The sequence below is a fragment of the Heptranchias perlo genome, unplaced genomic scaffold (genome assembly GCF_035084215.1).
Source record: "Heptranchias perlo isolate sHepPer1 unplaced genomic scaffold, sHepPer1.hap1 HAP1_SCAFFOLD_66, whole genome shotgun sequence".
NCBI lineage: Eukaryota > Metazoa > Chordata > Chondrichthyes > Hexanchiformes > Hexanchidae > Heptranchias > Heptranchias perlo.
This window is the reverse complement of record NW_027139688.1, coordinates 1,462,079-1,534,167: the sequence shown is the minus strand read 5'-3', so window position 1 is coordinate 1,534,167 and position 72,089 is coordinate 1,462,079.

Genomic DNA, 72,089 nt, shown 5'->3' with positions numbered 1-72,089 from the left:
TTGACAAGAACCACGAAAAGTTCTTGTATTTTAAGATAAAATCTTACTCTATTAAGGAAAAAACTTCCAGCTCGCTGAAATATGTTCATTTGCTGAAAACCATCAAAACCACGAAAAGTTCTTGTATTTGAAGATAAAATCTTTTTGCTTTGAAGAAGAAAGATCTAGCTGACTGAAATAAGTTCATTAGATGAAAACCAACAAAAATTGACAAGAACCACGAAAAGTTCTTGTATTTTAAGATAAAATCTTACTCTGTTAAGGAAAAAACTCCCAGCTCGCTGAAATATGTTCATTTGCTGAAAAACAACAAAACCGCGAAAAGTTCTTGTATTTGAAGATAAAATCTTTTTTCTTTGAAGAAGAAAGATCTAGCTGACTGAAATAAGTTCATTAGATGAAAACCAACAAAAATTGACAAGAACCACGAAAAGTTCTTGTATTTTAAGATAAAATCTTAGGCTATTAAAGAAAAAACTTCCAGCTCGCTGAAATCTGTTCATTTGCTGAAAACCATCAAAACCACGAAAAGTTCTTGAATTTGAAGATAAAATCTTTTTGCTTTGAAGAAGAAAGATCAAGCCGACTGAAATAAGTTCATCAGATGAAAACCAACAAAAATTGACAAGAACCACGAAAAGTTCTTGTATTTTAAGATAAAATCTTACTCTATTAAGGAAAAAACTTCCAGCTCGCTGAAATATGTTCATTTGCTGAAAACCATCAAAACCACGAAAAGTTCTTGTATTTGAAGATAAAATCTTTTTGCTTTGAAGAAGAAAGATCTAGCTGACTGAAATAAGTTCATTAGATGAAAACCAACAAAAATTGACAAGAACCACGAAAAGTTCTTGTATTTTAAGATAAAATCTTACTCTATTAAGGAAAAAACTTCCAGCTCGCTGAAATATGTTCATTTGCTAAAAACCATCAAAACCACGAAAAGTTCTTGTATTTGAAGATAAAATCTTTTTGCTTTGAAGAAGAAAGATCTAGCTGACTGAAATAAGTTCATTAGATGAAAACCAACAAAAATTGACAAGAACCACGAAAAGTTCTTGTATTTTAAGATAAAATCTTACTCTATTAAGGAAAAAACTTCCAGCTCGCTGAAATCTGTTCATTTGCTGAAAACCATCAAAACCACGAAAAGTTCTTGTATTTGAAGATAAAATCTTTTTGCTTTGAAGAAGAAAGATCTAGCTGACTGAAATAAGTTCATTATATGAAAACCAACAAAAATTGACAAGAAACACGAAAAGTTCTTGTATTTTAAGATAAAATCTTACTCTATTAAGGAAAAAACTTCCAGCTCGCTGAAATCTGTTCATTTGCTGAAAACCATCAAAACCACGAAAAGTTCTTGAATTTGAAGATAAAATGTTTTGCTTTGAAGAAGAAAGATCTAGCTGACTGAAATAAGTTCATTAGATGAAAACCAACAAAAATTGACAAGAACCACGAAAAGTTCTTGTATTTTAAGATAAAATCTTACTCTATTAAGGAAAAAACTTCCAGCTCGCTGAAATATGTTCATTTGCTAAAAACCATCAAAACCACGAAAAGTTCTTGTATTTGAAGATAAAATCTTTTTGCTTTGAAGAAGAAAGATCTAGCTGACTGAAATAAGTTCATTAGATGAAAACCAACAAAAATTGACAAGAACCACGAAAAGTTCTTGTATTTTAAGATAAAATCTTACTCTATTAAGGAAAAAACTTCCAGCTCGCTGAAATCTGTTCATTTGCTGAAAACCATCAAAACCACGAAAAGTTCTTGTATTTGAAGATAAAATCTTTTTGCTTTGAAGAAGAAAGATCTAGCTGACTGAAATAAGTTCATTAGATGAAAACCAACAAAAATTGACAAGAAACACGAAAAGTTCTTGTATTTTAAGATAAAATCTTACTCTATTAAGGAAAAAACTTCCAGCTCGCTGAAATCTGTTCATTTGCTGAAAACCAACAAAACCATCAAAAGTTCTTGTATTTGAAGATAAAATCTTTTTGCTTTGACGAAGAAAGATCTAGCTGACTGAAATAAGTTCATTAGATGAAAACCAACAAAAATTGACAAGAACCACGAAAAGTTCTTGTATTTTAAGATAAAATCTTAGGCTATTAAAGAAAAAACTTCCAGCTCGCTGAAATCTGTTCATTTGCTGAAAACCATCAAAACCACGAAAAGTTCTTGTATTTGAAGATAAAATCTTTTTGCTTTGAAGAAGAAAGATCTAGCTGACTGAAATAAGTTCATTAGATGAAAACCAACAAAAATTGACAAGAACCACGAAAAGTTCTTGTATTTTAAGATAAAATCTTACGCTATTCAGGAAAAAACTTCCAGCTCGCTGAAATATGTTCATTTGCTGAAAACCATCAAAACCACGAAAAGTTCTTGTATTTGAAGATAAAATCTTTTTGCTTTGAAGAAGAAAGATCTAGCTGACTGAAATAAGTTCATTAGATGAAAACCAACAAAAATTGACAAGAACCACGAAAAGTTCTTGTATTTTAAGATAAAATCTTACGCTATTAAAGAAAAAACTCCCAGCTCGATGAAATATGTTCATTTGCTGAAAACCAACAAAACCACGAAAAGTTCTTGTATTTGAAGATAAAATCTTTTTTCTTTGAAGAAGAAAGATCTAGCTGACTGAAATAAGTTCATTAGATGAAAACCAACAAAAATTGACAAGAACCACGAAAAGTTCTTGTATTTTAAGATAAAATCTTACTCTATTAAGGAAAAAACTTCCAGCTCGCTGAAATATGTTCATTTGCAGAAAACCATCAAAACCACGAAAAGTTCTTGTATTTGAAGATAAAATCTTTTTGCTTTGAAGAAGAAAGATCTGGCTGAATGAAATAAGTTCATTAGATGAAAACCAACAAAAAGTGACAAGAACCACGAAAAGTTCTTGTATTTTAAGATAAAATCTTACTCTGTTAAAGAAAAAACTCCCAGCTCGCTGAAATATGTTCATTTGCTGAAAAACAACAAAACCGCGAAAAGTTATTGTATTTGAAGATAAAATCTTTTTGCTTTGAAGAAGAAAGATCTAGCTGACTGAAATAAGTTCATTAGATGAAAACCAACAAAAATTGACAAGAACCACGAAAAGTTCTTGTATTTTAAGATAAAATCTTACGCTACTAAAGAAAAAACTCCCAGCTCGCTGAAATATGTTCATTTGCTGAAAACCAACAAAACCACGAAAAGTTCTTGTATTTGAAGATAAAATCTTTTTCCTTTGAAGAAGAAAGATCTAGCTGACTGAAATAAGTTCATTAGATGAAAACCAACAAAAATTGACAAGAACCACGAAAAGTTCTTGTATTTTAAGATAAAATCTTACTCTATTAAGGAAAAAACTTCCAGCTCGCTGAAATATGTTCATTTGCTGAAAACCATCAAAACCACGAAAAGTTCTTGTATTTGAAGATAAAATCTTTTTGCTTTGAAGAAGAAAGATCTAGCTGACTGAAATAAGTTCATCAGATGAAAACCAACAAAAATTGACAAGAACCACGAAAAGTTCTTGTATTTTATGATAAAATCTTACTCTATTAAGGAAAAAACTTCCAGCTCGCTGAAATATGTTCATTTGCTGAAAACCATCAAAACCACGAAAAGTTCTTGTATTTGAATATAAAATCTTTTTGCTTTGAAGAAGAAAGATCTGGCTGACTGAAATAAGTTCATTAGATGAAAACCAACAAAAATTGACAAGAACCACGAAAAGTTCTTGTATTTTAAGATAAAATCTTAGGCTATTAAAGAAAAAACTTCCAGCTCGCTGAAATCTGTTCATTTACTGAAAACCATCAAAACCACGAAAAGTTCTTGTATTTGAAGATAAAATCTTTTTGCTTTGAAGAAGAAAGATCCTGCTGACTGAAATAAGTTCATTAGATGAAATCCAACAAAAATTGACAAGAACCACGAAAAGTTCTTGTATTTTAAGATAAAATCTTACTCGATTCAGGAAAAAACTTCCAGCTCGCTGAAATATGTTCATTTGCTGAAAACCATCAAAACCACGAAAAGTTCTTGTATTTGAAGATAAAATCTTTTTGCTTTGAAGAAGAAAGATCTAGCTGACTGAAATAAGTTCATTAGATGAAAACCAACAAAAATTGACAAGAACCACGAAAAGTTCTTGTATTTTAAGATAAAATCTTACGCTATTAAAGAAAAAACTCCCAGCTCGCTGAAATATGTTCATTTGCTGAAAACCAACAAAACCACGAAAAGTTCTTGTATTTGAAGATAAAATCTTTTTTCTTTGAAGAAGAAAGATCTAGCTGACTGAAATAAGTTCATTAGATGAAAACCAACAAAAATTGACAAGAACCACGAAAAGTTCTTGTATTTTAAGATAAAATCTTACTCTATTAAGGAAAAAACTTGCAGCTCGCTGAAATATGTTCATTTGCTGAAAACCAACAAAACCACGAAAAGTTCTTGTATTTGAAGATAAAATCTTTTTTCTTTGAAGAAGAAAGATCTAGCTGACTGAAATAAGTTCATTAGATGAAAACCAACAAAAATTGACAAGAACCACGAAAAGTTCTTGTATTTTAAGATAAAATCTTACTCTATTAAGGAAAAAACTTGCAGCTCGCTGAAATATGTTCATTTGCTGAAAACCATCAAAACCACGAAAAGTTCTTGAATTTGAAGATAAAATCTTTTTGCTTTGAAGAAGAAAGATCTAGCTGACTGAAATAAGTTCATTAGATGAAAACCAACAAAAATTGACAAGAACCACGAAAAGTTCTTGTATTTTAAGATAAAATCTTACTCTATTAAGGAAAAAACTTCCAGTTCGCTGAAATATGTTCATTTGCTGAAAACCATCAAAACCACGAAAAGTTCTTGTATTTGAAGATAAAATCTTTTTGCTTTGAAGAAGAAAGATCCAGCTCACTGAAATAAGTTCATTAGATGAAAACCAACAAAAATTGACAAGAACCACGAAAAGTTCTTGTATTTTAAGATAAAATCTTACTCTATTAAGGAAAAAACTTCCAGCTCGCTGAAATATGTTCATTTGCTGAAAACCATCAAAACCACGAAAAGTTCTTGTATTTGAAGATAAAATCTTTTTGCTTTGAAGAAGAAAGATCTAGCTGACTGAAATAAGTTCATTCGATGAAAACCAACAAAAATTGACAAGAACCACGAAAAGTTCTTGTATTTTAAGATAAAATCTTACTCGATTCAGGAAAAAACTTCCAGCTCGCTGAAATATGTTCATTTGCTGAAAACCATCAAAACCACGAAAAGTTCTTGTATTTGAAGATAAAATCTTTTTGCTTTGAAGAAGAAAGATCTAGCTGACTGAAATAAGTTCATTAGATGAAAACCAACAAAAATTGACAAGAACCACGAAAAGTTCTTGTATTTTAAGATAAAATCTTACTCTATTAAGGAAAAAACTTGCAGCTCGCTGAAATATGTTCATTTGCTGAAAACCAACAAAACCACGAAAAGTTCTTGTATTTGAAGATAAAATCTTTTTTCTTTGAAGAAGAAAGATCTAGCTGACTGAAATAAGTTCATTAGATGAAAACCAACAAAAATTGACAAGAACCACGAAAAGTTCTTGTATTTTAAGATAAAATCTTACTCTATTAAGGAAAAAACTTGCAGCTCGCTGAAATATGTTCATTTGCTGAAAACCATCAAAACCACGAAAAGTTCTTGAATTTGAAGATAAAATCTTTTTGCTTTGAAGAAGAAAGATCTAGCTGACTGAAATAAGTTCATTAGATGAAAACCAACAAAAATTGACAAGAACCACGAAAAGTTCTTGTATTTTAAGATAAAATCTTACTCTATTAAGGAAAAAACTTCCAGTTCGCTGAAATATGTTCATTTGCTGAAAACCATCAAAACCACGAAAAGTTCTTGTATTTGAAGATAAAATCTTTTTGCTTTGAAGAAGAAAGATCTAGCTGACTGAAATAAGTTCATTAGATGAAAACCAACAAAAATTGACAAGAACCACGAAAAGTTCTTGTATTTTAAGATAAAATCTTACTCTATTAAGGAAAAAACTTCCAGCTCGCTGAAATATGTTCATTTGCTGAAAACCATCAAAACCACGAAAAGTTCTTGTATTTGAAGATAAAATCTTTTTGCTTTGAAGAAGAAAGATCTAGCTGACTGAAATAAGTTCATTCGATGAAAACCAACAAAAATTGACAAGAACCACGAAAAGTTCTTGTATTTTAAGATAAAATCTTACTCTATTAAGGAAAAAACTTCCAGTTCGCTGAAATATGTTCATTTGCTGAAAACCATCAAAACCACGAAAAGTTCTTGTATTTGAAGATAAAATCTTTTTGCTTTGAAGAAGAAAGATCTAGCTGACTGAAATAAGTTCATTAGATGAAAACCAACAAAAATTGACAAGAACCACGAAAAGTTCTTGTATTTTAAGATAAAATCTTACTCTATTAAGGAAAAAACTTCCAGCTCGCTGAAATATGTTCATTTGCTGAAAACCATCAAAACCACGAAAAGTTCTTGTATTTGAAGATAAAATCTTTTTGCTTTGAAGAAGAAAGATCTAGCTGACTGAAATAAGTTCATTAGATGGAAACCAACAAAAATTGACAAGAACCACGAAAAGTTCTTGTATTTTAAGATAAAATCTTACGCTATTAAAGAAAAAACTCCCAGCTCGCTGAAATATGTTCATTTGCTGAAAACCAACAAAACCACGAAAAGTTCTTGTATTTGAAGATAAAATCTTTTTTCTTTGAAGAAGAAAGATCTAGCTGACTGAAATAAGTTCATTAGATGAAAACCAACAAAAATTGACAAGAACCACGAAAAGTTCTTGTATTTTAAGATAAAATCTTACTCTATTAAGGAAAAAACTTGCAGCTCGCTGAAATATGTTCATTTGCTGAAAACCATCAAAACCACGAAAAGTTCTTGAATTTGAAGATAAAATCTTTTTGCTTTGAAGAAGAAAGATCTAGCTGACTGAAATAAGTTCATTAGATGAAAACCAACAAAAATTGACAAGAACCACGAAAAGTTCTTGTATTTTAAGATAAAATCTTACTCTATTAAGGAAAAAACTTCCAGCTCGCTGAAATATGTTCATTTGCTGAAAACCATCAAAACCACGAAAAGTTCTTGTATTTGAAGATAAAATCTTTTTGCTTTGAAGAAGAAAGATCCAGCTGACTGAAATAAGTTCATTAGATGAAAACCAACAAAAATTGACAAGAACCACGAAAAGTTCTTGTATTTTAAGATAAAATCTTACGCTATTAAAGAAAAAACTCCCAGCTCGCTGAAATATGTTCATTTGCTGAAAACCAACAAAACCACGAAAAGTTCTTGTATTTGAAGATAAAATCTTTTTTCTTTGAAGAAGAAAGATCTAGCTGACTGAAATAAGTTCATTAGATGAAAACCAACAAAAATTGACAAGAACCACGAAAAGTTCTTGTATTTTAAGATAAAATCTTACTCTATTAAGGAAAAAACTTCCAGCTCGCTGAAATATGTTCATTTGCTGAAAACCATCAAAACCACGAAAAGTTCTTGTATTTGAAGATAAAATCTTTTTGCTTTGAAGAAGAAAGATCTAGCTGACTGAAATAAGTTCATTAGATGGAAACCAACAAAAATTGACAAGAACCACGAAAAGTTCTTGTATTTTAAGATAAAATCTTACGCTATTAAAGAAAAAACTCCCAGCTCGCTGAAATATGTTCATTTGCTGAAAACCAACAAAACCACGAAAAGTTCTTGTATTTGAAGATAAAATCTTTTTTCTTTGAAGAAGAAAGATCTAGCTGACTGAAATAAGTTCATTAGATGAAAACCAACAAAAATTGACAAGAACCACGAAAAGTTCTTGTATTTTAAGATAAAATCTTACTCTATTAAGGAAAAAACTTGCAGCTCGCTGAAATATGTTCATTTGCTGAAAACCATCAAAACCACGAAAAGTTCTTGAATTTGAAGATAAAATCTTTTTGCTTTGAAGAAGAAAGATCTAGCTGACTGAAATAAGTTCATTAGATGAAAACCAACAAAAATTGACAAGAACCACGAAAAGTTCTTGTATTTTAAGATAAAATCTTACTCTATTAAGGAAAAAACTTCCAGCTCGCTGAAATATGTTCATTTGCTGAAAACCATCAAAACCACGAAAAGTTCTTGTATTTGAAGATAAAATCTTTTTGCTTTGAAGAAGAAAGATCCAGCTGACTGAAATAAGTTCATTAGATGAAAACCAACAAAAATTGACAAGAACCACGAAAAGTTCTTGTATTTTAAGATAAAATCTTACGCTATTAAAGAAAAAACTCCCAGCTCGCTGAAATATGTTCATTTGCTGAAAACCAACAAAACCACGAAAAGTTCTTGTATTTGAAGATAAAATCTTTTTTCTTTGAAGAAGAAAGATCTAGCTGACTGAAATAAGTTCATTAGATGAAAACCAACAAAAATTGACAAGAACCACGAAAAGTTCTTGTATTTTAAGATAAAATCTTACTCTATTAAGGAAAAAACTTGCAGCTCGCTGAAATATGTTCATTTGCTGAAAACCATCAAAACCACGAAAAGTTCTTGAATTTGAAGATAAAATCTTTTTGCTTTGAAGAAGAAAGATCTAGCTGACTGAAATAAGTTCATTAGATGAAAACCAACAAAAATTGACAAGAACCACGAAAAGTTCTTGTATTTTAAGATAAAATCTTACTCTATTAAGGAAAAAACTTCCAGTTCGCTGAAATATGTTCATTTGCTGAAAACCATCAAAACCACGAAAAGTTCTTGTATTTGAAGATAAAATCTTTTTGCTTTGAAGAAGAAAGATCTCGCTGACTGAAATAAGTTCATTAGATGAAAACCAACAAAAATTGACAAGAACCACGAAAAGTTCTTGTATTTTAAGATAAAATCTTACTCTATTAAGGAAAAAACTTCCAGCTCGCTGAAATATGTTCATTTGCTGAAAACCATCAAAACCACGAAAAGTTCTTGTATTTGAAGATAAAATCTTTTTGCTTTGAAGAAGAAAGATCTAGCTGACTGAAATAAGTTCATTAGATGAAAACCAACAAAAATTGACAAGAACCACGAAAAGTTCTTGTATTTTAAGATAAAATCTTACGCTATTAAAGAAAAAACTCCCAGCTCGCTGAAATATGTTCATTTGCTGAAAACCAACAAAACCACGAAAAGTTCTTGTATTTGAAGATAAAATCTTTTTTCTTTGAAGAAGAAAGATCTAGCTGACTGAAATAAGTTCATTAGATGAAAACCAACAAAAATTGACAAGAACCACGAAAAGTTCTTGTATTTTAAGATAAAATCTTACTCTATTAAGGAAAAAACTTGCAGCTCGCTGAAATATGTTCATTTGCTGAAAACCATCAAAACCACGAAAAGTTCTTGAATTTGAAGATAAAATCTTTTTGCTTTGAAGAAGAAAGATCTAGCTGACTGAAATAAGTTCATTAGATGAAAACCAACAAAAATTGACAAGAACCACGAAAAGTTCTTGTATTTTAAGATAAAATCTTACTCTATTAAGGAAAAAACTTCCAGCTCGCTGAAATATGTTCATTTGCTGAAAACCATCAAAACCACGAAAAGTTCTTGTATTTGAAGATAAAATCTTTTTGCTTTGAAGAAGAAAGATCTAGCTGACTGAAATAAGTTCATTAGATGAAAACCAACAAAAATTGACAAGAACCACGAAAAGTTCTTGTATTTTAAGATAAAATCTTACTCTATGAAGGAAAAAACTTCCAGCTCGCTGAAATATGTTCATTTGCTGAAAACCATCAAAACCACGAAAAGTTCTTGTATTTGAAGATAAAATGTTTTTGCTTTGAAGAAGAAAGATCTAGCTGACTGAAATAAGTTCATGAGATGAAAACCAACAAAAATTGACAAGAACCACGAAAAGTTCTTGTATTTTAAGATAAAATCTTAGGCTATTAAAGAAAAAACTTCCAGCTCGCTGAAATCTGTTCATTTGCTGAAAACCATCAAAACCACGAAAAGTTCTTGTATTTGAAGATAAAATCTTTTTGCTTTGAAGAAGAAAGATCTAGCTGACTGAAATAAGTTCATTAGATGAAAACCAACAAAAATTGACAAGAACCACGAAAAGTTCTTGTATTTTAAGATAAAATCTTACTCTATTCAGGAAAAAACTTCCAGCTCGCTGAAATATGTTCATTTGCTGAAAACCATCAAAACCACGAAAAGTTCTTGTATTTGAAGATAAAATCTTTTTGCTTTGAAGAAGAAAGATCTAGCTGACTGAAATAAGTTCATTCGATGAAAACCAACAAAAATTGACAAGAACCACGAAAAGTTCTTGTATTTTAAGATAAAATCTTACTCGATTCAGGAAAAAACCTCCAGCTCGCTGAAATATGTTCATTTGCTGAAAACCATCAAAACCACGAAAAGTTCTTGTATTTGAAGATAAAATCTTTTTGCTTTGAAGAAGAAAGATCTAGCTGACTGAAATAAGTTCATTAGATGAAAACCAACAAAAATTGACAAGAACCACGAAAAGTTCTTGTATTTTAAGATAAAATCTTACGCTATTAAAGAAAAAACTCCCAGCTCGCTGAAATATGTTCATTTGCTGAAAACCAACAAAACCACGAAAAGTTCTTGTATTTGAAGATAAAATCTTTTTTCTTTGAAGAAGAAAGATCTAGCTGACTGAAATAAGTTCATTAGATGAAAACCAACAAAAATTGACAAGAACCACGAAAAGTTCTTGTATTTTAAGATAAAATCTTACTCTATTAAGGAAAAAACTTGCAGCTCGCTGAAATATGTTCATTTGCTGAAAACCAACAAAACCACGAAAAGTTCTTGTATTTGAAGATAAAATCTTTTTTCTTTGAAGAAGAAAGATCTAGCTGACTGAAATAAGTTCATTAGATGAAAACCAACAAAAATTGACAAGAACCACGAAAAGTTCTTGTATTTTAAGATAAAATCTTACTCTATTAAGGAAAAAACTTCCAGCTCGCTGAAATATGTTCATTTGCTGAAAACCATCAAAACCACGAAAAGTTCTTGTATTTGAAGATAAAATCTTTTTGCTTTGAAGAAGAAAGATCTAGCTGACTGAAATAAGTTCATTCGATGAAAACCAACAAAAATTGACAAGAACCACGAAAAGTTCTTGTATTTTAAGATAAAATCTTAGGCTATTCAGGAAAAAACTTCCAGCTCGCTGAAATCTGTTCATTTACTGAAAACCATCAAAACCACGAAAAGTTCTTGTATTTGAAGATAAAATCTTTTTGCTTTGAAGAAGAAAGATCCAGCTGACTGAAATAAGTTCATTAGATGAAAACCAACAAAAATTGACAAGAACCACGAAAAGTTCTTGTATTTTAAGATAAAATCTTACTCGATTCAGGAAAAAACTTCCAGCTCGCTGAAATATGTTCATTTGCTGAAAACCATCAAAACCACGAAAAGTTCTTGTATTTGAAGATAAAATCTTTTTGCTTTGAAGAAGAAAGTTCCAGCTGACTGAAATAAGTTCATTAGATGAAAACCAACAAAAATTGACAAGAACCACGAAAAGTTCTTGTATTTTAAGATAAAATCTTACGCTATTAAAGAAAAAACTCCCAGCTCGCTGAAATATGTTCATTTGCTGAAAACCAACAAAACCACGAAAAGTTCTTGTATTTGAAGATAAAATCTTTTTTCTTTGAAGAAGAAAGATCTAGCTGACTGAAATAAGTTCATTAGATGAAAACCAACAAAAATTGACAAGAACCACGAAAAGTTCTTGTATTTTAAGATAAAATCTTACTCTATTAAGGAAAAAACTTGCAGCTCGCTGAAATATGTTCATTTGCTGAAAACCATCAAAACCACGAAAAGTTCTTGAATTTGAAGATAAAATCTTTTTGCTTTGAAGAAGAAAGATCTAGCTGACTGAAATAAGTTCATTAGATGAAAACCAACAAAAATTGACAAGAACCACGAAAAGTTCTTGTATTTTAAGATAAAATCTTACTCTATTAAGGAAAAAACTTCCAGTTCGCTGAAATATGTTCATTTGCTGAAAACCATCAAAACCACGAAAAGTTCTTGTATTTGAAGATAAAATCTTTTTGCTTTGAAGAAGAAAGATCTAGCTGACTGAAATAAGTTCATTAGATGAAAACCAACAAAAATTGACAAGAACCACGAAAAGTTCTTGTATTTTAAGATAAAATCTTACTCTATTAAGGAAAAAACTTCCAGCTCGCTGAAATATGTTCATTTGCTGAAAACCATCAAAACCACGAAAAGTTCTTGTATTTGAAGATAAAATCTTTTTGCTTTGAAGAAGAAAGATCTAGCTGACTGAAATAAGTTCATTAGATGAAAACCAACAAAAATTGACAAGAACCACGAAAAGTTCTTGTATTTTAAGATAAAATCTTACGCTATTAAAGAAAAAACTCCCAGCTCGCTGAAATATGTTCATTTGCTGAAAACCAACAAAACCACGAAAAGTTCTTGTATTTGAAGATAAAATCTTTTTTCTTTCAAGAAGAAAGATCTAGCTGACTGAAATAAGTTCATTAGATGAAAACCAACAAAAATTGACAAGAACCACGAAAAGTTCTTGTATTTTAAGATAAAATCTTACTCTATTAAGGAAAAAACTTGCAGCTCGCTGAAATATGTTCATTTGCTGAAAACCATCAAAACCACGAAAAGTTCTTGAATTTGAAGATAAAATCTTTTTGCTTTGAAGAAGAAAGATCTAGCTGACTGAAATAAGTTCATTAGATGAAAACCAACAAAAATTGACAAGAACCACGAAAAGTTCTTGTATTTTAAGATAAAATCTTACTCTATTAAGGAAAAAACTTCCAGCTCGCTGAAATATGTTCATTTGCTGAAAACCATCAAAACCACGAAAAGTTCTTGTATTTGAAGATAAAATCTTTTTGCTTTGAAGAAGAAAGATCCAGCTGACTGAAATAAGTTCATTAGATGAAAACCAACAAAAATTGACAAGAACCACGAAAAGTTCTTGTATTTTAAGATAAAATCTTACGCTATTAAAGAAAAAACTCCCAGCTCGCTGAAATATGTTCATTTGCTGAAAACCAACAAAACCACGAAAAGTTCTTGTATTTGAAGATAAAATCTTTTTTCTTTGAAGAAGAAAGATCTAGCTGACTGAAATAAGTTCATTAGATGAAAACCAACAAAAATTGACAAGAACCACGAAAAGTTCTTGTATTTTAAGATAAAATCTTACTCTATTAAGGAAAAAACTTGCAGCTCGCTGAAATATGTTCATTTGCTGAAAACCATCAAAACCACGAAAAGTTCTTGAATTTGAAGATAAAATCTTTTTGCTTTGAAGAAGAAAGATCTAGCTGACTGAAATAAGTTCATTAGATGAAAACCAACAAAAATTGACAAGAACCACGAAAAGTTCTTGTATTTTAAGATAAAATCTTACTCTATTAAGGAAAAAACTTCCAGTTCGCTGAAATATGTTCATTTGCTGAAAACCATCAAAACCACGAAAAGTTCTTGTATTTGAAGATAAAATCTTTTTGCTTTGAAGAAGAAAGATCTCGCTGACTGAAATAAGTTCATGAGATGAAAACCAACAAAAATTGACAAGAACCACGAAAAGTTCTTGTACTTTAAGATAAAATCTTACTCTATTAAGGAAAAAACTTCCAGCTCGCTGACATATGTTCATTTGCTGAAAACCATCAAAACCACGAAAAGTTCTTGTATTTGAAGATAAAATCTTTTTGCTTTGAAGAAGAAAGATCTAGCTGACTGAAATAAGTTCATGAGATGAAAACCAACAAAAATTGACAAGAACCACGAAAAGTTCTTGTATTTTAAGATAAAATCTTACGCTATTAAAGAAAAAACTCCCAGCTCGCTGAAATATGTTCATTTGCTGAAAACCAACAAAACCACGAAAAGTTCTTGTATTTGAAGATAAAATCTTTTTTCTTTGAAGAAGAAAGATCGAGCTGACTGAAATAAGTTCATTAGATGAAAACCAACAAAAATTGACAAGAACCACGAAAAGTTCTTGTATTTTAAGATAAAATCTTACTCTATTAAGGAAAAAACTTGCAGCTCGCTGAAATATGTTCATTTGCTGAAAACCATCAAAACCACGAAAAGTTCTTGAATTTGAAGATAAAATCTTTTTGCTTTGAAGAAGAAAGATCTAGCTGACTGAAATAAGTTCATTAGATGAAAACCAACAAAAATTGACAAGAACCACGAAAAGTTCTTGTATTTTAAGATAAAATCTTACTCTATTAAGGAAAAAACTTCCAGCTCGCTGAAATATGTTCATTTGCTGAAAACCATCAAAACCACGAAAAGTTCTTGTATTTGAAGATAAAATCTTTTTGCTTTGAAGAAGAAAGATCTAGCTGACTGAAATAAGTTGATTAGATGAAAACCAACAAAAATTGACAAGAACCACGAAAAGTTCTTGTATTTTAAGATAAAATCTTACTCTATGAAGGAAAAAACTTCCAGCTCGCTGAAATATGTTCATTTGCTGAAAACCATCAAAACCACGAAAAGTTCTTGTATTTGAAGATAAAATGTTTTTGCTTTGAAGAAGAAAGATCTAGCTGACTGAAATAAGTTCATGAGATGAAAACCAACAAAAATTGACAAGAACCACGAAAAGTTCTTGTATTTTAAGTTAAATCTTAGGCTATTAAAGAAAAAACTTCCAGCTCGCTGAAATCTGTTCATTTGCTGAAAACCATCAAAACCACGAAAAGTTCTTGTATTTGAAGATAAAATCTTTTTGCTTTGAAGAAGAAAGATCTAGCTGACTGAAATAAGTTCATTAGATGAAAACCAACAAAAATTGACAAGAACCACGAAAAGTTCTTGTATTTTAAGATAAAATCTTACGCTATTAAAGAAACAACTCCCAGCTCTCTGAAATATGTTCATTTGCTGAAAACCATCAAAACCACGAAAAGTTCTTGTATTTGAAGATAAAATCTTTTTGCTTTGAAGAAGAAAGATCTAGCTGACTGAAATAAGTTCATTAGATGAAAACCAACAAAAATTGACAAGAACCACGCAAAGTTCTTGTATTTTAAGATAAAATCTTACTCTATTCAGGAAAAAACTTCCAGCTCGCTGAAATATGTTCATTTGCTGAAAACCATCAAAACCACGAAAAGTTCTTGTATTTGAAGATAAAATCTTTTTGCTTTGAAGAAGAAAGATCTAGCTGACTGAAATAAGTTCATTAGATGAAAACCAACAAAACTTGACAATAACCACGAAAAGTTCTTGTATTTTAAGATAAAATCTTACTCTATTAAGGAAAAAACTTCCAGCTCGCTGAAATATGTTCATTTGCTGAAAACCATCAAAACCACGAAAAGTTCTTGTATTTGAAGATAAAATCTTTTTGCTTTGAAGAAGAAAGATCGAGCTGACTGAAATAAGTTCATTAGATGAAAACCAACAAAAATTGACAAGAACCACGAAAAGTTCTTGTATTTTAAGATAAAATCTTACGCTATTAAAGAAAAAACTCCCAGCTCGCTGAAATATGTTCATTTGCTGAAAACCAACAAAACCACGAAAAGTTCTTGTATTTGAAGATAAAATCTTTTTGCTTTGAAGAAGAAAGATCTAGCTGACTGAAATAAGTTCATTAGATGAAAACCAACAAAAATTGACGAGAACCACGAAAAGTTCTTGTATTTTAAGATAAAATCTTACGCTATTAAAGAAAAAACTCCCAGCTCGCTGAAATATGTTCATTTGCTGAAAACCAACAAAACCACGAAAAGTTCTTGTATTTGAAGATAAAATCTTTTTTCTTTGAAGAAGAAAGATCTAGCTGACTGAAATAAGTTCATTAGATGAAAACCAACAAAAATTGACAAGAACCACGAAAAGTTCTTGTATTTTAAGATAAAATCTTACTCTATTAAGGAAAAAACTTCCAGTTCACTGAAATATGTTCATTTGCTGAAAACCATCAAAACCACGAAAAGTTCTTGTATTTGAAGATAAAATCTTTTTGCTTTGAAGAAGAAAGATCTAGCTGACTGAAATAAGTTCATTAGATGAAAACCAACAAAAATTGACAAGAACCACGAAAAGTTCTTGTATTTTAAGATAAAATCTTACTCTATTCAGGAAAAAACTTCCAGCTCGCTGAAATATGTTCATTTGCTGAAAACCATCAAAACCACGAAAAGTTCTTGTATTTGAAGATAAAATCTTTTTGCTTTGAAGAAGAAAGATCTAGCTGACTGAAATAAGTTCATTAGATGAAAACCAACAAAAATTGACAAGAACCACGAAAAGTTCTTGTATTTTAAGATAAAATCTTACGCTATTAAAGAAACAACTCCCAGCTCTCTGAAATATGTTCATTTGCTGAAAACCATCAAAACCACGAAAAGTTCTTGTATTTGAAGATAAAATCTTTTTGCTTTGAAGAAGAAAGATCTAGCTGACTGAAATAAGTTCATTAGATGAAAACCAACAAAAATTGACAAGAACCACGCAAAGTTCTTGTATTTTAAGATAAAATCTTACTCTATTCAGGAAAAAACTTCCAGCTCGCTGAAATATGTTCATTTGCTGAAAACCATCAAAACCACGAAAAGTTCTTGTATTTGAAGATAAAATCTTTTTGCTTTGAAGAAGAAAGATCTAGCTGACTGAAATAAGTTCATTAGATGAAAACCAACAAAAATTGACAATAACCACGAAAAGTTCTTGTATTTTAAGATAAAATCTTACTCTATTAAGGAAAAAACTTCCAGCTCGCTGAAATATGTTCATTTGCTGAAAACCATCAAAACCACGAAAAGTTCTTGTATTTGAAGATAAAATCTTTTTGCTTTGAAGAAGAAAGATCGAGCTGACTGAAATAAGTTCATTAGATGAAAACCAACAAAAATTGACAAGAACCACGAAAAGTTCTTGTATTTTAAGATAAAATCTTACGCTATTAAAGAAAAAACTCCCAGCTCGCTGAAATATGTTCATTTGCTGAAAACCAACAAAACCACGAAAAGTTCTTGTATTTGAAGATAAAATCTTTTTGCTTTGAAGAAGAAAGATCTAGCTGACTGAAATAAGTTCATTAGATGAAAACCAACAAAAATTGACGAGAACCACGAAAAGTTCTTGTATTTTAAGATAAAATCTTACGCTATTAAAGAAAAAACTCCCAGCTCGCTGAAATATGTTCATTTGCTGAAAACAAACAAAACCAGGAAAAGTTCTTGTATTTGAAGATAAAATCTTTTTTCTTTGAAGAAGAAAGATCGAGCTGACTGAAATAAGTTCATTAGATGAAAACCAACAAAAATTGACAAGAACCACGAAAAGTTCTTGTATTTTAAGATAAAATCTTACTCTATTAAGGAAAAAACTTGCAGCTCGCTGAAATATGTTCATTTGCTGAAAACCATCAAAACCACGAAAAGTTCTTGAATTTGAAGATAAAATCTTTTTGCTTTGAAGAAGAAAGATCTAGCTGACTGAAATAAGTTCATTAGATGAAAACCAACAAAAATTGACAAGAACCACGAAAAGTTCTTGTATTTTAAGATAAAATCTTACTCTATTAAGGAAAAAACTTCCAGCTCGCTGAAATATGTTCATTTGCTGAAAACCATCAAAACCACGAAAAGTTCTTGTATTTGAAGATAAAATCTTTTTGCTTTGAAGAAGAAAGATCTAGCTGACTGAAATAAGTTGATTAGATGAAAACCAACAAAAATTGACAAGAACCACGAAAAGTTCTTGTATTTTAAGATAAAATCTTACTCTATGAAGGAAAAAACTTCCAGCTCGCTGAAATATGTTCATTTGCTGAAAACCATCAAAACCACGAAAAGTTCTTGTATTTGAAGATAAAATGTTTTTGCTTTGAAGAAGAAAGATCTAGCTGACTGAAATAAGTTCATGAGATGAAAACCAACAAAAATTGACAAGAACCACGAAAAGTTCTTGTATTTTAAGTTAAATCTTAGGCTATTAAAGAAAAAACTTCCAGCTCGCTGAAATCTGTTCATTTGCTGAAAACCATCAAAACCACGAAAAGTTCTTGTATTTGAAGATAAAATCTTTTTGCTTTGAAGAAGAAAGATCTAGCTGACTGAAATAAGTTCATTAGATGAAAACCAACAAAAATTGACAAGAACCACGAAAAGTTCTTGTATTTTAAGATAAAATCTTACGCTATTAAAGAAACAACTCCCAGCTCTCTGAAATATGTTCATTTGCTGAAAACCATCAAAACCACGAAAAGTTCTTGTATTTGAAGATAAAATCTTTTTGCTTTGAAGAAGAAAGATCTAGCTGACTGAAATAAGTTCATTAGATGAAAACCAACAAAAATTGACAAGAACCACGCAAAGTTCTTGTATTTTAAGATAAAATCTTACTCTATTCAGGAAAAAACTTCCAGCTCGCTGAAATATGTTCATTTGCTGAAAACCATCAAAACCACGAAAAGTTCTTGTATTTGAAGATAAAATCTTTTTGCTTTGAAGAAGAAAGATCTAGCTGACTGAAATAAGTTCATTAGATGAAAACCAACAAAACTTGACAATAACCACGAAAAGTTCTTGTATTTTAAGATAAAATCTTACTCTATTAAGGAAAAAACTTCCAGCTCGCTGAAATATGTTCATTTGCTGAAAACCATCAAAACCACGAAAAGTTCTTGTATTTGAAGATAAAATCTTTTTGCTTTGAAGAAGAAAGATCGAGCTGACTGAAATAAGTTCATTAGATGAAAACCAACAAAAATTGACAAGAACCACGAAAAGTTCTTGTATTTTAAGATAAAATCTTACGCTATTAAAGAAAAAACTCCCAGCTCGCTGAAATATGTTCATTTGCTGAAAACCAACAAAACCACGAAAAGTTCTTGTATTTGAAGATAAAATCTTTTTGCTTTGAAGAAGAAAGATCTAGCTGACTGAAATAAGTTCATTAGATGAAAACCAACAAAAATTGACGAGAACCACGAAAAGTTCTTGTATTTTAAGATAAAATCTTACGCTATTAAAGAAAAAACTCCCAGCTCGCTGAAATATGTTCATTTGCTGAAAACCAACAAAACCACGAAAAGTTCTTGTATTTGAAGATAAAATCTTTTTTCTTTGAAGAAGAAAGATCTAGCTGACTGAAATAAGTTCATTAGATGAAAACCAACAAAAATTGACAAGAACCACGAAAAGTTCTTGTATTTTAAGATAAAATCTTACTCTATTAAGGAAAAAACTTCCAGTTCACTGAAATATGTTCATTTGCTGAAAACCATCAAAACCACGAAAAGTTCTTGTATTTGAAGATAAAATCTTTTTGCTTTGAAGAAGAAAGATCTAGCTGACTGAAATAAGTTCATTAGATGAAAACCAACAAAAATTGACAAGAACCACGAAAAGTTCTTGTATTTTAAGATAAAATCTTACTCTATTCAGGAAAAAACTTCCAGCTCGCTGAAATATGTTCATTTGCTGAAAACCATCAAAACCACGAAAAGTTCTTGTATTTGAAGATAAAATCTTTTTGCTTTGAAGAAGAAAGATCTAGCTGACTGAAATAAGTTCATTAGATGAAAACCAACAAAAATTGACAAGAACCACGAAAAGTTCTTGTATTTTAAGATAAAATCTTACGCTATTAAAGAAACAACTCCCAGCTCTCTGAAATATGTTCATTTGCTGAAAACCATCAAAACCACGAAAAGTTCTTGTATTTGAAGATAAAATCTTTTTGCTTTGAAGAAGAAAGATCTAGCTGACTGAAATAAGTTCATTAGATGAAAACCAACAAAAATTGACAAGAACCACGCAAAGTTCTTGTATTTTAAGATAAAATCTTACTCTATTCAGGAAAAAACTTCCAGCTCGCTGAAATATGTTCATTTGCTGAAAACCATCAAAACCACGAAAAGTTCTTGTATTTGAAGATAAAATCTTTTTGCTTTGAAGAAGAAAGATCTAGCTGACTGAAATAAGTTCATTAGATGAAAACCAACAAAAATTGACAATAACCACGAAAAGTTCTTGTATTTTAAGATAAAATCTTACTCTATTAAGGAAAAAACTTCCAGCTCGCTGAAATATGTTCATTTGCTGAAAACCATCAAAACCACGAAAAGTTCTTGTATTTGAAGATAAAATCTTTTTGCTTTGAAGAAGAAAGATCGAGCTGACTGAAATAAGTTCATTAGATGAAAACCAACAAAAATTGACAAGAACCACGAAAAGTTCTTGTATTTTAAGATAAAATCTTACGCTATTAAAGAAAAAACTCCCAGCTCGCTGAAATATGTTCATTTGCTGAAAACCAACAAAACCACGAAAAGTTCTTGTATTTGAAGATAAAATCTTTTTGCTTTGAAGAAGAAAGATCTAGCTGACTGAAATAAGTTCATTAGATGAAAACCAACAAAAATTGACGAGAACCACGAAAAGTTCTTGTATTTTAAGATAAAATCTTACGCTATTAAAGAAAAAACTCCCAGCTCGCTGAAATATGTTCATTTGCTGAAAACAAACAAAACCACGAAAAGTTCTTGTATTTGAAGATAAAATATTTTTTCTTTAAAGAAGAAAGTTCTAGCTGACTGAAATAAGTTCATTAGATGAAAACCAACAAAAATTGACAAGAACCACGAAAAGTTCTTGTATTTTAAGATAAAATCTTACTCTATTAAGGAAAAAACTTGCAGCTCGCTGAAATATGTTCATTTGCTGAAAACCATCAAAACCACGAAAAGTTCTTGAATTTGAAGATAAAATCTTTTTGCTTTGAAGAAGAAAGATCTAGCTGACTGAAATAAGTTCATTAGATGAAAACCAACAAAAATTGACAAGAACCACGAAAAGTTCTTGTATTTTAAGATAAAATCTTACTCTATTAAGGAAAAAACTTCCAGCTCGCTGAAATATGTTCATTTGCTGAAAACCATCAAAACCACGAAAAGTTCTTGTATTTGAAGATAAAATCTTTTTGCTTTGAAGAAGAAAGATCGAGCTGACTGAAATAAGTTCATTAGATGAAAACCAACAAAAATTGACAAGAACCACGAAAAGTTCTTGTATTTTAAGATAAAATCTTACTCTATTAAGGAAAAAACTTCCAGCTCGCTGAAATATGTTCATTTGCTGAAAACCATCAAAACCACGAAAAGTTCTTGTATTTGAAGATAAAATCTTTTTGCTTTGAAGAAGAAAGATCCAGCTGACTGAAATAAGTTCATTGGATGAAAACCAACAAAAATTGACAAGAACCACGAAAAGTTCTTGTATTTTAAGATAAAATCTTAGGCTATTAAAGAAAAAACTTCCAGCTCGCTGAAATCTGTTCATTTGCTGAAAACCATCAAAACCACGAAAAGTTCTTGTATTTGAAGATAAAATCTTTTTGCTTTGAAGAAGAAAGATCTAGCTGACTGAAATAAGTTCATTAGATGAAAACCAACAAAAATTGACAAGAACCACGAAAAGTTCTTGTATTTTAAGATAAAATCTTACGCTATTAAAGAAAAAACTCCCAGCTCGCTGAAATATGTTCATTTGCTGAAAACCAACAAAACCACGAAAAGTTCTTGTATTTGAAGATAAAATCTTTTTTCTTTGAAGAAGAAAGATCTAGCTGACTGAAATAAGTTCATGAGATGAAAACCAACAAAAATTGACAAGAACCACGAAAAGTTCTTGTATTTTAAGATAAAATCTTACTCTATTCAGGAAAAAACTTCCAGCTCGCTGAAATATGTTCATTTGCTGAAAACCATCAAAACCACGAAAAGTTCTTGTATTTGAAGATAAAATCTTTTTGCTTTGAAGAAGAAAGATCTAGCTGACTGAAATAAGTTCATTAGATGAAAACCAACAAAAATTGACAAGAACCACGAAAAGTTCTTGTATTTTAAGATAAAATCTTGCTCTATTAAGGAAAAAACTTGCAGCTCTCTGAAATAAGTTCATTTGCTGAAAACCATCAAAACCACGAAAGTTCTTGTATTTGAAGATAAAATCTTTTTGCTTTGAAGAAGAAAGATCTAGCTGACTGAAATAAGTTCATTAGATGAAAACCAACAAAAATTGACAAGAACCACGAAAAGTTCTTGTATTTTAAGATAAAATCTTACTCTATTCAGGAAAAAACTTCCAGCTCGCTGAAATATGTTCATTTGCTGAAAACCATCAAAACCACGAAAAGTTCTTGTATTTGAAGATAAAATCTTTTTGCTTTGAAGAAGAAAGATCTAGCTGACTGAAATAAGTTCATTAGATGAAAACCAACAAAAATTGACAATAACCACGAAAAGTTCTTGTATTTTAAGATAAAATCTTACTCTATTAAGGAAAAAACTTCCAGCTCGCTGAAATATGTTCATTTGCTGAAAACCATCAAAACTACGAAAAGTTCTTGTATTTGAAGATAAAATCTTTTTGCTTTGAAGAAGAAAGATCGAGCTGACTGAAATAAGTTCATTAGATGAAAACCAACAAAAATTGACAAGAACCACGAAAAGTTCTTGTATTTTAAGATAAAATCTTACGCTATTAAAGAAAAAACTCCCAGCTCGCTGAAATATGTTCATTTGCTGAAAACCAACAAAACCACGAAAAGTTCTTGTATTTGAAGATAAAATATTTTTTCTTTGAAGAAGAAAGATCTAGCTGACTGAAATAAGTTCATTAGATGAAAACCAACAAAAATTGACAAGAACCACGAAAAGTTCTTGTATTTTAAGATAAAATCTTACTCTATTAAGGAAAAAACTTGCAGCTCGCTGAAATATGTTCATTTGCTGAAAACCATCAAAACCACGAAAAGTTCTTGAATTTGAAGATAAAATCTTTTTGCTTTGAAGAAGAAAGATCTAGCTGACTGAAATAAGTTCATTAGATGAAAACCAACAAAAATTGACAAGAACCACGAAAAGTTCTTGTATTTTAAGATAAAATCTTACTCTATTAAGGAAAAAACTTCCAGCTCGCTGAAATATGTTCATTTGCTGAAAACCATCAAAACCACGAAAAGTTCTTGTATTTGAAGATAAAATCTTTTTGCTTTGAAGAAGAAAGATCGAGCTGACTGAAATAAGTTCATTAGATGAAAACCAACAAAAATTGACAAGAACCACGAAAAGTTCTTGTATTTTAAGATAAAATCTTACTCTATTAAGGAAAAAACTTCCAGCTCGCTGAAATCTGTTCATTTGCTGAAAACCATCAAAACCACGAAAAGTTCTTGTATTTGAAGATAAAATCTTTTTGCTTTGAAGAAGAAAGATCTCGCTGACTGAAATAAGTTCATTAGATGAAAACCAACAAAAATTGACAAGAACCACGAAAAGTTCTTGTATTTTAAGATAAAATCTTACTCTATTAAGGAAAAAACTTCCAGCTCGCTGAAATCTGTTCATTTGCTGAAAACCAACAAAACCACGAAAAGTTCTTGTATTTGAAGATAAAATCTTTTTGCTTTGACGAAGAAAGATCTAGCTGACTGAAATAAGTTCATTAGATGAAAACCAACAAAAATTGACAAGAACCACGAAAAGTTCTTGTATTTTCAGATAAAATCTTAGGCTATTAAAGAAAAAACTTCCAGCTCGCTGAAATCTGTTCATTTGCTGAAAACCATCAAAACCACGAAAAGTTCTTGTATTTGAAGATAAAATCTTTTTGCTTTGAAGAAGAAAGATCTAGCTGACTGAAATAAGTTCATTAGATGAAAACCAACAAAAATTGACAAGAACCACGAAAAGTTCTTGTATTTTAAGATAAAATCTTACTCTATTAAGGAAAAAACTTCCAGCTCGCTGAAATATGTTCATTTGCTGAAAACCATCAAAACCACGAAAAGTTCTTGTATTTGAAGATAAAATCTTTTTGCTTTGAAGAAGAAAGATCGAGCTGACTGAAATAAGTTCATTAGATGAAAACCAACAAAAATTGACAAGAACCACGAAAAGTTCTTGTATTTTAAGATAAAATCTTACGCTATTAAAGAAAAAACTCCCAGCTCGCTGAAATATGTTCATTTGCTGAAAACCAACAAAACCACGAAAAGTTCTTGTATTTGAAGATAAAATATTTTTTCTTTGAAGAAGAAAGATCTAGCTGACTGAAATAAGTTCATTAGATGAAAACCAACAAAAATTGACAAGAACCACGAAAAGTTCTTGTATTTTAAGATAAAATCTTACTCTATTAAGGAAAAAACTTGCAGCTCGCTGAAATATGTTCATTTGCTGAAAACCATCAAAACCACGAAAAGTTCTTGAATTTGAAGATAAAATCTTTTTGCTTTGAAGAAGAAAGATCTAGCTGACTGAAATAAGTTCATTAGATGAAAACCAACAAAAATTGACAAGAACCACGAAAAGTTCTTGTATTTTAAGATAAAATCTTACTCTATTAAGGAAAAAACTTCCAGCTCGCTGAAATATGTTCATTTGCTGAAAACCATCAAAACCACGAAAAGTTCTTGTATTTGAAGATAAAATCTTTTTGCTTTGAAGAAGAAAGATCGAGCTGACTGAAATAAGTTCATTAGATGAAAACCAACAAAAATTGACAAGAACCACGAAAAGTTCTTGTATTTTAAGATAAAATCTTACTCTATTAAGGAAAAAACTTCCAGCTCGCTGAAATCTGTTCATTTGCTGAAAACCATCAAAACCACGAAAAGTTCTTGTATTTGAAGATAAAATCTTTTTGCTTTGAAGAAGAAAGATCTCGCTGACTGAAATAAGTTCATTAGATGAAAACCAACAAAAATTGACAAGAACCACGAAAAGTTCTTGTATTTTAAGATAAAATCTTACTCTATTAAGGAAAAAACTTCCAGCTCGCTGAAATCTGTTCATTTGCTGAAAACCAACAAAACCACCAAAAGTTCTTGTATTTGAAGATAAAATCTTTTTGCTTTGACGAAGAAAGATCTAGCTGACTGAAATAAGTTCATTAGATGAAAACCAACAAAAATTGACAAGAACCACGAAAAGTTCTTGTATTTTCAGATAAAATCTTAGGCTATTAAAGAAAAAACTTCCAGCTCGCTGAAATCTGTTCATTTGCTGAAAACCATCAAAACCACGAAAAGTTCTTGTATTTGAAGATAAAATCTTTTTGCTTTGAAGAAGAAAGATCTAGCTGACTGAAATAAGTTCATCAGATGAAAACCAACAAAAATTGACAAGAACCACGAAAAGTTCTTGTATTTGAAGATAAAATCTTTTTGCTTTGAAGAAGAAAGATCTCGCTGACTGAAATAAGTTCATTAGATGAAAACCAACAAAAATTGACAAGAACCACGAAAAGTTCTTGTATTTTAAGATAAAATCTTACTCTATTAAGGAAAAAACTTCCAGCTCGCTGAAATCTGTTCATTTGCTGAAAACCAACAAAACCACCAAAAGTTCTTGTATTTGAAGATAAAATCTTTTTGCTTTGACGAAGAAAGATCTAGCTGACTGAAATAAGTTCATTAGATGAAAACCAACAAAAATTGACAAGAACCACGAAAAGTTCTTGTATTTTCAGATAAAATCTTAGGCTATTAAAGAAAAAACTTCCAGCTCGCTGAAATCTGTTCATTTGCTGAAAACCATCAAAACCACGAAAAGTTCTTGTATTTGAAGATAAAATCTTTTTGCTTTGAAGAAGAAAGATCTAGCTGACTGAAATAAGTTCATCAGATGAAAACCAACAAAAATTGACAAGAACCACGAAAAGTTCTTGTATTTTAAGATAAAATCTTACTCTATTAAGGAAAAAACTTCCAGCTCGCTGAAATATGTTCATTTGCTGAAAACCATCAAAACCACGAAAAGTTCTTGTATTTGAAGATAAAATCTTACTCTATTAAGGAAAAAACTTCCAGCTCGCTGAAATCTGTTCATTTGCTGAAAACCAACAAAACCACGTAAAGTTCTTGTATTTGAAGATAAAATCTTTTTGCTTTGACGAAGAAAGATCTAGCTGACTGAAATAAGTTCATTAGATGAAAACCAACAAAAATTGACAAGAACCACGAAAAGTTCTTGTATTTTAAGATAAAATCTTACTCTATTCAGGAAAAAACTTCCAGCTCGCTGAAATATGTTCATTTGCTGAAAACCAACAAAACCATGAAAAGTTCTTGTATTTGAAGATAAAATCTTTTTTCTTTGAAGAAGAAAGATCTAGCTGACTGAAATAAGTGCATTAGATGAAAACCAACAAAAATTGACAAGAACCACGAAAAGTTCTTGTATTTTAAGATAAAATCTTACTCTATTAAGGAAAAAACTTCCAGCTCGCTGAAATATGTTCATTTGCTGAAAACCATCAAAACCACGAAAAGTTCTTGTATTTGAAGATAAAATCTTTTTGCTTTGAAGAAGAAAGATCTAGCTGACTGAAATAAGTTCATTAGATGAAAACCAACAATAATTGACAAGAACCACGAAAAGTTCTTGTATTTTAAGATAAAATCTTACTCTGTTAAAGAAAAAACTCCCAGCTCGCTGAAATATGTTCATTTGCTGAAAAACAACAAAACCGCGAAAAGTTCTTGTATTTGAAGATAAAATCTTTTTGCTTTGAAGAAGAAAGATCCAGCTGACTGAAATAAGTTCATTAGATGAAAACCAACAAAAATTGACAAGAACCACGAAAAGTTCTTGTATTTTAAGATAAAATCTTACGCTATTAAAGAAAAAATTCCCAGCTCGCTGAAATATGTTCATTTGCTGAAAACCATCAAAACCACGAAAAGTTCTTGTATTTGAAGATAAAATCTTTTTGCTTTGAAGAAGAAAGATCTAGCTGACTGAAATAAGTTAATTAGATGAAAACCAACAAAAATTGACAAGAACCACGAAAAGTTCTTGTATTTTAAGATAAAATCTTACTCTATTAAGGAAAAAACTTCCAGCTCGCTGAAATATGTTCATTTGCTGAAAACCATCAAAACCACGAAAAGTTCTTGTATTTGAAGATAAAATCTTTTTGCTTTGAAGAAGAAAGATCTGGCTGACTGAAATAAGTTCATTAGATGAAAACCAACAAAAATTGACAAGAACCACGAAAAGTTCTTGTATTTTAAGATAAAATCTTAGGCTATTAAAGAAAAAACTTCCAGCTCGCTGAAATCTGTTCATTTGCTGAAAACCATCAAAACCACGAAAAGTTCTTGTATTTGAAGATAAAATCTTTTTGCTTTGAAGAAGAAAGATCTAGCTGACTGAAATAAGTTCATGAGATGAAAACCAACAAAAATTGACAAGAACCACGAAAAGTTCTTGTATTTTAAGATAAAATCTTACTCGATTCAGGAAAAACTTCCAGCTCGCTGAAATATGTTCATTTGCTGAAAACCATCAAAACCACGAAAAGTTCTTGTATTTGAAGATAAAATCTTTTTGCTTTGAAGAAGAAAGATCTAGCTGACTGAAATAAGTTCATTAGATGAAAACAAACAAAAATTGACAAGAACCACGAAACGTTCTTGTATTTTAAGATAAAATCTTACGCTATTGAAGAAAAAACTCCCAGCTCGCTGAAATATGTTCATTTGCTGAGAACCAACAAAACCACGAAAAGTTCTTGTATTTGAAGATAAAATCTTTTGTCTTTGAAGAAGAAAGATCGAGCTGACTGAAATAAGTTCATTAGATGAAAACCAACAAAAATTGACAAGAACCACGAAAAGTTCTTGTATTTTAAGATAAAATCTTACTCTATTAAGGAAAAAACTTGCAGCTCGCTGAAATATGTTCATTTGCTGAAAACCAACAAAACCACGAAAAGTTCTTGTATTTGAAGATAAAATCTTTTTGCTTTGAAGAAGAAAGATCTAGCTGACTGAAATAAGTTCATTAGATGAAAACCAACAAAAATTGACAAGAACCACGAAAAGTTCTTGTATTTTAAGATAAAATCTTACTCTATTAAGGACAAAACTTGCAGCTCGCTGAAATATGTTCATTTGCTGAAAACCATCAAAACCACGAAAAGTTCTTGTATTTGAAGATAAAATCTTTTTGCTTTGAAGAAGAAAGATCTAGCTGACTGAAATAAGTTCATTAGATGAAAACCAACAAAAATTGACAAGAACCACGAAAAGTTCTTGTATTTTAAGATAAAATCTTACTCTATTAAGGAAAAAACTTCCAGCTCGCTGAAATATGTTCATTTGCTGAAAACCATCAAAACCACGAAAAGTTCTTGTATTTGAAGATAAAATCTTTTTGCTTTGAAGAAGAAAGATCTAGCTGACTGAAATAAGCTCATTAGATGAAAACCAACAAAAATTGACAAGAACCACGAAAAGTTCTTGTATTTTAAGATAAAATCTTAGGCTATTAAAGAAAAAACTTACAGCTCGCTGAAATCTGTTCATTTGCTGAAAACCATCAAAACCACGAAAAGTTCTTGTATTTGAAGATAAAATCTTTTTGCTTTGAAGAAGAAAGATCGAGCTGACTGAAATAAGTTCATTGGATGAAAACCAACAAAAATTGACAAGAACCACGAAAAGTTCTTGTATTTTAAGATAAAATCTTACTCTTATAAGGAAAAAACTTCCAGCTCGCTGAAATCTGTTCATTTGCTGAAAACCAACAAAACCACCAAAAGTTCTTGTATTTGAAGATAAAATCTTTTTGCTTTGACGAAGAAAGATCTAGCTGACTGAAATAAGTTCATTAGATGAAAACAAACAAAAATTGACAAGAACCACGAAAAGTTCTTGTATTTTAAGATAAAATCTTACTCTATTCAGGAAAAAACTTCCAGCTCGCTGAAATATGTTCATTTGCTGAAAACCATCAAAACCACGAAAAGTTCTTGTATTTGAAGATAAAATCTTTTTGCTTTGAAGAAGAAAGATCTAGCTGACTGAAATAAGTTCATTAGATGAAAACCAACAAAAATTGACAAGAACCACGAAAAGTTCTTGTATTTTAAGATAAAATCTTACTCTATTCAGGAAAAAACTTCCAGCTCGCTGAAATATGTTCATTTGCTGAAAACCATCAAAACCACGAAAAGTTCTTGTATTTGAAGATAAAATCTTTTTGCTTTGAAGAAGAAAGATCTAGCTGACTGAAATAAGTTCATTAGATGAAAACCAACAAAAATTGACAAGAACCACGAAAAGTTCTTGTATTTTAAGATAAAATCTTACTCTATTAAGGAAAAAACTTCCAGCTCGCTGAAATCTGTTCATTTGCTGAAAACCAACAAAACCACCAAAAGTTCTTGTATTTGAAGATAAAATCTTTTTGCTTTGAAGAAGAAAGATCTAGCTGACTGAAATAAGTTCATTGGATGAAAACCAACAAAAATTGACAAGAACCACGAAAAGTTCTTGTATTTTAAGATAAAATCTTACTCTATTCAGGAAAAAACTTCCAGCTCGCTGAAATATGTTCATTTGCTGAAAACCAACAAAACCATGAAAAGTTCTTGTATTTGAAGATAAAATCGTTTTTCTTTGAAGAAGAAAGATCTAGCTGACTGAAATAAGTGCATTAGATGAAAACCAACAAAAATTGACAAGAACCACGAAAAGTTCTTGTATTTTAAGATAAAATCTTACTCTATTAAGGAAAAAACTTCCAGCTCGCTGAAATATGTTCATTTGCTGAAAACCATCAAAACCACGAAAAGTTCTTGTATTTGAAGATAAAATCTTTTTGCTTTGAAGAAGAAAGATCTAGCTGACTGAAATAAGTTCATTAGATGAAAACCAACAATAATTGACAAGAACCACGAAAAGTTCTTGTATTTTAAGATAAAATCTTACTCTGTTAAAGAAAAAACTCCCAGCTCGCTGAAATATGTTCATTTGCTGAAAAACAACAAAACCGCGAAAAGTTCTTGTATTTGAAGATAAAATCTTTTTGCTTTGAAGAAGAAAGATCCAGCTGACTGAAATAAGTTCATTAGATGAAAACCAACAAAAATTGACAAGAACCACGAAAAGTTCTTGTATTTTAAGATAAAATCTTACGCTATTAAAGAAAAAATTCCCAGCTCGCTGAAATATGTTCATTTGCTGAAAACCATCAAAACCACGAAAAGTTCTTGTATTTGAAGATAAAATCTTTTTGCTTTGAAGAAGAAAGATCTAGCTGACTGAAATAAGTTCATTAGATGAAAACCAACAAAAATTGACAAGAACCACGAAAAGTTCTTGTATTTTAAGATAAAATCTTACTCTATTAAGGAAAAAACTTCCAGCTCGCTGAAATATGTTCATTTGCTGAAAACCATCAAAACCACGAAAAGTTCTTGTATTTGAAGATAAAATCTTTTTGCTTTGAAGAAGAAAGATCTGGCTGACTGAAATAAGTTCATTAGATGAAAACCAACAAAAATTGACAAGAACCACGAAAAGTTCTTGTATTTTAAGATAAAATCTTAGGCTATTAAAGAAAAAACTTCCAGCTCGCTGAAATCTGTTCATTTGCTGAAAACCATCAAAACCACGAAAAGTTCTTGTATTTGAAGATAAAATCTTTTTGCTTTGAAGAAGAAAGATCTAGCTGACTGAAATAAGTTCATGAGATGAAAACCAACAAAAATTGACAAGAACCACGAAAAGTTCTTGTATTTTAAGATAAAATCTTACTCGATTCAGGAAAAACTTCCAGCTCGCTGAAATATGTTCATTTGCTGAAAACCATCAAAACCACGAAAAGTTCTTGTATTTGAAGATAAAATCTTTTTGCTTTGAAGAAGAAAGATCTAGCTGACTGAAATAAGTTCATTAGATGAAAACAAACAAAAATTGACAAGAACCACGAAACGTTCTTGTATTTTAAGATAAAATCTTACGCTATTGAAGAAAAAACTCCCAGCTCGCTGAAATATGTTCATTTGCTGAGAACCAACAAAACCACGAAAAGTTCTTGTATTTGAAGATAAAATCTTTTGTCTTTGAAGAAGAAAGATCGAGCTGACTGAAATAAGTTCATTAGATGAAAACCAACAAAAATTGACAAGAACCACGAAAAGTTCTTGTATTTTAAGATAAAATCTTACTCTATTAAGGAAAAAACTTGCAGCTCGCTGAAATATGTTCATTTGCTGAAAACCAACAAAACCACGAAAAGTTCTTGTATTTGAAGATAAAATCTTTTTGCTTTGAAGAAGAAAGATCTAGCTGACTGAAATAAGTTCATTAGATGAAAACCAACAAAAATTGACAAGAACCACGAAAAGTTCTTGTATTTTAAGATAAAATCTTACTCTATTAAGGACAAAACTTGCAGCTCGCTGAAATATGTTCATTTGCTGAAAACCATCAAAACCACGAAAAGTTCTTGTATTTGAAGATAAAATCTTTTTGCTTTGAAGAAGAAAGATCTAGCTGACTGAAATAAGTTCATTAGATGAAAACCAACAAAAATTGACAAGAACCACGAAAAGTTCTTGTATTTTAAGATAAAATCTTACTCTATTAAGGAAAAAACTTCCAGCTCGCTGAAATATGTTCATTTGCTGAAAACCATCAAAACCACGAAAAGTTCTTGTATTTGAAGATAAAATCTTTTTGCTTTGAAGAAGAAAGATCTAGCTGACTGAAATAAGTTCATTAGATGAAAACCAACAAAAATTGACAAGAACCACGAAAAGTTCTTGTATTTTAAGATAAAATCTTAGGCTATTAAAGAAAAAACTTACAGCTCGCTGAAATCTGTTCATTTGCTGAAAACCATCAAAACCACGAAAAGTTCTTGTATTTGAAGATAAAATCTTTTTGCTTTGAAGAAGAAAGATCGAGCTGACTGAAATAAGTTCATTGGATGAAAACCAACAAAAATTGACAAGAACCACGAAAAGTTCTTGTATTTTAAGATAAAATCTTACTCTATTAAGGAAAAAACTTCCAGCTCGCTGAAATCTGTTCATTTGCTGAAAACCAACAAAACCACCAAAAGTTCTTGTATTTGAAGATAAAATCTTTTTGCTTTGACGAAGAAAGATCTAGCTGACTGAAATAAGTTCATTAGATGAAAACAAACAAAAATTGACAAGAACCACGAAAAGTTCTTGTATTTTAAGATAAAATCTTACTCTATTCAGGAAAAAACTTCCAGCTCGCTGAAATATGTTCATTTGCTGAAAACCATCAAAACCACGAAAAGTTCTTGTATTTGAAGATAAAATCTTTTTGCTTTGAAGAAGAAAGATCTAGCTGACTGAAATAAGTTCATTAGATGAAAACCAACAAAAATTGACAAGAACCACGAAAAGTTCTTGTATTTTAAGATAAAATCTTACTCTATTCAGGAAAAAACTTCCAGCTCGCTGAAATATGTTCATTTGCTGAAAACCATCAAAACCACGAAAAGTTCTTGTATTTGAAGATAAAATCTTTTTGCTTTGAAGAAGAAAGATCTAGCTGACTGAAATAAGTTCATTAGATGAAAACCAACAAAAATTGACAAGAACCACGAAAAGTTCTTGTATTTTAAGATAAAATCTTACTCTATTAAGGAAAAAACTTCCAGCTCGCTGAAATATGTTCATTTGCTGAAAACCAACAAAACCACCAAAAGTTCTTGTATTTGAAGATAAAATCTTTTTGCTTTGACGAAGAAAGATCTAGCTGACTGAAATAAGTTCATTAGATGAAAACAAACAAAAATTGACAAGAACCACGAAAAGTTCTTGTATTTTAAGATAAAATCTTACTCTATTCAGGAAAAAACTTCCAGCTCGCTGAAATATGTTCATTTGCTGAAAACCATCAAAACCACGAAAAGTTCTTGTATTTGAAGATAAAATCTTTTTGCTTTGAACAAGAAAGATCTAGCTGACTGAAATAAGTTCATTAGATGAAAACCAACAAAAATTGACAAGAACCACGAAAAGTTCTTGTATTTTAAGATAAAATCTTACTCTATTCAGGAAAAAACTTCCAGCTCGCTGAAATATGTTCATTTGCTGAAAACCATCAAAACCACGAAAAGTTCTTGTATTTGAAGATAAAATCTTTTTGCTTTGAAGAAGAAAGATCTAGCTGACTGAAATAAGTTCATTAGATGAAAACCAACAAAAATTGACAAGAACCACGAAAAGTTCTTGTATTTTAAGATAAAATCTTTCGCTATTAAAGAAAAAACTCTCAGCTCGCTAAAATATGTTCATTTGCTGAAAACCAACAAAACCATGAAAAGTTCTTGTATTTGAAGATAAAATCTTTTTTCTTTGAAGAAGAAAGATCTAGCTGACTGAAATAAGTTCATTAGATGAAAACCAACAAAAATTGACAAGAACCACGAAAAGTTCTTGTATTTTAAGATAAAATCTTACTCTGTTAAAGAAAAAACTCCCAGCTCGCTGAAATATGTTCATTTGCTGAAAAACAACAAAACCGCGAAAAGTTCTTCTATTTGAAGATAAAATCTTTTTGCTTTGAAGAAGAAAGATCTAGCTGACTGAAATAAGTTCATTAGATGAAAACCAACAAAAATTGACAAGAACCACGAAAAGTTCTTGTATTTTAAGATAAAATCTTACGCTATTAAAGAAAAAACTCCCAGCTCGCTGAAATATGTTCATTTGCTGAAAACCAACAAAACCACGAAAAGTTCTTGTATTTGAAGATAAAATCTTTTTGCTTTGAAGAAGAAAGATCTAGCTGACTGAAATAAGTTCATTAGATGAAAACCAACAAAAATTGACAAGAACCACGAAAAGTTCTTGTATTTTAAGATAAAATCTTACTCTATTAAGGAAAAAACTTCCAGCTCGCTGAAATATGTTCATTTGCTGAAAACCATCAAAACCACGAAATGTTCTTGTATTTGAAGATAAAATCTTTTTGCTTTGAAGAAGAAAGATCTAGCTGACTGAAATCAGTTCATTAGATGAAAACCAACAAAAATTGACAAGAACCACGAAAAGTTCTTGTATTTTAAGTTAAAATCTTACTCTATTAAGGAAAACACTTCCAGCTCGCTGAAATATGTTCATTTGCTGAAAACCATCAAAACCACGAAAAGTTCTTGTATTTGAAGATAAAATCTTTTTGCTTTGAAGAAGAAAGATCCAGCTGACTGAAATAAGTTCATTAGATGAAAACAAACAAAAATTGACAAGAACCACGAAAAGTTCTTGTATTTTAAGATAAAATCTTACTCTATTCAGGAAAAAACTTCCAGCTCGCTGAAATATGTTCATTTGCTGAAAACCATCAAAACCACGAAAAGTTCTTGTATTTGAAGATAAAATCTTTTTGCTTTGAAGAAGAAAGATCTAGCTGACTGAAATAAGTTCATTAGATGAAAACCAACAAAAATTGACAAGAACCACGAAAAGTTCTTGTATTTTAAGATAAAATCTTACTCTATTCAGGAAAAAACTTCCAGCTCGCTGAAATATGTTCATTTGCTGAAAACCATCAAAACCACGAAAAGTTCTTGTATTTGAAGATAAAATCTTTTTGCTTTGAAGAAGAAAGATCTAGCTGACTGAAATAAGTTCATTAGATGAAAACCAACAAAAATTGACAAGAACCACGAAAAGTTCTTGTATTTTAAGATAAAATCTTACTCTATTAAGGAAAAAACTTCCAGCTCGCTGAAATCTGTTCATTTGCTGAAAACCAACAAAACCACCAAAAGTTCTTGTATTTGAAGATAAAATCTTTTTGCTTTGACGAAGAAAGATCTAGCTGACTGAAATAAGTTCATTAGATGAAAACAAACAAAAATTGACAAGAACCACGAAAAGTTCTTGTATTTTAAGATAAAATCTTACTCTATTCAGGAAAAAACTTCCAGCTCGCTGAAATATGTTCATTTGCTGAAAACCATCAAAACCACGAAAAGTTCTTGTATTTGAAGATAAAATCTTTTTGCTTTGAAGAAGAAAGATCTAGCTGACTGAAATAAGTTCATTAGATGAAAACCAACAAAAATTGACAAGAACCACGAAAAGTTCTTGTATTTTAAGATAAAATCTTACTCTATTCAGGAAAAAACTTCCAGCTCGCTGAAATATGTTCATTTGCTGAAAACCATCAAAACCACGAAAAGTTCTTGTATTTGAAGATAAAATCTTTTTGCTTTGAAGAAGAAAGATCTAGCTGACTGAAATAAGTTCATTAGATGAAAACCAACAAAAATTGACAAGAACCACGAAAAGTTCTTGTATTTTAAGATAAAATCTTTCGCTATTAAAGAAAAAACTCTCAGCTCGCTAAAATATGTTCATTTGCTGAAAACCAACAAAACCATGAAAAGTTCTTGTATTTGAAGATAAAATCTTTTTTCTTTGAAGAAGAAAGATCCAGCTGACTGAAATAAGTTCATTAGATGAAAACCAACAAAAATTGACAAGAACCACGAAAAGTTCTTGTATTTTAAGATAAAATCTTACTCTATTCAGGAAAAAACTTCCAGCTCGCTGAAATATGTTCATTTGCTGAAAACCATCAAAACCACGAAAAGTTCTTGTATTTGAAGATAAAATCTTTTTGCTTTGAAGAAGAAAGATCTAGCTGACTGAAATAAGTTCATTAGATGAAAACCAACAAAAATTGACAAGAACCACGAAAAGTTCTTGTATTTTAAGATAAAATCTTACTCTATTAAGGAAAAAATTTCCAGCTCGCTGAAATCTGTTCATTTGCTGAAAACCAACAAAACCACCAAAAGTTCTTGTATTTGAAGATAAAATCTTTTTGCTTTGACGAAGAAAGATCTAGCTGACTGAAATAAGTTCATTAGATGAAAACAAACAAAAATTGACAAGAACCACGAAAAGTTCTTGTATTTTAAGATAAAATCTTACTCTATTCAGGAAAAAACTTCCAGCTCGCTGAAATATGTTCATTTGCTGAAAACCATCAAAACCACGAAAAGTTCTTGTATTTGAAGATAAAATCTTTTTGCTTTGAAGAAGAAAGATCTAGCTGACTGAAATAAGTTCATTAGATGAAAACCAACAAAAATTGACAAGAACCACGAAAAGTTCTTGTATTTTAAGATAAAATCTTACTCTATTCAGGAAAAAACTTCCAGCTCGCTGAAATATGTTCATTTGCTGAAAACCATCAAAACCACGAAAAGTTCTTGTATTTGAAGATAAAATCTTTTTGCTTTGAAGAAGAAAGATCTAGCTGACTGAAATAAGTTCATTAGATGAAAACCAACAAAAATTGACAAGAACCACGAAAAGTTCTTGTATTTTAAGATAAAATCTTTCGCTATTAAAGAAAAAACTCTCAGCTCGCTAAAATATGTTCATTTGCTGAAAACCAACAAAACCATGAAAAGTTCTTGTATTTGAAGATAAAATCTTTTTTCTTTGAAGAAGAAAGATCGAGCTGACTGAAATAAGTTCATTAGATGAAAACCAACAAAAATTGACAAGAACCACGAAAAGTTCTTGTATTTTAAGATAAAATCTTACTCTGTTAAAGAAAAAACTCCCAGCTCGCTGAAACATGTTCATTTGCTGAAAAACAACAAAACCGCGAAAAGTTCTTGTATTTGAAGATAAAATCTTTTTGCTTTGAAGAAGAAAGATCTAGCTGACTGAAATAAGTTCATTAGATGAAAACCAACAAAAATTGACAAGAACCACGAAAAGTTCTTGTATTTTAAGATAAAATCTTACGCTATTAAAGAAAAAACTCCCAGCTCGCTGAAATATGTTCATTTGCTGAAAACCAACAAAACCACGAAAAGTTCTTGTATTTGAAGATAAAATCTTTTTGCTTTGAAGAAGAAAGATCTAGCTGACTGAAATAAGTTCATTAGATGAAAAGCAACAAAAATTGACAAGAACCACGAAAAGTTCTTGTATTTTAAGATAAAATCTTACTCTATTAAGGAAAACACTTCCAGCTCGCTGAAATATGTTCATTTGCTGAAAACCATCAAAACCACGAAAAGTTCTTGTATTTGAAGATGAAATCTTTTTGCTTTGAAGAAGAAAGATCCAGCTGACTGAAATAAGTTCATTAGATGAAAACCAACAAAAATTGACAAGAACCACGAAAAGTTCTTGTATTTTAAGATAAAATCTTAGGCTATTAAAGAAAAAACTTCCAGCTCGCTGAAATCTGTTCATTTGCTGAAAACCATCAAAACCACGAAAAGTTCTTGTATTTGAAGATAAAATCTTTTTGCTTTGAAGAAGAAAGATCTAGCTGACTGAAATAAGTTCATTCGATGAAAACCAACAAAAATTGACAAGAACCACGAAAAGTTCTTGTATTTTAAGATAATATCTTACTCGATTCAGGAAAAAACTTCCAGCTCGCTGAAATATGTTCATTTGCTGAAAACCATCAAAACCACGAAAAGTTCTTGTATTTGAAGATAAAATCTTTTTGCTTTGAAGAAGAAAGATCTAGCTGACTGAAATAAGTTCATTAGATGAAAACAAACAAAAATTGACAAGAACCACGAAAAGTTCTTGTATTTTAAGATAAAATCTTACGCTATTAAAGAAAAAACTCCCAGCTCGCTGAAATATGTTCATTTGCTGAAAACCAACAAAACCACGAAAAGTTCTTGTATTTGAAGATAAAATCTTTTTTCTTTGAAGAAGAAAGATCTAGCTGACTGAAATAAGTTCATTAGATGAAAACCAACAAAAATTGACAAGAACCACGAAAAGTTCTTGTATTTTAAGATAAAATCTTACTCTATTAAGGAAAAAACTTGCAGCTCGCTGAAATATGTTCATTTGCTGAAAACCATCAAAACCACGAAAAGTTCTTGAATTTGAAGATAAAATCTTTTTGCTTTGAAGAAGAAAGATCTAGCTGACTGAAATAAGTTCATTAGATGAAAACCAACAAAAATTGACAAGAACCACGAAAAGTTCTTGTATTTTAAGATAAAATCTTACTCTCTTAAGGAAAAAACTTCCAGCTCGCTGAAATATGTTCATTTGCTGAAAACCATCAAAACCACGAAAAGTTCTTGTATTTGAAGATAAAATCTTTTTGCTTTGAAGAAGAAAGATCTAGCTGACTGAAATAAGTTCATTAGATGAAAACCAACAAAAATTGACAAGAACCACGAAAAGTTCTTGTATTTTAAGATAAAATCTTACTCTATTAAGGAAAAAACTTCCAGCTCGCTGAAATATGTTCATTTGCTGAAAACCATCAAAACCACGAAAAGTTCTTGTATTTGAAGATAAAATCTTTTTGCTATGAAGAAGAAAGATCTAGCTGACTGAAATAAGTTCATTAGATGAAAACCAACAAAAATTGACAAGAACCACGAAAAGTTCTTGTATTTTAAGATAAAATCTTACTCTATTAAGGAAAAAACTTCCAGCTCGCTGAAATATGTTCATTTGCTGAAAACCATCAAAACCACGAAAAGTTCTTGTATTTGAAGATAAAATCTTTTTGCTTTGAAGAAGAAAGATCTAGCTGACTGAAATAAGTTCATTAGATGAAAACCAACAAAAATTGACAAGAACCACGAAAAGTTCTTGTATTTTAAGATAATATCTTAGGCTATTAAAGAAAAAACTTCCAGCTCGCTGAAATCTGTTCATTTGCTGAAAACCATCAAAACCACGAAAAGTTCTTGTATTTGAAGATAAAATCTTTTTGCTTTGAAGAAGAAAGATCTAGCTGACTGAAATAAGTTCATTAGATGAAAACCAACAAAAATTGACAAGAACCACGAAAAGTTCTTGTATTTTAAGATAAAATCTTACTCTATTAAGGAAAAAACTTCCAGCTCGCTGAAATATGTTCATTTGCTGAAAACCATCAAAACCACGAAAAGTTCTTGTATTTGAAGATAAAATCTTTTTGCTTTGAAGAAGAAAGATCTAGCTGACTGATATAAGTTCATTAGATGAAAACCAACAAAAATTGACAAGAACCACGAAAAGTTCTTGTATGTGAAGATAAAATCTGAGGCTGTTAAAGAAAAAACTTCCAGCTCGCTGAAATCTGTTCATTTGCTGAAAACCATCAAAACCACGAAAAGTTCTTGTATTTGAAGATAAAATCTTTTTGCTTTGAAGAAGAAAGAACCAGCTGACTGAAATAAGTTCATTAGATGAAAACCAACAAAAATGGACAAGAACCACGAAAAGTTCTTGTATTTTAAGATAAAATCTTACTCTATTAAGGAAAAAACTTGCAGCTCGCTGAAATATGTTCATTTGCTGAAAACCATCAAAACCACGAAAAGTTCTTGAATTTGAAGATAAAATCTTTTTGCTTTGAAGAAGAAAGATCTAGCTGACTGAAATAAGTTCATTAGATGAAAACCAACAAAAATTGACAAGAACCACGAAAAGTTCTTGTATTTTAAGATAAAATCTTACTCTATTAAGGAAAAAACTTCCAGCTCGCTGAAATATGTTCATTTGCTGAAAACCATCAAAACCACGAAAAGTTCTTGTATTTGAAGATAAAATCTTTTTGCTTTGAAGAAGAAAGATCTAGCTGACTGAAATAAGTTCATTAGATGAAAACCAACAAAAATTGACAAGAACCACGAAAAGTTCTTGTATTTTAAGATAAAATCTTACTCTATTAAGGAAAAAACTTCCAGCTCGCTGAAATATGTTCATTTGCTGAAAACCATCAAAACCACGAAAAGTTCTTGTATTTGAAGATAAAATCTTTTTTCTTTGAAGAAGAAAGATCTAGCTGACTGAAATAAGTTCATTAGATGAAAACCAACAAAAATTGACAAGAACCACGAAAAGTTCTTGTATTTTAAGATAAAATCTTACGCTATTAAAGAAAAAACTCCCAGCTCGCTGAAATATGTTCATTTGCTGAAAACCATCAAAACCACGAAAAGTTCTTGTATTTGAAGATAAAATCTTTTTGCTTTGAAGAAGAAAGATCTAGCTGACTGAAGTAAGTTCATTAGATGAAAACCAACAAAAATTGACAAGAACCACGAAAAGTTCTTGTATTTTAAGTTAAAATCTTAGTCTATTAAAGAAAAAACTTCCAGCTCGCTGAAATCTGTTCATTTGCTGAAAACCAACAAAACCACCAAAAGTTCTTGTATTTGAAGATAAAATCTTTTTGCTTTGACGAAGAAAGATCTAGCTCGCTGAAATCTGTTCATTTGCTGAAAACCATCAAAACCACGAAATGTTCTTGTATTTGAAGATAAAATCTTTTTGCTTTGAAGAAGAAAGATCTAGCTGACTGAAATAAGTTCATTAGATGAAAACAAACAAAAATTGACAAGAACCACGAAAAGTTCTTGTATTTTAAGATAAAATCTTACGCTATTAAAGAAAAAACTCCCAGCTCGCTGAAATATGTTCATTTGCTGAAAACCAACAAAACCACGAAAAGTTCTTGTATTTGAAGATAAAATCTTTTTTCTTTGAAGAAGAAAGATCTAGCTGACTGAAATAAGTTCATTAGATGAAAACCAACAAAAATTGACAAGAACCACGAAAAGTTCTTGTATTTTAAGATAAAATCTTACTCTATTAAGGAAAAAACTTGCAGCTCGCTGAAATATGTTCATTTGCTGAAAACCATCAAAACCACGAAAAGTTCTTGAATTTGAAGATAAAATCTTTTTGCTTTGAAGAAGAAAGATCTAGCTGACTGAAATAAGTTCATTAGATGAAAACCAACAAAAATTGACAAGAACCACGAAAAGTTCTTGTATTTTAAGATAAAATCTTACTCTCTTAAGGAAAAAACTTCCAGCTCGCTGAAATATGTTCATTTGCTGAAAACCATCAAAACCACGAAAAGTTCTTGTATTTGAAGATAAAATCTTTTTGCTTTGAAGAAGAAAGATCTAGCTGACTGAAATAAGTTCATTAGATGAAAACCAACAAAAATTGACAAGAACCACGAAAAGTTCTTGTATTTTAAGATAAAATCTTACTCTATTAAGGAAAAAACTTCCAGCTCGCTGAAATATGTTCATTTGCTGAAAACCATCAAAACCACGAAAAGTTCTTGTATTTGAAGATAAAATCTTTTTGCTATGAAGAAGAAAGATCTAGCTGACTGAAATAAGTTCATTAGATGAAAACCAACAAAAATTGACAAGAACCACGAAAAGTTCTTGTATTTTAAGATAAAATCTTACTCTATTAAGGAAAAAACTTCCAGCTCGCTGAAATATGTTCATTTGCTGAAAACCATCAAAACCACGAAAAGTTCTTGTATTTGAAGATAAAATCTTTTTGCTTTGAAGAAGAAAGATCTAGCTGACTGAAATAAGTTCATTAGATGAAAACCAACAAAAATTGACAAGAACCACGAAAAGTTCTTGTATTTTAAGATAATATCTTAGGCTATTAAAGAAAAAACTTCCAGCTCGCTGAAATCTGTTCATTTGCTGAAAACCATCAAAACCACGAAAAGTTCTTGTATTTGAAGATAAAATCTTTTTGCTTTGAAGAAGAAAGATCTAGCTGACTGAAATAAGTTCATTAGATGAAAACCAACAAAAATTGACAAGAACCACGAAAAGTTCTTGTATTTTAAGATAAAATCTTACTCTATTAAGGAAAAAACTTCCAGCTCGCTGAAATATGTTCATTTGCTGAAAACCATCAAAACCACGAAATGTTCTTGTATTTGAAGATAAAATCTTTTTGCTTTGAAGAAGAAAGATCTAGCTGACTGATATAAGTTCATTAGATGAAAACCAACAAAAATTGACAAGAACCACGAAAAGTTCTTGTATGTGAAGATAAAATCTGAGGCTGTTAAAGAAAAAACTTCCAGCTCGCTGAAATCTGTTCATTTGCTGAAAACCATCAAAACCACGAAAAGTTCTTGTATTTGAAGATAAAATCTTTTTGCTTTGAAGAAGAAAGAACCAGCTGACTGAAATAAGTTCATTAGATGAAAACCAACAAAAATGGACAAGAACCACGAAAAGTTCTTGTATTTTAAGATAAAATCTTACTCTATTAAGGAAAAAACTTGCAGCTCGCTGAAATATGTTCATTTGCTGAAAACCATCAAAACCACGAAAAGTTCTTGAATTTGAAGATAAAATCTTTTTGCTTTGAAGAAGAAAGATCTAGCTGACTGAAATAAGTTCATTAGATGAAAACCAACAAAAATTGACAAGAACCACGAAAAGTTCTTGTATTTTAAGATAAAATCTTACTCTATTAAGGAAAAAACTTCCAGCTCGCTGAAATATGTTCATTTGCTGAAAACCATCAAAACCACGAAAAGTTCTTGTATTTGAAGATAAAATCTTTTTGCTTTGAAGAAGAAAGATCTAGCTGACTGAAATAAGTTCATTAGATGAAAACCAACAAAAATTGACAAGAACCACGAAAAGTTCTTGTATTTTAAGATAAAATCTTACTCTATTAAGGAAAAAACTTCCAGCTCGCTGAAATATGTTCATTTGCTGAAAACCATCAAAACCACGAAAAGTTCTTGTATTTGAAGATAAAATCTTTTTTCTTTGAAGAAGAAAGATCTAGCTGACTGAAATAAGTTCATTAGATGAAAACCAACAAAAATTGACAAGAACCACGAAAAGTTCTTGTATTTTAAGATAAAATCTTACGCTATTAAAGAAAAAACTCCCAGCTCGCTGAAATATGTTCATTTGCTGAAAACCATCAAAACCACGAAAAGTTCTTGTATTTGAAGATAAAATCTTTTTGCTTTGAAGAAGAAAGATCTAGCTGACTGAAGTAAGTTCATTAGATGAAAACCAACAAAAATTGACAAGAACCACGAAAAGTTCTTGTATTTTAAGTTAAAATCTTAGTCTATTAAAGAAAAAACTTCCAGCTCGCTGAAATCTGTTCATTTGCTGAAAACCAACAAAACCACCAAAAGTTCTTGTATTTGAAGATAAAATCTTTTTGCTTTGACGAAGAAAGATCTAGCTCGCTGAAATCTGTTCATTTGCTGAAAACCATCAAAACCACGAAATGTTCTTGTATTTGAAGATAAAATCTTTTTGCTTTGAAGAAGAAAGATCTCGCTGACTGAAATAAGTTCATTAGATGAAAACCAACAAAAATTGACAAGAACCACGAAAAGTTCTTGTATTTTAAGATAAAATCTTACTCTATTCAGGAAAAAACTTCCAGCTCGCTGAAATATGTTCATTTGCTGAAAACCATCAAAACCACGAAAAGTTCTTGTATTTGAAGATAAAATCTTTTTGCTTTGAAGAAGAAAGATCCAGCTGACTGAAATAAGTTCATTAGATGAAAACCAACAAAAATTGACAAAAACCATGAAAAGTTCTTGTATTTTAAGATAAAATCTTACGCTATTAAAGAAAAAACTCCCAGCTCGCTGATATATGTTCATTTGCTGAAAACCAACAAAACCACGAAAAGTTCTTGTATTTGAAGATAAAATCTTTTTTCTTTGAAGAAGAAAGATCTAGCTGACTGAAATAAGTTCATTAGATGAAAACCAACAAAAATTGACAAGAACCACGAAAAGTTCTTGTATTTTAAGATAAAATCTTACTCTATTAAGGAAAAAACTTCCAGCTCGCTGAAATATTTTCATTTGCTGAAAACCATCAAAACCACGAAAAGTTCTTGTATTTTAAGATAAAATCTTACTCTGTTAAAGAAAAAACTCCCAGCTCGCTGAAATATGTTCATTTGCTGAAAAACAACAAAACCGCGAAAAGTTCTTGTATTTGAAGATAAAATCTTTTTTCTTAGAAGAAGAAAGATCTAGCTGACTGAAATAAGTTCATTAGATGAAAACCAACAAAAATTGACAAGAACCACGAAAAGTTCTTGTATTTTAAGATAAAATCTTACGCTATTAAAGAAAAAACTCCCAGCTCGCTGAAATATGTTCATTTGCTGAAAACCATCAAAACCACGAAAAGTTCTTGTATTTGAAGATAAAATCTTTTTGCTTTGAAGAAGAAAGATCTAGCTGACTGAAGTAAGTTCATTAGATGAAAACCAACAAAAATTGACAAGAACCACGAAAAGTTCTTGTATTTTAAGATAAAATCTTACGCTATTAAAGAAAAAACTCCCAGCTCGCTGAAATATGTTCATTTGCTGAAAACCAACAAAACCACGAAAAGTTCTTGTATTTGAAGATAAAATCTTTTTGCTTTGACGAAGAAAGATCTAGCTCGCTGAAATCTGTTCATTTGCTGAAAACCATCAAAACCACGAAAAGTTCTTGTATTTGAAGATAAAATCTTTTTGCTTTGAAGAAGAAAGATCTCGCTGACTGAAATAAGTTCATTAGATGAAAACCAACAAAAATTGACAAGAACCACGAAAAGTTCTTGTATTTTAAGATAAAATCTTACTCTATTCAGGAAAAAAATTCCAGCTCGCTGAAATATGTTCATTTGCTGAAAACCATCAAAACCACAAAAAGTTCTTGTATTTGAAGATAAAATCTTTTTGCTTTGAAGAAGAAAGATCTAGCTGACTGAAATAAGTTCATTAGATGAAAACCAACAAAAATTGACAAGAACCACGAAAAGTTCTTGTATTTTAAGATAAAATCTTACGCTATTAAGGAAAAAACTCCCAGCTCGCTGAAATATGTTCATTTGCTGAAAACCAACAAAACCACGAAAAGTTCTTGTATTTGAAGATAAAATCTTTTTTCTTTGAAGAAGAAAGATCTAGCTGACAGAAATAAGTTCATCAGAGGAAAACCAACAAAAATTGACAAGAACCACGAAAAGTTCTTGTATTTTAAGATAAAATCTTACTCTATTAAGGAAAAAACTTCCAGCTCGCTGAAATATTTTCATTTGCTGAAAACCATCAAAACCACGAAAAGTTCTTGTATTTGAAGATAAAATCTCTTTGCTTTGAAGAAGAAAGATCTAGCTGACTGAAGTAAGTTCATTAGATGAAAACCAACAAAAATTGACAAGAACCACGAAAAGTTCTTGTATTTTAAGTTAAAATCTTAGTCTATTAAAGAAAAAACTTCCAGCTCGCTGAAATCTGTTCATTTGCTGAAAACCAACAAAACCACCAAAAGTTCTTGTATTTGAAGATAAAATCTTTTTGCTTTGACGAAGAAAGATCTAGCTCGCTGAAATCTGTTCATTTGCTGAAAACCATCAAAACCACGAAATGTTCTTGTATTTGAAGATAAAATCTTTTTGCTTTGAAGAAGAAAGATCTCGCTGACTGAAATAAGTTCATTAGATGAAAACCAACAAAAATTGACAAGAACCACGAAAAGTTCTTGTATTTTAAGATAAAATCTTACTCTATTCAGGAAAAAACTTCCAGCTCGCTGAAATATGTTCATTTGCTGAAAACCATCAAAACCACGAAAAGTTCTTGTATTTGAAGATAAAATCTTTTTGCTTTGAAGAAGAAAGATCCAGCTGACTGAAATAAGTTCATTAGATGAAAACCAACAAAAATTGACAAAAACCATGAAAAGTTCTTGTATTTTAAGATAAAATCTTACGCTATTAAAGAAAAAACTCCCAGCTCGCTGATATATGTTCATTTGCTGAAAACCAACAAAACCACGAAAAGTTCTTGTATTTGAAGATAAAATCTTTTTTCTTTGAAGAAGAAAGATCTAGCTGACTGAAATAAGTTCATTAGATGAAAACCAACAAAAATTGACAAGAACCACGAAAAGTTCTTGTATTTTAAGATAAAATCTTACTCTATTAAGGAAAAAACTTCCAGCTCGCTGAAATATTTTCATTTGCTGAAAACCATCAAAACCACGAAAAGTTCTTGTATTTTAAGATAAAATCTTACTCTGTTAAAGAAAAAACTCCCAGCTCGCTGAAATATGTTCATTTGCTGAAAAACAACAAAACCGCGAAAAGTTCTTGTATTTGAAGATAAAATCTTTTTTCTTAGAAGAAGAAAGATCTAGCTGACTGAAATAAGTTCATTAGATGAAAACCAACAAAAATTGACAAGAACCACGAAAAGTTCTTGTATTTTAAGATAAAATCTTACGCTATTAAAGAAAAAACTCCCAGCTCGCTGAAATATGTTCATTTGCTGAAAACCATCAAAACCACGAAAAGTTCTTGTATTTGAAGATAAAATCTTTTTGCTTTGAAGAAGAAAGATCTAGCTGACTGAAGTAAGTTCATTAGATGAAAACCAACAAAAATTGACAAGAACCACGAAAAGTTCTTGTATTTTAAGATAAAATCTTACGCTATTAAAGAAAAAACTCCCAGCTCGCTGAAATATGTTCATTTGCTGAAAACCAACAAAACCACGAAAAGTTCTTGTATTTGAAGATAAAATCTTTTTGCTTTGACGAAGAAAGATCTAGCTCGCTGAAATCTGTTCATTTGCTGAAAACCATCAAAACCACGAAAAGTTCTTGTATTTGAAGATAAAATCTTTTTGCTTTGAAGAAGAAAGATCTCGCTGACTGAAATAAGTTCATTAGATGAAAACCAACAAAAATTGACAAGAACCACGAAAAGTTCTTGTATTTTAAGATAAAATCTTACTCTATTCAGGAAAAAAATTCCAGCTCGCTGAAATATGTTCATTTGCTGAAAACCATCAAAACCACAAAAAGTTCTTGTATTTGAAGATAAAATCTTTTTGCTTTGAAGAAGAAAGATCTAGCTGACTGAAATAAGTTCATTAGATGAAAACCAACAAAAATTGACAAGAACCACGAAAAGTTCTTGTATTTTAAGATAAAATCTTACGCTATTAAGGAAAAAACTCCCAGCTCGCTGAAATATGTTCATTTGCTGAAAACCAACAAAACCACGAAAAGTTCTTGTATTTGAAGATAAAATCTTTTTTCTTTGAAGAAGAAAGATCTAGCTGACAGAAATAAGTTCATCAGAGGAAAACCAACAAAAATTGACAAGAACCACGAAAAGTTCTTGTATTTTAAGATAAAATCTTACTCTATTAAGGAAAAAACTTCCAGCTCGCTGAAATATTTTCATTTGCTGAAAACCATCAAAACCACGAAAAGTTCTTGTATTTGAAGATAAAATCTCTTTGCTTTGAAGAAGAAAGATCTAGCTGACTGAAATAAGTTCATTAGATGAAAACCAACAAAAATTGACAAGAACCACGAAAAGTTCTTGTATTTTAAGATAAAATCTTACGCTATTAAAGAAAAAACTCCCAGCTCGCTGAAATATGTTCATTTGCTGAAAACCATCAAAACCACGAAAAGTTCTTGTATTTGAAGATAAAATCTTTTTGCTTTGAAGAAGAAAGATCTAGCTGACTGAAATAAGTTCATTAGATGAAAACCAACAAAAATTGACAAGAACCACGAAAAGTTCTTGTATTTTAAGATAAAATCTTACTCTATTGAGGAAAAAACTTCCAGCTCGCTGAAATATGTTCATTTGCTGAAAACCATCAAAACCACGAAAAGTTCTTGTATTTGAAGATAAAATCTTTTTGCTTTGAAGAAGAAAGATCTAGCTGACTGAAATAAGTTCATTAGATGAAAACCAACAAAAATTGACAAGAACCACGAAAAGTTCTTGTATTTTCAGATAAAATCTTAGGCTATTAAAGAAAAAACTTCCAGCTCGCTGAAATATGTTCATTTGCTGAAAACCATCAAAACCACGAAAAGTTCTTGTATTTGAAGATAAAATCTTTTTGCTTTGAAGAAGAAAGATCTAGCTGACTGAAATAAGTTCATTCGATGAAAACCAACAAAAATTGACAAGAACCACGAAAAGTTCTTGTATTTTGAGATAAAATCTTACTCGATTCAGGAAAAAACTTCCAGCTCGCTGAAATATGTTCATTTGCTGAAAACCATCAAAACCACGAAAAGTTCTTGTATTTGAAGATAAAATCTTTTTGCTTTGAAGAAGAAAGATCGAGCTGACTGAAATAAGTTCATTGGATGAAAACCAACAAAAATTGACAAGAACCACGAAAAGTTCTTGTATTTTAAGATAAAATCTTACGCTATTAAAGAAAAAACTCCCAGCTCGCTGAAATATGTTCATTTGCTGAAAACCAACAAAACCACGAAAAGTTCTTGTATTTGAAGATAAAATCTTTTTTCTTTGAAGAAGAAAGCTCTAGCTGACTGAAATAAGTTCATTAGATGAAAACCAACAAAAATTGACAAGAACCACGAAAAGTTCTTGTATTTTAAGATAAAATCTTACTCTATTAAGGAAAAAACTTCCAGCTCGCTGAAATATGTTCATTTGCTGAAAACCATCAAAACCACGAAAAGTTCTTGAATTTGAAGATAAAATCTTTTTGCTTTGAAGAAGAAAGATCTAGCTGACTGAAATAAGTTCATTAGATGAAAACCAACAAAAATTTACAAGAACCACGAAAAGTTCTTGTATTTTAAGATAAAATCTTACTCTATTAAAGAAAAAACTCCCAGCTCGCTGAAATATGTTCATTTGCTGAAAACCAACAAAACCACGAATAGTTCTTGTATTTGAAGATAAAATCTTTTTTCTTTGAAGAAGAAAGATCTAGCTGACTGAAATAAGTTCATTAGATGAAAACCAACAAAAATTGACAAGAACCACGAAAAGTTCTTGTATTTTAAGATAAAATCTTACTCTATTAAGGAAAAAACTTGCAGCTCGCTGAAATATGTTCATTTGCTGAAAACCATCAAAACCACGAAAAGTTCTTGAATTTGAAGATAAAATCTTTTTGCTTTGAAGAAGAAAGATCTAGCTGACTGAAATAAGTTCATTAGATGAAAACCAACAAAAATTGACAAGAACCACGAAAAGTTCTTGTATTTTAAGATAAAATCTTACGCTATTAAAGAAAAAACTCCCAGCTCACTGAAATATGTTCATTTGCTGAAAACCATCAAAACCACGAAAAGTTCTTGTATTTGAAGATAAAATCTTTTTGCTTTGAAGAAGAAAGATCTAGCTGACTGAAATAAGTTCATTAGATGAAAACCAACAAAAATTGACAAGAACCACGAAAAGTTCTTGTATTTTAAGATAAAATCTTACTCTATTGAGGAAAAAACTTCCAGCTCGCTGAAATATGTTCATTTGCTGAAAACCATCAAAACCACGAAAAGTTCTTGTATTTGAAGATAAAATCTTTTTGCTTTGAAGAAGAAAGATCTAGCTGACTGAAATAAGTTCATTAGATGAAAACCAACAAAAATTGACAAGAACCACGAAAAGTTCTTGTATTTTAAGATAAAATCTTACTCGATTCAGGAAAAAACTTCCAGCTCGCTGAAATATGTTCATTTGCTGAAAACCATCAAAACCACGAAAAGTTCTTGTATTTGAAGATAAAATCTTTTTGCTTTGAAGAAGAAAGATCTAGCTGACTGAAATAAGTTCATTAGATGAAAACCAACAAAAATTGACAAGAACCACGAAAAGTTCTTGTATTTTAAGATAAAATCTTACGCTATTAAAGAAAAAACTCCCAGCTCGCTGAAATATGTTCATTTGCTGAAAACCAACAAAACCACGAAAAGTTCTTGTATTTGAAGATAAAATCTTTTTTCTTTGAAGAAGAAAGCTCTAGCTGACTGAAATAAGTTCATTAGATGAAAACCAACAAAAATTGACAAGAACCACGAAAAGTTCTTGTATTTTAAGATAAAATCTTACTCTATTGAGGAAAAAACTTCCAGCTCGCTGAAATATGTTCATTTGCTGAAAACCATCAAAACCACGAAAAGTTCTTGTATTTGAAGATAAAATCTTTTTGCTTTGAAGAAGAAAGATCTAGCTGACTGAAATAAGTTCATTAGATGAAAACCAACAAAAATTGACAAGAACCACGAAAAGTTCTTGTATTTTAAGATAAAATCTTACGCTATTAAAGAAAAAACTTCCAGCTCGCTGAAATATGTTCATTTGCTGAAAACCATCAAAACCACGAAAAGTTCTTGTATTTGAAGATAAAATCTTTTTGCTTTGAAGAAGAAAGATCTAGCTGACTGAAATAAGTTCATTAGGTGAAAACCAACAAAAATTGACAAGAACCACGAAAAGTTCTTGTATTTTAAGATAAAATCTTACTCGATTCAGGAAAAAACTTCCAGCTCGCTGAAATATGTTCATTTGCTGAAAACCATCAAAACCACGAAAAGTTCTTGTATTTGAAGATAAAATCTTTTTGCTTTGAAGAAGAAAGATCTAGCTGACTGAAATAAGTTCATTGGATGAAAACCAACAAAAATTGACAAGAACCACGAAAAGTTCTTGTATTTTAAGATAAAATCTTACGCTATTAAAGAAAAAACTCCCAGCTCGCTGAAATATGTTCATTTGCTGAAAACCAACAAAACCACGAATAGTTCTTGTATTTGAAGATAAAATCTTTTTTCTTTGAAGAAGAAAGATCTAGCTGACTGAAATAAGTTCATTAGATGAAAACCAACAAAAATTGACAAGAACCACGGAAAGTTCTTGTATTTTAAGATAAAATCTTACTCTATTAAGGAAAAAACTTGCAGCTCGCTGAAATATGTTCATTTGCTGAAAACCATCAAAACCACGAAAAGTTCTTGAATTTGAAGATAAAATCTTTTTGCTTTGAAGAAGAAAGATCTAGCTGACTGAAATAAGTTCATTAGATGAAAACCAACAAAAATTGACAAGAACCACGAAAGGTTCTTGTATTTTAAGATAAAATCTTACGCTATTAAAGAAAAAACTCCCAGCTCACTGAAATATGTTCATTTGCTGAAAACCAACAAAACCACGAAAAGTTCTTGTATTTGAAGATAACATCTTTTTGCTTTGAAGAAGAAAGATCCAGCTGACTGAAATAAGTTCATTAGATGAAAACCAACAAAAATTGACAAGAACCACGAAAAGTTCTTGTATTTTAAGATAAAATCTTACTCTATTGAGGAAAAAACTTCCAGCTCGCTGAAATATGTTCATTTGCTGAAAACCATCAAAACCACGAAAAGTTCTTGTATTTGAAGATAAAATCTTTTTGCTTTGAAGAAGAAAGATCTAGCTGACTGAAATAAGTTCATTAGATGAAAACCAACAAAAATTGACAAGAACCACGAAAAGTTCTTGTATTTTAAGATAAAATCTTAGGCTATTAAAGAAAAAACTTCCAGCTCGCTGAAATCTGTTCATTTGCTGAAAACCATCAAAACCACGAAAAGTTCTTGTATTTGAAAATAAAATCTTTTTGCTTTGAAGAAGAAAGATCTAGCTGACTGAAATAAGTTCTTTAGATGAAAACCAACAAAAATTGACAAGAACCACGAAAAGTTCTTGTATTTTAAGATAAAATCTTGCTCGATTCAGGAAAAAACTTCCAGCTCGCTGAAATATGTTCATTTGCTGAAAACCATCAAAACCACGAAAAGTTCTTGTATTTGAAGATAAAATCTTTTTGCTTTGAAGAAGAAAGATCTAGCTGACTGAAATAAGTTCATTAGATGAAAACCAACAAAAATTGACAAGAACCACGAAAAGTTCTTGTATTTTAAGATAAAATCTTACGCTATTAAAGAAAAAACTCCCAGCTCGCTGAAATATGTTCATTTGCTGAAAACCAACAAAACCACGAAAAGTTCTTGTATTTGAAGATAAAATCTTTTTTCTTTGAAGAAGAAAGCTCTAGCTGACTGAAATAAGTTCATTAGATGAAAACCAACAAAAATTGACAAGAACCACGAAAAGTTCTTGTATTTTAAGATAAAATCTTACTCTATTAAGGAAAAAACTTCCAGCTCGCTGAAATATGTTCATTTGCTGAAAACCATCAAAACCACGAAAAGTTCTTGAATTTGAAGATAAAATCTTTTTGCTTTGAAGAAGAAAGATCTAGCTGACTGAAATAAGTTCATTAGATGAAAACCAACAAAAATTGACAAGAACCACGAAAAGTTCTTGTATTTTAAGATAAATCTTACTCTATTAAAGAAAAAACTCCCAGCTCGCTGAAATATGTTCATTTGCTGAAAACCAACAAAACCACGAAAAGTTCTTGTATTTGAAGATAAAATCTTTTTTCTTTGAAGAAGAAAGATCTAGCTGACTGAAATAAGTTCATTAGATGAAAACCAACAAAAATTGACAAGAACCACGAAAAGTTCTTGTATTTTAAGATAAAATCTTACTCTATTAAGGAAAAAACTTCCAGCTCGCTGAAATATGTTCATTTGCTGAAAACCATCAAAACCTCGAAAAGTTCTTGTATTTGAAGATAAAATCTTTTTGCTTTGAAGAAGAAAGATCTAGCTGACTGAAATAAGTTCATTAGATGAAAACCAACAAAAATTGACAAGAACCACGAAAAGTTCTTGTATTTTAAGATAAAATCTTACTCTATTGAGGAAAAAACTTCCAGCTCGCTGAAATATGTTCATTTGCTGAAAACCATCAAAACCACGAAAAGTTCTTGTATTTGAAGATAAAATCTTTTTGCTTTGAAGAAGAAAGATCTAGCTGACTGAAATAAGTTCATTAGATGAAAACCAATAAAAATTGACAAGAACCACGAAAAGTTCTTGTATTTTAAGATAAAATCTTAGGCTATTAAAGAAAAAACTTCCAGCTCGCTGAAATATGTTCATTTGCTGAAAACCATCAAAACCACGAAAAGTTCTTGTATTTGAAGATAAAATCTTTTTGCTTTGAAGAAGAAAGATCTAGCTGACTGAAATAAGTTCATTAGATGAAAACCAACAAAAATTGACAAGAACCACGAAAAGTTCTTGTATTTTAAGATAAAATCTTACGCTATTAAAGAAAAAACTCCCAGCTCGCTGATATATGTTCATTTGCTGAAAACCAACAAAACCACGAAAAGTTCTTGTATTTGAAGATAAAATCTTTTTTCTTTGAAGAAGAAAGATCTAGCTGACTGAAATAAGTTCATTAGATGAAAACCAACAAAAATTGACAAGAACCACGAAAAGTTCTTGTATTTTAAGATAAAATCTTACTCTATTAAGGAAAAAACTTCCAGCTCGCTGAAATATTTTCATTTGCTGAAAACCATCAAAACCACGAAAAGTTCTTGTATTTTAAGATAAAATCTTACTCTGTTAAAGAAAAAACTCCCAGCTCGCTGAAATATGTTCATTTGCTGAAAAACAACAAAACCGCGAAAAGTTCTTGTATTTGAAGATAAAATCTTTTTTCTTTGAAGAAGAAAGATCTAGCTGACTGAAATAAGTTCATTAGATGAAAACCAACAAAAATTGACAAGAACCACGAAAAGTTCTTGTATTTTAAGATAAAATCTTACGCTATTAAAGAAAAAACTCCCAGCTCGCTGAAATATGTTCATTTGCTGAAAACCATCAAAACCACGAAAAGTTCTTGTATTTGAAGATAAAATCTTTTTGCTTTGAAGAAGAAAGATCTAGCTGACTGAAGTAAGTTCATTAGATGAAAACCAACAAAAATTGACAAGAACCACGAAAAGTTCTTGTATTTTAAGATAAAATCTTACGCTATTAAAGAAAAAACTCCCAGCTCGCTGAAATATGTTCATTTGCTGAAAACCAACAAAACCACGAAAAGTTCTTGTATTTGAAGATAAAATCTTTTTGCTTTGAAGAAGAAAGATCTAGCTGACTGAAATAAGTTCATTAGATGAAAACCAACAAAAATTGACAAGAACCACGAAAAGTTCTTGTATTTTAAGATAAAATCTTAGGCTATTAAAGAAAAAACTTCCAGCTCGCTGAAATCTGTTCATTTGCTGAAAACCAACAAAACCACCAAAAGTTCTTGTATTTGAAGATAAAATCTTTTTGCTTTGACGAAGAAAGATCCAGCTCGCTGAAATCTGTTCATTTGCTGAAAACCATCAAAACCACGAAAAGTTCTTGTATTTGAAGATAAAATCTTTTTGCTTTGAAGAAGAAAGATCTCGCTGACTGAAATAAGTTCATTAGATGAAAAGCAACATAAATTGACAAAAACCACGAAAAGTTCTTGTATTTTAAGATAAAATCTGACTCTATTCAGGAAAAAACTTCCAGCTCGCTGAAATATGTTCATTTGCTGAAAACCATCAAAACCACAAAAAGTTCTTGTATTTGAAGATAAAATCTTTTTGCTTTGAAGAAGAAAGATCTAGCTGACTGAAATAAGTTCATTAGATGAAAACCAACAAAAATTGACAAGAACCACGAAAAGTTCTTGTATTTTAAGATAAAATCTTACGCTATTAAGGAAAAAACTCCCAGCTCGCTGAAATATGTTCATTTGCTGAAAACCAACAAAACCACGAAAAGTTCTTGTATTTGAAGATAAAATCTTTTTTCTTTGAAGAAGAAAGATCTAGCTGACAGAAATAAGTTCATCAGAGGAAAACCAACAAAAATTGACAAGAACCACGAAAAGTTCTTGTATTTTAAGATAAAATCTTACTCGATTCAGGAAAAAACTTCCAGCTCGCTGAAATATGTTCATTTGCTGAAAACCATCAAAACCACGAAAAGTTCTTGTATTTGAAGATAAAATCTTTTTGCGTTGAAGAAGAAAGATCTAGCTGACTGAAGTAAGTTCATTAGATGAAAACCAACAAAAATTGACAAGAACCACGAAAAGTTCTTGTATTTTAAGATAAAATCTTACGCTATTAAAGAAAAAACTCCCAGCTCGCTGAAATATGTTCATTTGCTGAAAACCAAGAAAACCACGAAAAGTTCTTGTATTTGAAGATAAAATCTTTTTTCTTTGAAGAAGAAAGATCTAGCTGACTGAAATAAGTTCATTAGATGAAAACCAACAAAAATTGACAAGAACCACGAAAACTTCTTGTATTTTTAGATAAAATCTTACTCTATTAAGGAAAAAACTTGCAGCTCGCTGAAATATGTTCATTTGCTGAAAACCATCAAAACCACGAAAAGTTCTTGAATTTGAAGATAAAATCTTTTTGCTTTGAAGAAGAAAGATCTAGCTGACTGAAATAAGTTCATTAGATGAAAACCAACAAAAATTGACAAGAACCACGAAAAGTTCTTGTATTTTAAGATAAAATCTTACTCTATTAAGGAAAAAACTTCCAGCTCGCTGAAATATGTTCATTTGCTGAAAACCATCAAAACCACGAAAAGTTCTTGTATTTGAAGATAAAATCTTTTTGCTTTGAAGAAGAAAGATCTAGCTGACTGAAATAAGTTCATTAGATGAAAACCAACAAAAATTGACAAGAACCACGAAAAGTTCTTGTATTTTAAGATAAAATCTTACTCTATTGAGGAAAAAACTTCCAGCTCGCTGAAATATGTTCATTTGCTGAAAACCATCAAAACCACGAAAAGTTCTTGTATTTGAAGATAAAATCTTTTTGCTTTGAAGAAGAAAGATCTAGCTGACTGAAATAAGTTCATTAGATGAAAACCAACAAAAATTGACAAGAACCACGAAAAGTTCTTGTATTTTCAGATAAAATCTTAGGCTATTAAAGAAAAAACTTCCAGCTCGCTGAAATATGTTCATTTGCTGAAAACCATCAAAACCACGAAAAGTTCTTGTATTTGAAGATAAAATCTTTTTGCTTTGAAGAAGAAAGATCTAGCTGACTGAAATAAGTTCATTAGATGAAAACCAACAAAAATTGACAAGAACCACGAAAAGTTCTTGTATTTTAAGATAAAATCTTACTCTATTAAAGAAAAAACTCCCAGCTCGCTGAAATATGTTCATTTGCTGAAAACCAACAAAACCACGAATAGTTCTTGTATTTGAAGATAAAATCTTTTTTCTTTGAAGAAGAAAGATCTAGCTGACTGAAATAAGTTCATTAGATGAAAACCAACAAAAATTGACAAGAACCACGAAAAGTTCTTGTATTTTAAGATAAAATCTTACTCTATTAAGGAAAAAACTTGCAGCTCGCTGAAATATGTTCATTTGCTGAAAACCATCAAAACCACGAAAAGTTCTTGAATTTGAAGATAAAATCTTTTTGCTTTGAAGAAGAAAGATCCAGCTGACTGAAATAAGTTCATTAGATGAAAACCAACAAAAATTGACAAGAACCACGAAAAGTTCTTGTATTTTAAGATAAAATCTTACGCTATTAAAGAAAAAACTCCCAGCTCACTGAAATATGTTCATTTGCTGAAAACCATCAAAACCACGAAAAGTTCTTGTATTTGAAGATAAAATCTTTTTGCTTTGAAGAAGAAAGATCTAGCTGACTGAAATAAGTTCATTAGATGAAAACCAACAAAAATTGACAAGAACCACGAAAAGTTCTTGTATTTTAAGATAAAATCTTACTCTATTGAGGAAAAAACTTCCAGCTCGCTGAAATATGTTCATTTGCTGAAAACCATCAAAACCACGAAAAGTTCTTGTATTTGAAGATAAAATCTTTTTGCTTTGAAGAAGAAAGATCTAGCTGACTGAAATAAGTTCATTAGATGAAAACCAACAAAAATTGACAAGAACCACGAAAAGTTCTTGTATTTTAAGATAAAATCTTACGCTATTAAAGAAAAAACTTCCAGCTCGCTGAAATATGTTCATTTGCTGAAAACCATCAAAACCACGAAAAGTTCTTGTATTTGAAGATAAAATCTTTTTGCTTTGAAGATGAAAGATCTAGCTGACTGAAATAAGTTCATTGGATGAAAACCAACAAAAATTGACAAGAACCATGAAAAGTTCTTGTATTTTAAGACAAAATCTTACTCTATTCAGGAAAAAACTTCCAGCTCGCTGAAATATGTTCATTTGCTGAAAACCATCAAAACCACGAAAAGTTCTTGTATTTGAAGATAAAATCTTTTTGCTTTGAAGAAGAAAGATCTAGCTGACTGAAATAAGTTCATTGGATGAAAACCAACAAAAATTGACAAAAACCACGAAAGGATCTTGTATTTTAAGATAAAATCTTACTCTATTCAGGAAAAAACTTCCAGCTCGCTGAAATATGTTCATTTGCTGAAAACCATCAAAACCACGAAAAGTTCTTGTATTTGAAGATAAAATCTTTTTGCTTTGAGGAAGAAAGATCTAGCTGACTGAAATAAGTTCATTGGATGAAAACCAACAAAAATTGACAAGAACCACGAAAGGATCTTGTATTTTAAGATAAAATCTTACGCTATTAAAGAAAAAACTCCCAGCTCGCTGAAATATGTTCATTTGCTGAAAACCAAGAAAACCACGAAAAGTTCTTGTATTTGAAGATAAAATCTTTTTTCTTTGAAGAAGAAAGATCTAGCTGACTGAAATAAGTTCATTAGATGAAAACCAACAAAAATTGACAAGAACCACGAAAACTTCTTGTATTTTTAGATAAAATCTTACTCTATTAAGGAAAAAACTTGCAGCTCGCTGAAATATGTTCATTTGCTGAAAACCATCAAAACCACGAAAAGTTCTTGAATTTGAAGATAAAATCTTTTTGCTTTGAAGAAGAAAGATCTAGCTGACTGAAATAAGTTCATTAGATGAAAACCAACAAAAATTGACAAGAACCACGAAAAGTTCTTGTATTTTAAGATAAAATCTTACTCTATTAAGGAAAAAACTTCCAGCTCGCTGAAATATGTTCATTTGCTGAAAACCATCAAAACCACGAAAAGTTCTTGTATTTGAAGATAAAATCTTTTTGCTTTGAAGAAGAAAGATCTAGCTGACTGAAATAAGTTCATTAGATGAAAACCAACAAAAATTGACAAGAACCACGAAAAGTTCTTGTATTTTAAGATAAAATCTTACTCTATTGAGGAAAAAACTTCCAGCTCGCTGAAATATGTTCATTTGCTGAAAACCATCAAAACCACGAAAAGTTCTTGTATTTGAAGATAAAATCTTTTTGCTTTGAAGAAGAAAGATCTAGCTGACTGAAATAAGTTCATTAGATGAAAACCAACAAAAATTGACAAGAACCACGAAAAGTTCTTGTATTTTCAGATAAAATCTTAGGCTATTAAAGAAAAAACTTCCAGCTCGCTGAAATATGTTCATTTGCTGAAAACCATCAAAACCACGAAAAGTTCTTGTATTTGAAGATAAAATCTTTTTGCTTTGAAGAAGAAAGATCTAGCTGACTGAAATAAGTTCATTAGATGAAAACCAACAAAAATTGACAAGAACCACGAAAAGTTCTTGTATTTTAAGATAAAATCTTACTCTATTAAAGAAAAAACTCCCAGCTCGCTGAAATATGTTCATTTGCTGAAAACCAACAAAACCACGAATAGTTCTTGTATTTGAAGATAAAATCTTTTTTCTTTGAAGAAGAAAGATCTAGCTGACTGAAATAAGTTCATTAGATGAAAACCAACAAAAATTGACAAGAACCACGAAAAGTTCTTGTATTTTAAGATAAAATCTTACTCTATTAAGGAAAAAACTTGCAGCTCGCTGAAATATGTTCATTTGCTGAAAACCATCAAAACCACGAAAAGTTCTTGAATTTGAAGATAAAATCTTTTTGCTTTGAAGAAGAAAGATCCAGCTGACTGAAATAAGTTCATTAGATGAAAACCAACAAAAATTGACAAGAACCACGAAAAGTTCTTGTATTTTAAGATAAAATCTTACGCTATTAAAGAAAAAACTCCCAGCTCACTGAAATATGTTCATTTGCTGAAAACCATCAAAACCACGAAAAGTTCTTGTATTTGAAGATAAAATCTTTTTGCTTTGAAGAAGAAAGATCTAGCTGACTGAAATAAGTTCATTAGATGAAAACCAACAAAAATTGACAAGAACCACGAAAAGTTCTTGTATTTTAAGATAAAATCTTACTCTATTGAGGAAAAAACTTCCAGCTCGCTGAAATATGTTCATTTGCTGAAAACCATCAAAACCACGAAAAGTTCTTGTATTTGAAGATAAAATCTTTTTGCTTTGAAGAAGAAAGATCTAGCTGACTGAAATAAGTTCATTAGATGAAAACCAACAAAAATTGACAAGAACCACGAAAAGTTCTTGTATTTTAAGATAAAATCTTACTCGATTCAGGAAAAAACTTCCAGCTCGCTGAAATATGTTCATTTGCTGAAAACCATCAAAACCACGAAAAGTTCTTGTATTTGAAGATAAAATCTTTTTGCTTTGAAGAAGAAAGATCTAGCTGACTGAAATAAGTTCATTAGATGAAAACCAACAAAAATTGACAAGAACCACGAAAAGTTCTTGTATTTTAAGATAAAATCTTACGCTATTAAAGAAAAAACTCCCAGCTCGCTGAAATATGTTCATTTGCTGAAAACCAACAAAACCACGAAAAGTTCTTCTATTTGAAGATAAAATCTTTTTTCTTTGAAGAAGAAAGCTCTAGCTGACTGAAATAAGTTCATTAGATGAAAACCAACAAAAATTGACAAGAACCACGAAAAGTTCTTGTATTTTAAGATAAAATCTTACTCTATTGAGGAAAAAACTTCCAGCTCGCTGAAATATGTTCATTTGCTGAAAACCATCAAAACCACGAAAAGTTCTTGTATTTGAAGATAAAATCTTTTTGCTTTGAAGAAGAAAGATCTAGCTGACTGAAATAAGTTCATTAGATGAAAACCAACAAAAGTTGACAAGAACCACGAAAAGTTCTTGTATTTTAAGATAAAATCTTACGCTATTAAAGAAAAAACTTCCAGCTCGCTGAAATATGTTCATTTGCTGAAAACCATCAAAACCACGAAAAGTTCTTGTATTTGAAGATAAAATCTTTTTGCTTTGAAGATGAAAGATCTAGCTGACTGAAATAAGTTCATTGGATGAAAACCAACAAAAATTGACAAGAACCATGAAAAGTTCTTGTATTTTAAGATAAAATCTTACTCTATTCAGGAAAAAACTTCCAGCTCGCTGAAATATGTTCATTTGCTGAAAACCATCAAAACCACGAAAAGTTCTTGTATTTGAAGATAAAATCTTTTTGCTTTGAAGAAGAAAGATCTAGCTGACTGAAATAAGTTCATTGGATGAAAACCAACAAAAATTGACAAAAACCACGAAAGGATCTTGTATTTTAAGATAAAATCTTACTCTATTCAGGAAAAAACTTCCAGCTCGCTGAAATATGTTCATTTGCTGAAAACCATCAAAACCACGAAAAGTTCTTGTATTTGAAGATAAAATCTTTTTGCTTTGAGGAAGAAAGATCTAGCTGACTGAAATAAGTTCATTGGATGAAAACCAACAAAAATTGACAAGAACCACGAAAGGATCTTGTATTTTAAGATAAAATCATACTCTATTCAGGAAAAAACTTCCAGCTCGCTGAAATATGTTCATTTGCTGAAAACCATCAAAACCACGAAAAGTTCTTGTATTTGAAGATAAAATCTTTTTGCTTTGAAGAAGAAAGATCTAGCTGACTGAAATAAGTTCATTAGATGAAAACCAACAAAAATTGACAAGAACCACGAAAAGTTCTTGTATTTTAAGATAAAATCTTACTCTATTCAGGAAAAAACTTCCAGCTCGCTGAAATATGTTCATTTGCTGAAAACCATCAAAACCACGAAAAGTTCTTGTATTTGAAGATAAAATCTTTTTGCTTTGAAGAAGAAAGATCTAGCTGACTGAAATAAGTTCATTAGATGAAAACCAACAAAAATTGACAAGAACCACGAAAAGTTCTTGTATTTTAAGATAAAATCTTACTCTATTCAGGAAAAAACTTCCAGCTCGCTGAAATATGTTCATTTGCTGAAAACCATCAAAACCACGAAAAGTTCTTGTATTTGAAGATAAAATCTTTTTGCTTTGAAGAAGAAAGATCTAGCTGACTGAAATAAGTTCATTAGATGAAAACCAACAAAAATTGACAAGAACCACGAAAAGTTCTTGTATTTTAAGATAAAATCTTGCTCGATTCAGGAAAAAACTTCCAGCTCGCTGAAATATGTTCATTTGCTGAAAACCATCAAAACCACGAAAAGTTCTTGTATTTGAAGATAAAATCTTTTTGCTTTGAAGAAGAAAGATCTAGCTGACTGAAATAAGTTCATTAGATGAAAACCAACAAAAATTGACAAGAACCACGAAAAGTTCTTGTATTTTAAGATAAAATCTTACGCTATTAAAGAAAAAACTCCCAGCTCGCTGAAATATGTTCATTTGCTGAAAACCAACAAAACCACGAAAAGTTCTTGTATTTGAAGATAAAATCTTTTTTCTTTGAAGAAGAAAGCTCTAGCTGACTGAAATAAGTTCATTAGATGAAAACCAACAAAAATTGACAAGAACCACGAAAAGTTCTTGTATTTTAAGATAAAATCTTACTCTATTAAGGAAAAAACTTCCAGCTCGCTGAAATATGTTCATTTGCTGAAAACCATCAAAACCACGAAAAGTTCTTGAATTTGAAGATAAAATCTTTTTGCTTTGAAGAAGAAAGATCTAGCTGACTGAAATAAGTTCATTAGATGAAAACCAACAAAAATTGACAAGAACCACGAAAAGTTCTTGTATTTTAAGATAAATCTTACTCTATTAAAGAAAAAACTCCCAGCTCGCTGAAATATGTTCATTTGCTGAAAACCATCAAAACCACGAAAAGTTCTTGTATTTGAAGATAAAATCTTTTTGCTTTGAAGAAGAAAGATCTAGCTGACTGAAATAAGTTCATTAGATGAAAACCAACAAAAATTGACAAGAACCACGAAAAGTTCTTGTATTTTAAGATAAAATCTTACTCTATTCAGGAAAAAACTTCCAGCTCGCTGAAATATGTTCATTTGCTGAAAACCATCAAAACCACGAAAAGTTCTTGTATTTGAAGATAAAATCTTTTTGCTTTGAAGAAGAAAGATCTAGCTGACTGAAATAAGTTCATTAGATGAAAACCAACAAAAATTGACAAGAACCACGAAAAGTTCTTGTATTTTAAGATAAAATCTTACTCTATTCAGGAAAAAACTTCCAGCTCGCTGAAATATGTTCATTTGCTGAAAACCATCAAAACCACGAAAAGTTCTTGTATTTGAAGATAAAATCTTTTTGCTTTGAAGAAGAAAGATCTAGCTGACTGAAATAAGTTCATTAGATGAAAACCAACAAAAATTGACAAGAACCACGAAAAGTTCTTGTATTTTAAGATAAAATCTTGCTCGATTCAGGAAAAAACTTCCAGCTCGCTGAAATATGTTCATTTGCTGAAAACCATCAAAACCACGAAAAGTTCTTGTATTTGAAGATAAAATCTTTTTGCTTTGAAGAAGAAAGATCTAGCTGACTGAAATAAGTTCATTAGATGAAAACCAACAAAAATTGACAAGAACCACGAAAAGTTCTTGTATTTTAAGATAAAATCTTACGCTATTAAAGAAAAAACTCCCAGCTCGCTGAAATATGTTCATTTGCTGAAAACCAACAAAACCACGAAAAGTTCTTGTATTTGAAGATAAAATCTTTTTTCTTTGAAGAAGAAAGCTCTAGCTGACTGAAATAAGTTCATTAGATGAAAACCAACAAAAATTGACAAGAACCACGAAAAGTTCTTGTATTTTAAGATAAAATCTTACTCTATTAAGGAAAAAACTTCCAGCTCGCTGAAATATGTTCATTTGCTGAAAACCATCAAAACCACGAAAAGTTCTTGAATTTGAAGATAAAATCTTTTTGCTTTGAAGAAGAAAGATCTAGCTGACTGAAATAAGTTCATTAGATGAAAACCAACAAAAATTGACAAGAACCACGAAAAGTTCTTGTATTTTAAGATAAATCTTACTCTATTAAAGAAAAAACTCCCAGCTCGCTGAAATATGTTCATTTGCTGAAAACCATCAAAACCACGAAAAGTTCTTGAATTTGAAGATAAAATCTTTTTGCTTTGAAGAAGAAAGATCTAGCTGACTGAAATAAGTTCATTAGATGAAAACCAACAAAAATTGACAAGAACCACGAAAAGTTCTTGTATTTTAAGATAAAATCTTACTCTATTAAGGAAAAAACTTCCAGCTCGCTGAAATATGTTCATTTGCTGAAAACCATCAAAACCTCGAAAAGTTCTTGTATTTGAAGATAACATCTTTTTGCTTTGAAGAAGAAAGATCTAGCTGACTGAAATAAGTTCATTAGATGAAAACCAACAAAAATTGACAAGAACCACGAAAAGTTCTTGTATTTTAAGATAAAATCTTACTCTATTGAGGAAAAAACTTCCAGCTCGCTGAAATATGTTCATTTGCTGAAAACCATCAAAACCACGAAAAGTTCTTGTATTTGAAGATAAAATCTTTTTGCTTTGAAGAAGAAAGATCTAGCTGACTGAAATAAGTTCATTAGATGAAAACCAATAAAAATTGACAAGAACCACGAAAAGTTCTTGTATTTTAAGATAAAATCTTAGGCTATTAAAGAAAAAACTTCCAGCTCGCTGAAATATGTTCATTTGCTGAAAACCATCAAAACCACGAAAAGTTCTTGTATTTGAAGATAAAATCTTTTTGCTTTGAAGAAGAAAGATCTAGCTGACTGAAATAAGTTCATTAGATGAAAACCAACAAAAATTGACAAGAACCACGAAAAGTTCTTGTATTTTAAGATAAAATCTTACTCGATTCAGGAAAAAACTTCCAGCTCGCTGAAATATGTTCATTTGCTGAAAACCATCAAAACCACGAAAAGTTCTTGTATTTGAAGATAAAATCTTTTTGCTTTGAAGAAGAAAGATCTAGCTGACTGAAATAAGTTCATTGGATGAAAACCAACAAAAATTGACAAGAACCACGAAAAGTTCTTGTATTTTAAGATAAAATCTTACGCTATTAAAGAAAAAACTCCCAGCTCGCTGAAATATGTTCATTTGCTGAAAACCAACAAAACCACGAAAAGTTCTTGTATTTGAAGATAAAATCTTTTTTCTTTGAAGAAGAAAGCTCTAGCTGACTGAAATAAGTTCATTAGATGAAAACCAACAAAAATTGACAAGAACCACGAAAAGTTCTTGTATTTTAAGATAAAATCTTACTCTATTAAGGAAAAAACTTCCAGCTCGCTGAAATATGTTCATTTGCTGAAAACCATCAAAACCACGAAAAGTTCTTGTATTTGAAGATAAAATCTTTTTGCTTTGAAGAAGAAAGATCTAGCTGACTGAAATAAGTTCATTAGATGAAAACCAACAAAAATTGACAAGAACCACGAAAAGTTCTTGTATTTTAAGATAAAATCTTAGGCTATTAAAGAAAAAACTTCCAGCTCGCTGAAATATGTTCATTTGCTGAAAACCATCAAAACCACGAAAAGTTCTTGTATTTGAAGATAAAATCTTTTTGCTTTGAAGAAGAAAGATCTCGCTGACTGAAATAAGTTCATTAGATGAAAACCAACAAAAATTGACAAGAACCACGAAAAGTTCTTGTATTTTAAGATAAAATCTTACTCGATTCAGGAAAAAACTTCCAGCTCGCTGAAATATGTTCATTTGCTGAAAACCATCAAAACCACGAAAAGTTCTTGTATTTGAAGATAAAATCTTTTTGCTTTGAAGAAGAAAGATCTAGCTGACTGAAATAAGTTCATTAGATGAAAACCAACAAAAATTGACAAGAACCACGAAAAGTTCTTGTATTTTAAGATAAAATCTTACGCTATTAAAGAAAAAACTCCCAGCTCGCTGAAATATGTTCATTTGCTGAAAACCAACAAAACCACGAAAAGTTCTTGTATTTGAAGATACAATCTTTTTTCTTTGAAGAAGAAAGCTCTAGCTGACTGAAATAAGTTCATTAGATGAAAACCAACAAAAATTGACAAGAACCACGAAAAGTTCTTGTATTTTAAGATAAAATCTTACTCTATTAAGGAAAAAACTTCCAGCTCGCTGAAATATGTTCATTTGCTGAAAACCATCAAAACCACGAAAAGTTTTTGAATTTGAAGATAAAATCTTTTTGCTTTGAAGAAGAAAGATCTAGCTGACTGAAATAAGTTCATTAGATGAAAACCAACAAAAATTGACAAGAACCACGAAAAGTTCTTGTATTTTAAGATAAAATCTTACTCTATTGAGGAAAAAACTTCCAGCTCGCTGAAATATGTTCATTTGCTGAAAACCATCAAAACCACGAAAAGTTCTTGTATTTGAAGATAAAATCTTTTTGCTTTGAAGAAGAAAGATCTAGCTGACTGAAATAAGTTCATTAGATGAAAACCAACAAAAATTGACAAGAACCACGAAAAGTTCTTGTATTTTAAGATAAAATCTTAGGCTATTAAAGAAAAAACTTCCAGCTCGCTGAAATATGTTCATTTGCTGAAAACCATCAAAACCACGAAAAGTTCTTGTATTTGAAGATAAAATCTTTTTGCTTTGAAGAAGAAAGATCTAGCTGACTGAAATAAGTTCATTAGATGAAAACCAACAAAAATTGACAAGAACCACGAAAAGTTCTTGTATTTTAAGATAAAATCTTACGCTATTAAAGAAAAAACTCCCAGCTCGCTGAAATATGTTCATTTGCTGAAAACCAACAAAACCACGAAAAGTTCTTGTATTTGAAGATAAAATCTTTTTTCTTTGAAGAAGAAAGCTCTAGCTGACTGAAATAAGTTCATTAGATGAAAACCAACAAAAATTGACAAGAACCACGAAAAGTTCTTGTATTTTAAGATAAAATCTTACTCTATTAAGGAAAAAACTTCCAGCTCGCTGAAATATGTTCATTTGCTGAAAACCATCAAAACCACGAAAAGTTCTTGTATTTGAAGATAAAATCTTTTTGCTTTGAAGAAGAAAGATCTAGCTGACTGAAATAAGTTCATTAGATGAAAACCAACAAAAATTGACAAGAACCACGAAAAGTTCTTGTATTTTAAGATAAAATCTTAGGCTATTAAAGAAAAAACTTCCAGCTCGCTGAAATATGTTCATTTGCTGAAAACCATCAAAACCACGAAAAGTTCTTGTATTTGAAGATAAAATCTTTTTGCTTTGAAGAAGAAAGATCTCGCTGACTGAAATAAGTTCATTAGATGAAAACCAACAAAAATTGACAAGAACCACGAAAAGTTCTTGTATTTTAAGATAAAATCTTACTCTATTGAGGAAAAAACTTCCAGCTCGCTGAAATATGTTCATTTGCTGAAAACCATCAAAACCACGAAAAGTTCTTGTATTTGAAGATAAAATCTTTTTGCTTTGAAGAAGAAAGATCTAGCTGACTGAAATAAGTTCATCAGATGAAAACCAACAAAAATTGACAAGAACCACGAAAAGTTCTTGTATTTTAAGATAAAATCTTACGCTATTAAAGAAAAAACTCCCAGCTCGCTGAAATATGTTCATTTGCTGAAAACCAACAAAACCACGAAAAGTTCTTGTATTTGAAGATACAATCTTTTTTCTTTGAAGAAGAAAGCTCTAGCTGACTGAAATAAGTTCATTAGATGAAAACCAACAAAAATTGACAAGAACCACGAAAAGTTCTTGTATTTTAAGATAAAATCTTACTCTATTAAGGAAAAAACTTCCAGCTCGCTGAAATATGTTCATTTGCTGAAAACCATCAAAACCACGAAAAGTTTTTGAATTTGAAGATAAAATCTTTTTGCTTTGAAGAAGAAAGATCTAGCTGACTGAAATAAGTTCATTAGATGAAAACCAACAAAAATTGACAAGAACCACGAAAAATTCTTGTATTTTAAGATAAAATCTTACTCTATTAAGGAAAAAACTTCCAGCTCGCTGAAATATGTTCATTTGCTGAAAACCATCAAAACCTCGAAAAGTTCTTGTATTTGAAGATAAAATCTTTTTGCTTTGAAGAAGAAAGATCTAGCTGACTGAAATAAGTTCATTAGATGAAAACCAACAAAAATTGACAAGAACCACGAAAAGTTCTTGTATTTTAAGATAAAATCTTACTCTATTGAGGAAAAAACTTCCAGCTCGCTGAAATATGTTCATTTGCTGAAAACCATCAAAACCACGAAAAGTTCTTGTATTTGAAGATAAAATCTTTTTGCTTTGAAGAAGAAAGATCTTGCTGACTGAAATAAGTTCATTAGATGAAAACCAACAAAAATTGACAAGAACCACGAAAAGTTCTTGTATTTTAAGATAAAATCTTAGGCTATTAAAGAAAAAACTTCCAGCTCGCTGAAATATGTTCATTTGCTGAAAACCATCAAAACCACGAAAAGTTCTTGTATTTGAAGATAAAATCTTTTTGCTTTGAAGAAGAAAGATCTAGCTGACTGAAATAAGTTCATTAGATGAAAACCAACAAAAATTGACAAGAACCACGAAAAGTTCTTGTATTTTAAGATAAAATCTTACTCGATTCAGGAAAAAACTTCCAGCTCGCTGAAATATGTTCATTTGCTGAAAACCATCAAAACCACGAAAAGTTCTTGTATTTGAAGATAAAATCTTTTTGCTTTGAAGAAGAAAGATCTAGCTGACTGAAATAAGTTCATTAGATGAAAACCAACAAAAATTGACAAGAACCACGAAAAGTTCTTGTATTTTAAGATAAAATCTTACGCTATTAAAGAAAAAACTCCCAGCTCGCTGAAATATGTTCATTTGCTGAAAACCAACAAAACCACGAAAAGTTCTTGTATTTGAAGATAAAATCTTTTTTCTTTGAAGAAGAAAGCTCTAGCTGACTGAAATAAGTTCATTAGATGAAAACCAACAAAAATTGACAAGAACCACGAAAAGTTCTTGTATTTTAAGATAAAATCTTACTCTATTAAGGAAAAAACTTCCAGCTCGCTGAAATATGTTCATTTGCTGAAAACCATCAAAACCACGAAAAGTTCTTGTATTTGAAGATAAAATCTTTTTGCTTTGAAGAAGAAAGATCTAGCTGACTGAAATAAGTTCATTAGATGAAAACCAACAAAAATTGACAAGAACCACGAAAAGTTCTTGTATTTTAAGATAAAATCTTAGGCTATTAAAGAAAAAACTTCCAGCTCGCTGAAATATGTTCATTTGCTGAAAACCATCAAAACCACGAAAAGTTCTTGTATTTGAAGATAAAATCTTTTTGCTTTGAAGAAGAAAGATCTCGCTGACTGAAATAAGTTCATTAGATGAAAACCAACAAAAATTGACAAGAACCACGAAAAGTTCTTGTATTTTAAGATAAAATCTTACTCGATTCAGGAAAAAACTTCCAGCTCGCTGAAATATGTTCATTTGCTGAAAACCATCAAAACCACGAAAAGTTCTTGTATTTGAAGATAAAATCTTTTTGCTTTGAAGAAGAAAGATCTAGCTGACTGAAATAAGTTCATTAGATGAAAACCAACAAAAATTGACAAGAACCACGAAAAGTTCTTGTATTTTAAGATAAAATCTTACGCTATTAAAGAAAAAACTCCCAGCTCGCTGAAATATGTTCATTTGCTGAAAACCAACAAAACCACGAAAAGTTCTTGTATTTGAAGATACAATCTTTTTTCTTTGAAGAAGAAAGCTCTAGCTGACTGAAATAAGTTCATTAGATGAAAACCAACAAAAATTGACAAGAACCACGAAAAGTTCTTGTATTTTAAGATAAAATCTTACTCTATTAAGGAAAAAACTTCCAGCTCGCTGAAATATGTTCATTTGCTGAAAACCATCAAAACCACGAAAAGTTTTTGAATTTGAAGATAAAATCTTTTTGCTTTGAAGAAGAAAGATCTAGCTGACTGAAATAAGTTCATTAGATGAAAACCAACAAAAATTGACAAGAACCACGAAAAGTTCTTGTATTTTAAGATAAAATCTTACTCTATTAAAGAAAAAACTCCCAGCTCGCTGAAATATGTTCATTTGCTGAAAACCAACAAAACCACGAAAAGTTCTTGTATTTGAAGATAAAATCTTTTTTCTTTGAAGAAGAAAGATCTAGCTGACTGAAATAAGTTCATTAGATGAAAACCAACAAAAATTGACAAGAACCACGAAAAGTTCTTGTATTTTAAGATAAAATCTTACTCTATTAAGGAAAAAACTTCCAGCTCGCTGAAATATTTTCATTTGCTGAAAACCATCAAAACCACGAAAAGTTCTTGTATTTGAAGATAAAATCTTTTTGCTTTGAAGAAGAAAGATCTAGCTGACTGAAATAAGTTCATTAGATGAAAACCAACAAAAATTGACAAGAACCACGAAAAGTTCTTGTATTTTAAGATAAAATCTTACTCTATTGAGGAAAAAACTTCCAGCTCGCTGAAATATGTTCATTTGCTGAAAACCATCAAAACCACGAAAAGTTCTTGTATTTGAAGATAAAATCTTTTTGCTTTGAAGAAGAAAGATCTAGCTGACTGAAATAAGTTCATTAGATGAAAACCAACAAAAATTGACAAGAACCACGAAAAGTTCTTGTATTTTAAGATAAAATCTTAGGCTATTAAAGAAAAAACTTCCAGCTCGCTGAAATATGTTCATTTGCTGAAAACCATCAAAACCACGAAAAGTTCTTGTATTTGAAGATAAAATCTTTTTGCTTTGAAGAAGAAAGATCTAGCTGACTGAAATAAGTTCATTAGATGAAAACCAACAAAAATTGACAAGAACCACGAAAAGTTCTTGTATTTTAAGATAAAATCTTACTCTATTGAGGAAAAAACTTCCAGCTCGCTGAAATATGTTCATTTGCTGAAAACCATCAAAACCACGAAAAGTTCTTGTATTTGAAGATAAAATCTTTTTGCTTTGAAGAAGAAAGATCTAGCTGACTGAAATAAGTTCATTAGATGAAAACCAACAAAAATTGACAAGAACCACGAAAAGTTCTTGTATTTTAAGATAAAATCTTACTCTATTGAGGAAAAAACTTCCAGCTCGCTGAAATATGTTCATTTGCTGAAAACCATCAAAACCACGAAAAGTTCTTGTATTTGAAGATAAAATCTTTTTGCTTTGAAGAAGAAAGATCTAGCTGACTGAAATAAGTTCATTAGATGAAAACCAACAAAAATTGACAAGAACCACGAAAAGTTCTTGTATTTTAAGATAAAATCTTACGCTATTAAAGAAAAAACTCCCAGCTCGCTGAAATATGTTCATTTGCTGAAAACCAACAAAACCACGAAAAGTTCTTGTATTTGAAGATAAAATCTTTTTTCTTTGAAGAAGAAAGCTCTAGCTGACTGAAATAAGTTCATTAGATGAAAACCAACAAAAATTGACAAGAACCACGAAAAGTTCTTGTATTTTAAGATAAAATCTTACTCTATTAAGGAAAAAACTTCCAGCTCGCTGAAATATGTTCATTTGCTGAAAACCATCAAAACCACGAAAAGTTCTTGTATTTGAAGATAAAATCTTTTTGCTTTGAAGAAGAAAGATCTAGCTGACTGAAATAAGTTCATTAGATGAAAACCAACAAAAATTGACAAGAACCACGAAAAGTTCTTGTATGTTAAGATAAAATCTTACTCTGTTAAAGAAAAAACTCCCAGCTCGCTGAAATATGTTCATTTGCTGAAAAACAACAAAACCGCGAAAAGTTCTTGTATTTGAAGATAAAATCTTTTTGCTTTGAAGAAGAAAGATCTAGCTGACTGAAATAAGTTCATTAGATGAAAACCAACAAAAATTGACAAGAACCACGAAAAGTTCTTGTATTTTAAGATAAAATCTTACTCTATTAAGGAAAAAACTTCCAGCTCGCTGAAATATTTTCATTTGCTGAAAACCATCAAAACCACGAAAAGTTCTTGTATTTGAAGATAAAATCTTTTTGCTTTGAAGAAGAAAGATCTAGCTGACTGAAATAAGTTCATTAGATGAAAACCAACAAAAATTGACAAGAACCACGAAAAGTTCTTGTATTTTAAGATAAAATCTTACTCTATTGAGGAAAAAACTTCCAGCTCGCTGAAATATGTTCATTTGCTGAAAACCATCAAAACCACGAAAAGTTCTTGTATTTGAAGATAAAATCTTTTTGCTTTGAAGAAGAAAGATCTAGCTGACTGAAATAAGTTCATTAGATGAAAACCAACAAAAATTGACAAGAACCACGAAAAGTTCTTGTATTTTAAGATAAAATCTTAGGCTATTAAAGAAAAAACTTCCAGCTCGCTGAAATATGTTCATTTGCTGAAAACCATCAAAACCACGAAAAGTTCTTGTATTTGAAGATAAAATCTTTTTGCTTTGAAGAAGAAAGATCTAGCTGACTGAAATAAGTTCATTAGATGAAAACCAACAAAAATTGACAAGAACCACGAAAAGTTCTTGTATTTTAAGATAAAATCTTACTCTATTGAGGAAAAAACTTCCAGCTCGCTGAAATATGTTCATTTGCTGAAAACCATCAAAACCACGAAAAGTTCTTGTATTTGAAGATAAAATCTTTTTGCTTTGAAGAAGAAAGATCTAGCTGACTGAAATAAGTTCATTAGATGAAAACCAACAAAAATTGACAAGAACCACGAAAAGTTCTTGTATTTTAAGATAAAATCTTAGGCTATTAAAGAAAAAACTTCCAGCTCGCTGAAATATGTTCATTTGCTGAAAACCATCAAAACCACGAAAAGTTCTTGTATTTGAAGATAAAATCTTTTTGCTTTGAAGAAGAAAGATCTAGCTGACTGAAATAAGTTCATTAGATGAAAACCAACAAAAATTGACAAGAACCACGAAAAGTTCTTGTATTTTAAGATAAAATCTTACTCTATTGAGGAAAAAACTTCCAGCTCGCTGAAATATGTTCATTTGCTGAAAACCATCAAAACCACGAAAAGTTCTTGTATTTGAAGATAAAATCTTTTTGCTTTGAAGAAGAAAGATCTAGCTGACTGAAATAAGTTCATTAGATGAAAACCAACAAAAATTGACAAGAACCACGAAAAGTTCTTGTATTTTAAGATAAAATCTTACGCTATTAAAGAAAAAACTCCCAGCTCGCTGAAATATGTTCATTTGCTGAAAACCAACAAAACCACGAAAAGTTCTTGTATTTGAAGATAAAATCTTTTTTCTTTGAAGAAGAAAGCTCTAGCTGACTGAAATAAGTTCATTAGATGAAAACCAACAAAAATTGACAAGAACCACGAAAAGTTCTTGTATTTTAAGATAAAATCTTACTCTATTAAGGAAAAAACTTCCAGCTCGCTGAAATATGTTCATTTGCTGAAAACCATCAAAACCACGAAAAGTTCTTGTATTTGAAGATAAAATCTTTTTGCTTTGAAGAAGAAAGATCTAGCTGACTGAAATAAGTTCATTAGATGAAAACCAACAAAAATTGACAAG